We start from the raw sequence: 72,089 nt of genomic DNA, 5'->3' as shown, positions 1-72,089 counted from the left end.
GAGAGAGGGAACACAAGCAGGGGGAGTGAGAGAGGGAGAAGCAGGTTTCCCGCGGAGCAGGGAGCCCAATGCGGGGCTCGATCCCAGGACCCCGGGACCATGACCTGAGCCGAAGACAGACGCCCAATGACTGGGCCACCCAGGCACCCCTGAAAGTGATTTTTCTTAAATAAGATGGAGAGTCATATTATCATAGTATCAGAGCAGAGGCTCTGAATGGCACATCAAGACGGGGATGAGATGTAGACCCCACCGCCACTATTTACTGGGCCAGCCACTGAATCTCCCTGGGCCTGATTTTCTTCATCTGTAAAATAAAAAAGGCAGGGCTGTTTTATAGTCATTAGGAGATGGTATTCAAGGCATTTTCTAGCTTTAACATTTATAACTATTTTAATGGATCCTATTCATTAGATGCAGAGAGAAATCCGAATTGTGGTGCTAACCTGTTATTTTGTTTCTACCAATTGTGGTGCTAACCTGTTATTTTGTTTCTACCTGCTATTTTCTTCTATATGTGGCCTTTATACTGGAAAGAGACTAAGAGGGATTTGATGCCCAGTTTGGATATCAGAGTTTTGGAAAAAGGTTCAGCTCAGAACCCTGACTCTACCTCTCAGGATACAGCTCCTAACAGGGGAAAGAACCCACCCCGACTGGCTAGGACCCTTTCAAACGTATGAGTTCTCTCCCAGAGTAACACTCCCGTTGTCCATACCTATTGCAGGCTTTGTAATAGGAACAAGAGCAGCAGGTCACTCTCTTGGAGCTCAGGCCTAGCTTCAATCTCACGCGAGGCTTTCTATCATGTAGCAAGTATTTATTGAGCACCTACTGTGTATTGATCATGAGACCTTAGCAGTGACCAGATTGACAAGGCCTTCCCTCATAGAGCTTAGGGGAGGTGGGCGAAAAATAACAAATAAATATGGTAATTATTGATATGGCAAGAGCTAATAAGGAAGTAAGTAGGATGTCTAGATGAATGCAATGATAGAGAATTATGGGTATGGGGTGTGGAATGTCCTAGAGGGTCAGGTTAGGAAATGTCCCTCGGTAGAGGTGACACTGAACCTGAGACCCGAAGGCAAGACGATGCTGGCCTCGCAAGGACTAGGCAGAAGGAAAGCCAACACAAAGTTCCTATATGGATAGGGTTTGGGGTGTATCAGACTCCCGGAGCAGGCTAGTGGAACAGAGGAAGCAGAGGGAGAGGGGCAGACAGGAGGCTGAAGAGAGAGCCTGGACCAACATATCAGGGCCTAAAAGGCACCATCAGGGTCATAAGAGGACAGAGGCAGGATCTGATCCTGGGTTTTAAGATTACTCTGGCTGTTGGGTGGAAAATAAATTAGAGGAGGTAGGGGGCAGGAGTATAGGGCGAGGAGGGTCACTCAGGACTGATCATAAGGAGTGAGACAGAGGTTCAGTTCAATGTTTCCTCAAATAGCTAGCCAGTTATACCATAGTTTTAATTAATTTATCTTTCTTTGAATGATTTTAATTCATATTCTACGTCCCCTAGGGATGTACTGAGCTATCTCTGGGCTCTGTGTCATCCAGCTATTGTATATCCATGCCAGTGTCAAACCCTGTCAATTGCTATAACTTTATGATATATCTTGGTATGTGGTAGAGCTGGTCCCCCTTTTACCTTTCTTTTTAATGTCTGGAGTACTCTCATATCAGTGATCTTCAAACTTTGCAGAACGTTGGAGTCACATAGGGTGCTTTATAATTCAACTAGGGCATTGGGATTTCACCTTGTGTGTGTTTTTTTTAAGATTTTTATTTATTTATTTGACAAAGAGAGACAACAAGAGAGAGAACATAAGCAGGGGGAGTGGGAGAGGGAGACGCAGGCTTCCCGCAGAGCAGGGAGCCCGACGTGACGTGGGGCTCGGGGCTCGATCCCAGGACCATCATGACCTGAGCTGAAGGTAGACGCTTAACGACTGAGCCACCCAGGCGTCCCTCATCTTATGTTTTTTAAGTAAGCTCTGCATGCAATGTGGGGCTCAAACTCACGACCCTGAGATCAAGAGTTGCATACTCTACTGACTAAGCCGCAGGCAGGTGCCCCAGGGCATTGGGATTTTTAAAAACTCCCTAGGTATTTTTTTTTTTTTTAACCAGAGGATGAAGGATTTTAATTGTCATAGGAACCTTTCCACATTTTCTCATTATTGGTACTTCTAATATGAACATTTTTTTAAATAACTTTAATTTGATAACTAGTTTCTGATGGCCTTACAATCCATTCTTTCACTTCTTATACATAATTCTAAGCAGTGAATTTCTTTAGTGAAGCATGAAATATGTTATGGATTTGAATTTCTGATACAAAAACAAAATGAGACATTCTGAACTGATTTTTACAGTAAGGTTTGAAGTTTGATGCTTTATCTGTTAGCACAGAATCAGTAGGTGTCCGATAGGCTGCTTTCCCAGTTGAGATACATTCAAGAGGCTTTTGAGTCTGCAAGTTGGTAATTATTATCTGAAACGTTCTTGAGCCATGTTGTATTTTTCTGAAGAAATGGTTGTTTCTTCTTCAGGTAGCTCTCAGAGGTGAGATTATCTTGCCCCTTCATGTATCAAATGGCAGAAGAGTCAGTTCTGGGGGGTTTTTGATTTATGAAGTGTGGCTGTGAGTGAGTCACTGGATTATAAACTTGAAGACTTTGTTCTCTCGGTAACAGCTGGCGGTGGAGATCTCCACCTAAGCTTGTGGCCGGCGTCCGAATGAAGACTGGCCGACCTACGGGTCTCCAGGGCTTAGGGAATCCTCCGGGTTCCCGGGTTTCCAGTCTTTCCGCCGGCACCTCCCCCCGGCCCAGGGCTCTGGGGTTGCCCCGCCCACGTACCGCCCGCAGGCACCCGCGGGGCGCACCGGGGCGGGGCGGGGCGCACCGGGGCGGGGCGGGGCGGGGCGGGGCGGAGCGGAGGTGCCGGGCCAGGCCTAGGCCCCCCCCGCCGGCACCCATTCTCGGGTGCGGGTCCTCAGGTCCTCGCTTTCTCCGGGCGCCAGGGCCTCTGGACGGGGGCTAAGCATTTTTTTTAAGAATTTATTCATTTATTTGAGAGCGAGAGCACGAGCTAGAGAGCACGAGCAAGGGGAGCAGCAGAGGGAGAGGGAAAAGCAGGCTCCCCACCGAGCGGGGAGCCCAGTATGGGGCTCAATCTCAGGACCTCAAGATCATGACCAGAGACGAAGGCAGCCGTTCAACTGACTGAGCCACCCAGGTGCCCCAAAAGCTCCCTAGGTATTTTGATAGGGCTTGCATTAAATGTATAGATTGCTCTGGGTAGTATAGACATTTTCACATTTGTTCTTCCAATCCATGAGCATGGAATATTTTTCCATTTCTTTGGGTCATCTTCAGTTTCTTTCATAAGTGTTTTATAGTTTTCAGAGAACAGATCTTTCACCTCTTTGGTTAGGTTTATTCCTAGGTATCTTATGTTTTCTGGTGCAATTGTAAATGGGTTTGATTCCCTGATTTCTCTTTCTGCTGCTTCATTATTGGTGTATAAATATGCAAGTGTTTCCACAGAGCTAGAACAAAGAATCCTAACATTTGTATGGAACCACAAAAGACCTGAATAGTCGAAGAGTCTTGAAAAAGAAAAGCAAAGCTGGAGGCATCACAATTCTGGACTTCAAGTTATATTACAAAGCTGTAGTGATCAAGACAGTATGGTACTGATACAAAAACAGACACATAGGTCAATGAAGTAGAATAGAAAACCCAGAAATGGACCCATAACTATATGGTCAACTAATCTTTGACAAAGCAGGAAAGAATATCCAATTGAAAAAAGACAGTCCTGGGGCACCTGGGTGGCTCAGTCGTTGAGTGTCTGCCTCCGGCTCAGGTCATGATCCCAGGGTCCTGTGATGGAGCCCCACGTCGGGCTCCCTGCTCAGCGGGGGGGCCTGCTTCTCCCTCTCCCACTCCCCCTGCTTGTATTCCCTCTCTCGCTGTGTCTCTCTGTCAAATAAATAAAATCTTCAGAAAAAAAAAAAAAAAAGACAGTCCCTTCAACAAATGGTGTTGGGAAAACAAGCAAAAGAATGAAACTGGACCACTTTCTTATACCATACACAAAAATAAATTCAAAATGGATGAAAGATCTAGGGGCGCCCGCGTGGCTCAGTCAGTTAAGTATCTGCCTTCGGCTCAGGTCATGATCCCAGGGTCCTGGTCAGCAGGAAGCCTGCTTCTTCCTCTCCCTATCCCCCTCCCCCCACTCGTGCTCTGTCTCTTGTTTTCTTTCTCTCAAATAAATAAAATCTTTAATAATAATAATAATAATAATTAAAATAAAAAAATGGATAAAGATCTAAATGTGAGACAGGAAACCATAGAAGTCCAAGAGGAGAACACAGGCAGCAACGTCCTTGACATCAACCTAGCAACTTCTTATTAGATATGTCTCCTGGGGCAAGGAAAACAAAGGTAAAAATAAACTACTGGGACTTCAAGATAAAAAGCTTCTGCATAGGGAAGAAAACAACAAAACTAAGAGGCAACCTTCGGATAGGAGAAGATATTTGCAAATGACATATATGATAAAGGGTTAGTATCCAAAACATATAAAGTAGTTATAAAACTCAACATCAAAAAACAAATAATCCAGTTAAAAAATGGGCAGAAGACACAAATAGACATTTTTCCAAAGAAGACATCCAGATGGCTTAACAGACACATGAAAAGATGCTCAACATCACTTATCATCGGGGAAACACAAATCTATAAAACTACTATGAGATAGCACCTCACACCTGTCAGGATGGCTAAAATCAACAACACAGGAATCAACAGGTGCTGGCAAGGATGTTGAGAAAGAGCAACCCTCCTGCACTGTTGGTGGGGATGCAAACTGGTGCAGCCACTCTGGAAAACAGCAGGGAGGTTCCTCAAAAAGTTAAAGATAGGGGCACCTGGGTGGCTCAGTCGTTAAGTGTCTGCCTTCAGCTCAGGTCATGATCCCAGGGTCCTGGGATCAAGCCCCTCATCGGGCTCCCTGCTCAGCAGGAAGCCTGCTTCTCCCTCTCCCACTCCCCGTTTGTGTTCCTGCTCTCGCTATCTCTCTCTATGTCAAATAAATAAATAAAATCTTAAAAAAAAAGTTAAAAATAGAACTACCCTATGATCCAGCAATTGCAATTTGTATCCCAAAGGATACAAAAATACTGATTTGAAGAGATATATGCACCCCGATGTTTATAGCAACATTATCAGCAATAGCAAAATTATGGAAAGAGTCCAAATGTCCATCTACTGATGAATGGATAAAGAAGGTGCAGTACATATATACAACGGAATATTACTCAGCCATAAAAAAGAAGGAAATCTTGCCATTTGCAATGACATGGATGGAGCTAGAGTATTATGCTAAGCAAAATAAGTCAGAGAAAGACAAATACCATATGATTTCACTCATATGTGGAATTTAAGAAACAAAACAGATGAACATAGGTGGGAAAAAAGAGAGAGGCAAACCATAAAACAAACTCTTAATTATAGAGAACAAACTGAGGGTTGCTGGAGAGGAGGTTGGCAGGGGGATGGGTTAAATGGGGGATAGGTATTAAGGAGGGCACTTGTAATGAACATTGGATATTGTATGTAAGTGATGAATCACTAAATTCTATACCTGATACTAATACTACACAGTATATTAACTAACTGGAATTTAAATAAAAACTTGAAACTACAAAAAAAATAATAAAATGAAAGCTCCTTATGTGATTATTAAACACAGCAAAGTTTGGGAATTGCTGTATCACGTTTACTTTTCCAGATGAATTTTAATCCAATTTTATGAAGTCTCGCCCCTCTCCAAATTCCTATTGTTATTTTGATGGGATTGCATTGCACTTTGAAATTTAGAATTGACTTAGGGAGAATTGGCATCATCACAATGTTTAGTATTCTTGCCCAAGTACAAGACACTTGGCTTTACATGGTTTATGTTTTTCCATGTACTTGAATCTTTTTTTATGTTAAATTCTTCAGGACTTTGTCTTATTTGTTACTATTGTATATGGAAGCCTTTCTTCTATATTATTTAACTTGTTGTTGAATACATATTAGAATGCTAGTAGTTTTATTTTTTTCACCTGTTTTTAGCCCACTTCTCTCTGCTTTCTTTAGCCTCCCTCACTTTTACACATGGAAATGCAATTTCCTTTCCCCACTGTTTCAATCTATTTCTGCCTCAAAGACCAAAGATGGAGCATGCCTGGGTGGCTCAGTGGGTTAGGTGGCCAGCTCTTGATCTCAGCTCAGGTCTTAATCTCAGGGTCATGAGTTCAAGCCCTGCATTGGGCCCCACACTGGGCATGGAGCCTACTTAAAAAAAATTAGGATTTAGTAGCATGCTTTGGGAATTTTTCCTTGAGCCTGTGTTGAATCCTTCTCCTTCTGTCATTCATAGTCTCCTACAATGTGCCAGGAACTGTGCTCATTTGGGTGGGAGCAGATGACTAAAACTCAGAAGCCTTGGTCTTTGCTGTCTAGTAGACTCTATAGGAAAGCATACAAGTAAATGAAAACAGAATGATAGAGTATTATCATGCTTGGCTATAGCAGTCTGAGTGGGGTTAACTAGGAACACAAAGAAAAGAGCAGCAGATCTGAAGTGGGAGGAGGGGAGGCACTGGGAAAGGCTGGAAAGGGGAGGTAACCCTTGACCTGAGTCTGTGTTGGACCTTTTTATCAAGTACTCAGATTAGGAGAGAAGGTGTGCTTATCACATTTACACATAATACAAAACTTGGAGAGACATACTAGGTGACAAACTCAGGAATTAAAAAAAAAAAAAAAATTGTGATAGCAATACTTCTAGGAATGTATCCAAAGCAGGTAATCACACAGAAAGACTGTTTATCATAGTTCTGCTTATAAGAGTGTAATTTGGAAACAAATTATTTATTTATTTTTAAAGATTTTATTTATTTATTTGAGACAGAGAGTGAGAGAGAGAGCACAAGCCAGGGGAGGGAGAGGGAGAAGCAGACTCTCCACTGAGCAGGGAGCCCTACATAGGGCTCGATCCCAGGACCCTGGGATCATGACCTGAGCCAAAGGCAGACACTTAACTGACTGAACCACCCAGGTGCCCCAAATTATTTGTTTAAATTGTGCTTCACAAATGCAATAGAATACTACACAATCACTAAAAATGTTGCAGTTCTATATTTATTACCTGAAAAGTTGTGTATGCTGCGAGAAAAGAGCAATGTTACAGGACAGAATATAGTGTGATCCTGTTTTAAAAATTGTGCATTCATATCAATATGTGTAGTTTCTTTTTTAATTAATAAAAGTGGAATTATACAGTTTGGCAACTTGTATTTTATATGTATTATGCAATACGCCTCTTTCTATACTTGAAAATGACAAAATTATCAATGCAACAGTAAACTTACTATTATAAACGATGTTTTCTTTGATACCATTATAAACATAAACTTGTATGTTGATTTTTTTAAAAATGTAACCACTCCTAGGTAGTAGAATTTGGGATGATTTTACTTTCTTCTTTGTACTTTTACCCCCTGAAGTTTTTACAATGAAAAATAATTGTTTAAAGCACCAAACTACTCTTTTAATCATAAAAAGCTAGCTACATATCAAAATAAACAAGATGAAACAAAAGAGGGATATTTCATATCTTCCAAGTAAAGCAAACAAAATAGGGGAGGGGCAACTTGATATTTTACATGAATAAGATCTGCAGTTTTAATTATTCATCTAATTACATGTGCAACTGTGCATAGCCCCATGATATGATGTAGTTGCTAAATTTGAATGCAATTTTAAGCTACATTAAAAGAATTATAATATGCCAACCATTGGACTGTGAGCTTGTCCAACCACGTGTCGATTCAGTTCCAACTTTACACTATAGTAAAAGACATTATAATTTAGGATGTGTTCAGTCAGAAGAGAGAGATCAGAAATACGGTCACAGATCAATGTTGAGAAACCTCACAACAATTAGCCTGGAAAAAAGATGATGCAAGAGGGCACATGTCTGATATTCTCAAATATTTTGAAGATGGGAAACAGCATAGAGTTCTTCTGTGTTGCCCCAAAGAGCAAAACTGGGGCACAGGAATAGGATTTATAGAGGGGCAGGGTTCAGCCCAATCTCAAAATATAAATCAGAGCTGCCCTCAAACAGACCTGGCTGCCCAAAAGACATAAGTGTTCAAAGCAGGTAAGTGATCATTTGACAAGGAGGTGAGAGTGCTGGGAAATGGTTTCAAATGACATACAGATGAATTAGGTCCCTTCTATTTTTAAGATTCGATGGTTTATTTTTTTTTCTCCATAAATATGAATCCTCATTGGCCCCATATTTTGTTCATTTCTGACAACATCTTCATTTGATCAGTCATTTTAAATTACAATTCCACAGGGGTGCCTGACTGGCTCAGTTGGTAGAGCATGCGACTGTTGATCTCAGGGTTGTGGGTTTGAGCCCCATGTTGGGTGCAGAGATTACTTAAAAATAAAATCTTTAAAAAAAAAATGTAGGGGCAGTTGGGTGGCTCAGTCGGTTAAACATCTGCCTTCGCCTCAGGTCATGATCCTGGGATCTTGGGATCGAGCTCCGTGTCAGGCTCCCTGCTCAGCAGAGAGTCTGCTTCTCCCTCTGCCCCTGCTCTTTCTCTCTCTCTCTGTCTTTCAAATAAAATGTTCTTTAAAAATGTTTTAAAAAATTACAATCTTGGGGCACGTGGGTGGCTCAGATGGTTGAGCGTCTGCCTTCAGCTAACATCATGATCTCAGGGTCCTGGAATTGAGCCCCACATCAGGCTCCTTGCTCAGTGGGGAGCCTGCTTCTCCCTCTCCCTTTGCTTTTCCCCCTTCGCTCATGTGCTCTCTCTCTCTTTCTCTCAAATGAATAAAAAAATCTTAAAAAAAAAAATTACAATCCTTCCCTGGGAGAGCCCATGGCCTAAAGGCCAGATGATAATTAAGAAGGTATTTCTTGGTATGAGTTCATGTCAAAGAAATTGGGAAATGTATCTTGCTGAACAACCTTGCTGAACAACCTCTTTTCACTTACAGGACTTGTCTCAATAAAGGAAAGTTTTGTTTATAAAAGATATGCCGTGCTACCCGAAATGGGTAATGATGATTCAATTCCCTTCCCTTGATGACCCATCAAAATCACTCATAGCAGGTCTCCTATTGATTGGCAACAGTTACAATAAGGTTAACAACAGTTAATAAGTTATTAAGAAAGTTATTTTAACATTGCTATTTAAAGATGATCATTTTGACAAAGTATTCTGTGCAAGAGAAATTCTAAACACTTAATGCCATCCTTGAACGTATTTCCAGTCCTTACCCAATTTTCTGTCCCATCCCTGAATCTTACTCCATTGCACGACCTTATCAATTCCTTTATTCCTACTCCATGACAGAGCCTGAGCTCATCCTCACCCTCCCCCATCTAGGAAAAGGGTGTGGTTCCTTGGGAAATGGAACTGAGAAGGCCTTAGGTAGGAGATAGGTGGGAGAAATAATTTCTCATTTCTCTCTGAAACTGCTTTCTTAGATGCAAACATCTGGAAGTCAAGATGTCTAATGAAGGAGGGAGTAAGGGGTGGGGGGTGCTAAAATAGTGCCCACCATAGGGAAGCAAGCCATCAGCTAGACTGGGCTAAAATCTTCAAATTTCTGAGGGGAAGATTAATTTTTAAGCAAGATTATTTATTATTATGAACCTGTTTGTTTCTTATTATACTCTATTTAGTCTTGCTTGGAGGCTTTATTTAGTCTTGCTTAGAGGCTTTATTTCCATCTGATGATCATAACTGAACCATTTATTAATTTGTGGATTTGTTCAATCATTCATTCACTGATCCATCAAAGATTTATTGAACACTATAGTCAGTAGCAGGAACACAAGAAGGAACAAGAAATAGACCTACCTTCAAGATGCCCATGCTCCAAACTGGATGGGATCTCCATCCTTGATGCTCCCTAAATAGAAAGGTCACACTTGGGGGAGTGCAATAGCCCAGCAGTGATCTCTACTAGTGAATTCTCTTCCCAAAGGCCAATCTTAAACACATGGGGTTTTGTTAATATAGCTCCTTGGGGGGTGCCTGGGTGGCTCAGTTCATTGTGCATCTGACTCTTGATTTTGGCTCAGGTCATGATCTCAGGGTAATTAGATCGAGCCCCACATTGGGCTCTGCACTCAGCGGGGAGTCTTCTTGAGATTCTCTCTTTCCCTCTCCCTCCGCCCCTACCCCTGCTCATGCTCTCTCTAAAATGAATAAATAAATCTTAAAAAAAGAAAAGAATGTAGCTCCCTGGGAAACTCCTATTCATCCTTTGAAACTTATGTAAAATACTTAGGATAGTGCCTGACATTGTATTTAGGAAACCTTCCTTGACTTGCCCTGATACTGAAGTATTATGAATAATCCCCCAGACCACTTTCGTGCTTCACTGTTGGCCTTTCTGTCTCCATTTCCAGATAGTTAATTCCTCAAAAGGAGAGATTGCATCTTAGCATGACTGTATCCTAGTGCCCAGCAGAGTTTCTGGCACGTGGCTGGTGCGCAGTAAACCTCCCCAGAAATGAACTGCCCTGAAGAGTCCGTGGTCTGCTGTTGCCAAAGCAATCGACTTCCTGGTATTGGGGTCACCTCTCTTTTCAGACAATATCTCTCCCCACACAATCTGGATACCAAGGTTTGTAGACATGCTGAGTCACCACAGGAAAGAGACTTAGAGGAAACCTTTCTACTTTAAGGTACAGTTATTTTCATTCTCTTAAATGTCAGCATTGTCTCTGCTTCCATTTTAAGATTCCAAATAGGGAGTTCTTCTATGTGGGAAGAGCTGATTGCAACTCAGTTGTTTCTGGACACGTCTATCCTTCATCCAGAGTACCACAGGATGGAATCCTTGTGTTTTCACATAGGGATCCTCTCCTCTGAACCTAATTTAATGTCCTGAGCTATAAAAGGGAGTCATTATCATTAAGCCTGTTATTCGGGATAACCTCTACTGATGCTGACAAGGTTTTGTAAACCAGAAATCAGAGCTCATGTTCAGTTGCACAGGGAAATAATCACAGGTTGAGGCAGAAATTAGGACTGTCACAAATAACTGGGACATGGGATCACTGGGTGTAGCACTCCCCTCCCCAAATAGAATTCTCCTGAATGTCAAGCATGTGCTCTATTCTTCAAAAAGTATACCACGGTTGTCAATATATGTACAGTACTCCCCCCCCCCCCCCCGCCTTGTTCTTCCATCTAAATCCGCAAGAAGGCTGCGTGGTCTCACAGAGAGAAAATGCACTTGGACCTGGATTTGAATTCCTGGCTTTGTTACCTGCATCTTGTGACTTTGGGCAAGTTAGTTGACTTCTCTGAGCCTCCTTTCTTATCTACAAAAGAGTTATCTTGGGATGAAGGGCATAACATGTCTAGCAGACACGATAGACACTTGGTATATCCTAGATCCTCTTCTGTCTTCTTTAGCTCTTGTGAGATACTGAAATGATCACTTTATAAAAACAAACCAAACCAAAACAAAACAAAAAAAAGGGTGCCTGGGTGGCTTAGTCAGTTAAGCATCTGCCTTCAGCTCAGGCCAAGGTCCTGGGATTGAGCCCCGAGTTGGGCTCCCTGCTTCTCCCTCTCCTTCTGCTGGCCACTCTGCCTGCTTGTGCTTTCTCTCTCTGTCAAATAAATAAATTAAAAAGTCTTAAAAAAAAAAAAAAAAAGACAAGACAACAGGTTTAAAATTCTGGCTTCCAAATCCCTGAGTATTTTGCTCCAGGAACTGTCACACACAGAATAACCTGGGTTACATCTGGATTGGGGTCCCAGTGGCTCACTGTGAGCTCAAGAACTGGACATTTTTTTTTAAGATTTATTTTTTTATTTTAGGGGGAGGGGCAGAGGGAGAGAGAGTCTCAAGCAGACTCCATGCTGAGTGCACAGCCTGACTTGGGGCTCAATCTCACAACCCTGAGATCAAGACCTCAGCCAAAACCAAGAGTCAGATGCTTAACCAACTGCGCCACCCGGGCACCCCTGGACATTGTATTTTTCTTTGGGTTGACAGGGGCCAATTTCCCTAGAATCAAATTCATGAGACTTGCCATGTTGATTCAGCTTTTGTCATATATATTGATAGATGCCATTTAGAACACAGTTCAAAATCTTGTCAAAACCATATTCTGCATTCCTTCAAACTCAGGTAGTGAAATTTATGGATCATCATTTTTGGTAGAAACCCAAGTTCTCTGTAGATCTCCAATGCTACATTTCTCAGCAAGTAAAATTGTGAAAGATCGGGTTTTGTCTAATAAGGGTTCTTTGTTTCAAAATCAGTTTATTAGTTTCCTTAGAAATGTTTTCAAGTTCATTCTTGATGGTTTTTCCCTAAATTTTTCCAAGCTGTTAAAGTGAGGCTGACTAATACATTATGTACAATGTAAACAAAACTCTGAAAGGAAAACAACTGAACTTAAATTTAATGACAATGCAAATATGTTTATAATACTTTATGTAAAAACCACAGGCTATAAAACACAGAACGAACTTCAACTTCCTTTCAAACAGAATACATATATATAATTTAAGTATGAAAAAGTCCAGGAAGATATGTACCAAACTGATGACAGTGATTATCCTTAGATTGCAAAATTACAAATAACTTAAACATTTTTTTCTAGTTTCTAATTTATGAATCAATTGACAGGTAGTCTAAAATGAGCATATGCCACTTGTTTAATATAGGGTAAAAAAGCCCCAAAAGTTATTTTAGTTGTTAAAATCTTTCTTTTTTTCTTTTAAGATTTTATTATTTATTTGACAGAGAGAAAGAGCACAAGCAGGGGGAGTGGCAGAGGGAGAGGGAGAAGCAGGCTCCCCCTTGAAGAGGGAGCCCAATGCAGGACTTAATCCCAGTACCTTGGGATCATGACCTGAGCCGAAGGCAGATGCCCAACTGACTAAGCCTCCCAGGCGCCCCTAAAATCTGACTTTCAAAATGATAAGTTGGTTGGACAATTGTGTTACTGTTATTTATATCTCATGCTATACCATTTTAAGCCACTAAAACAGCCCAGATAACCATTTGGTGAAGCTCCCAACCCCAGGCACAGAGCTTCCAGGCAACTTTTTTTGTGTCCCACTCTTAAATTATAAGAAAAAAATTTTAGAAATACCCCCAAATTCTATTATTAATATCATTAGTATCCATGAAATGAGAATAAGATACTGTTAAAAGAAAAAATTCAGAGAACAAAACAGAGTTTTTAAAAATTAATATATATGACAAATAAAAAACACAATAAAAGGTAGGAAGATAAAGTCAAGGAAGTACCCCAGAAAACAGAATAAAACAATAAAGAGAGGGAATATAAGAAAAAAAATTTAGAGATTCTGTTCAGGAAATCCAACATTCAAATAATGGGGTATTTCAAAGGGTGGGGTAGGTGACAGAGAAATTAGGAGAAGGGAGAAGAAACTATTGAAGAAACACAACTTAAGAAAATTTCCCAGACATGAGAGGTAAGGGTTTTCCAACTGAAAGGACCTCCAAATGCCCAGCTCAAGGAATTAGACTTCACCCACACCAACAACAGTATCAAACACTGGGAATGATGAGAAACAAGCTTCCAGATGGAAAAAAGTGGCTTCACAAAAAGGATCAAATATAAGAATGGCGTCCAACTCCTCAACAGCAGCTCTGGAAACTAGAAGGTAACTGATAAGTGTCTTCAAAATTCTAAGGGAAAATGCTTTCCCAACTAGAATTCAGTACTACTAATTAATATGAGGAAAAAATATATTTTAAGATATGTGGGGTTGCAACTTTGCCCCCCATTTCCGAGAGCATTTCCTCTCAGAAAGCTACAGAAGGATGTTGTCCACCAAGAAGGAGGAGTAAACCCAGGGAAAGGAAAGCAAGGGGTCAATGAGACAGAGTAGGGTTAAAGAACCAAATTCACATTTTCCATTGTGGCGAGTCAGAGATGGAATGGAAACTGAGGGGTGCTTGGCTGGTTCAGTCAGGGCTGTGAGTTCAAGCCCCACGCTGGGTGTAGAGATTACCAAAAAAAATTTTTTTAACTAAAAAAAAAGAAAGAAAACTGAAAAGTAGGAGGTAGCAATAGAAGCATATTATTTAGACATTGAGTTAAGCATGAAAACAAATGTGAAAATTAGTGGCCTCTGCGAAGTGGGAAATTGGAGGTAGAGGTCAGTGTTTTCTTACTACATGTCTTGGAGAACTATTTGATTGTAGAAACCTTGTGCATGCATAACTTTGATAAGAATAAAATTAATTTAAAAAATTAATATAGATAATGCCATTACTCACTGAAGGCACTTGGTAGGGGAGCAGTGCTGATGTGATCTGAATGAACTGAATATATTGTTTTCTGATACTCTAACTTTATACAGAAATAGCGCTCAAATAATCAGAATCGTTGACATATATCCTAGATGCCATCTCTCACAAATATCAGACATCTCAAAAAAAAAAAAAAAAAAAAAGCCTTTGGCAAGTTCTAGGCTGCAGTCAGTGGATGCCTGAAACCCTGTCAGGTGCCTGAAGAGCTGATATTCCATGCTGTTGATGGAAGGGTGCCCAATGAGCTTAGAAGCCAGATATGTAAGTAAGGCAGAACCATCCTTTGCTTGTGCCATACCAAGAACTTCCGTGTACTCTTGCAGATTGTGGGTTAGCACACTTGTACATGGATGTGAGAGGAGAGGTACATGCACATATGCTTTTGAAGACCTTTAGAGCTCCAGAGAAGCCCAGAAATGTACTGCAGTAACACAAAAGGTGTTATTTTGCCCTGAAGAACTCTTACCTGAAAAATGCAACCTAACAGGGCTCTCAAGATGTCAGCCACAAAAGCATTCCCAAGTATCTGAGTATCATCCTACTGAAGAGTCATTTCATAGCTATTTTAGTGTCAAAGAGTTCTCTTACAACACTCTTACCATCAATATATTTGATGCTGAGTTGTTGCTTCCTACTGCAGTAAGATAACTGGATTAGCTGCTTCTGAAGTCAGCACCCAGGTGAGAGAGAACTCTCCAGACCATCAGCTAAGAGGTTGGTGCTTATTCAGTTCATAGAATAACTGCTATTTAACTATAAGTTAAAGTACTGAGGAGCCTACAGCAAAGCCTTATTTTATACTCTTTAGGACTGGAAGTTCTTTCTCTGATTTATTCAGTAATATTCTACAAGTTTTGAAAAAGAATGGCTAATAGTCTAGGATTTAAGGACAATTTACTGTTTATGGAGTCAAGAACTAAAAGTCTGGTTATGTTGCAGAGATCCACATTGTCCTCAACTACTCATAGTGACATAAAATAGGATGTAAGCTCTAGTGGACCCACTGCTTTTGCAAGCTGCTTAATCTTCTTAGAAGGTTTTAGTTTGAGGGGCACCTGGTGGCTCAGTCGGTTGAGCATCTGACTCTTGATTCTGGCTCAGGTCATGATCTCAGGGTCCTGGGACTGAGCCCAGAGTTGGGCTCTGTACTCAGCGGGGAGTCTGCTTCAGGATCCTCTCTCTCTGTCCGTCCCTCTGCTCTCTGTCTCTAAAATAAATAAATGAATCTTCAAAAAAAAAAGAAGGGTTACACCTGAAACTAACACTGTATACTAACTATACTGGAATTTAACATTTTAAATACATACATACATACATAAAATTAAAATAAAATAAAATAAAGATGGGTTAGATAAGATTTTAATTCCACCTTAAGAATTTTGATTTATATACTATCTTCTGTAAGAAATTCGCCAGTGAATTTTTGGCCTACCATATGAAGAGAGCAAAGATGATTACTCTAAGTATAAAACAAAGAGAAACAAACACGAATAAGACATTTTATTGGTTCAGTGGAATTGCGTGTTAGGAGAACAAATATCAAACTAAGAGCCACAAAATCTAGGTTCTATCTTTGCTCTGCTACTTTATTTTGTAGCGTGGGGCAAGTCACTTATTTTCGTCATTTTTAAAAATGGGATTTAGTGAGTCCAAAATGAGACCATGCTCCATAAAAGCAACTTACAAAGCACAAAGTACTATGCAAATGTTTAAAAATGAGCAAAGTAAATGTCGGGAACTAGAAAAGGGAACTTGTACAGGGCTAGCCTTAGGAGTGCTGGCTCTTACAAATATTGTGATGAGGGTTATAGACTTCAGGGGAAATTTCCAAACATTTTGGCCTTGTGCCATTTTTATTGTTGATTTTTTAAATTTCATACTTGTTCTTTATTTCAAAGTGTGTTTTTTTGGTATATGTCTAATACACCAAATTTTATACCAGTTGGCATATGTATAATAGAGAGGCCCTTGGATTTGATGAGAAGTCTGGAGACTAGAATTCTGAAAGTTGAATATCCAGGTAATTTAAACACTCAGCAATGTATGTTCATAGTAAACACTCAACAATATTTGTTCAATGAATGTAGGTCCTGATGAAGTTCAACCTGAAGGGTACATCAGGTCAACATAGCACCTTGACATGAGAATTCTATTGGACTACACTCTGAAGTCCAAATGGTATGCATTCCAAGAACAAAAGATACAAAGATCCTTTGCTTTGGCAAAAGATACAGCTTGGTTCAACATGCCAAGACTTTTAGGCTTTCTTTGTTTTTCAAATTTTTCAACAGACCATGACGATTACTAAGTTAATTTGTTTGCCTGGAACAATTTGCCCAAATTCCCCAAAGAGGCTACTGCCGCCTCTTTTTGGTTCATATCAACAACTTGTCTCCTCTATGTTCTGTTACCAGATGGCAAAGTAGCATAATACCTCTATGTAATTATGTCTATTCTATGTGATTATCTCCTAGACACAACAGGAAGTATGGAAGTTGTTGTTAGCTCTGATCTTCTGGGAAGTTCTAGGAAACTTAACAGGTTGTTAGTTTCTGCTAAAATGTTAAGATGCTTTTATAAAACTCTTTCCTGGAAATGTGTAGTGACCTTTCAAAATGAATGTAGAGGTTTGGATTTATAGCAGTTATAGTTAATACATAATTAGAGCAGCTACTCTGGATATTTCAGATTTATTAGGCTTTTATGTTTATGGAGCTCTTTTTATATTATTTGGAGAGGCAGTTCTGATTATAAAAGAAACATAAACCCACTGGAGAAACAAGAGAGAGAAAGGATAAAAATACAGGAAAAAGACATTTCCTTAAATTTTACCACATAGTAGCAACACTTAAACATTTTGGTGCATTTTTGTCCATTTTTTAAATTTGTTTTTTTATATAGTTATGATTATATTGTGACACAAATTTGTATGCAGATTTTTCTTATTTAACAGTTTATAGTATTTATTGCCCCATGCTATTAAAAATCTTTTAAAATCTGGGGTGCCTGGGTGGCTAAGGTTAAGCATCTGACTTTTGATTTTGGCTCAGGTCATGATCCCAGGGTTATGAGATCGAGCCCCAAGTCAGGCTCTGTGCTGGGCAGGAAGCCTGCTTAAGATTAGCTCTCTCTCCTTCCCCTGCCCTTTCTCCCTCCTTAAAAAAATAAAAATAAAATAAAAAAATAAGGGGCACCCGGGTGACTCAGTCAGTTAAGCATCTGCCTTCAGCCCAGGTCATGATCCCAGGGTCCTGGAATAGAGCCCCATGTCGGGCTCTCTGCTCCATGGGGAGCCTTCTTCTCCCCCTCCCTCGCCCTCTGCCTGCTCTTCTGTCTGCTTGTGCCCTCTCTCTCTCTGTTAAATAAAATCTTTTAAAAATTTCAATAAAAAAATAAAAAATAAAAACCTTTTAAAATCTATTTTTAGAAAATATTTTTCAGATAATAAGAGATAGAGAAAATTTTAGAAATATATAGTAGTATAAGGAAAATAAAAATTATCCACAATTCTACAACTCAAAGGTAATCATCAATACTTTGGCATTTTCCTTCCCTTCTCTTTAAATGCATTTCCTTTTACACAGATAATACTTTTATTTTTAATCCTGTTTTTCTTCACTCATGTATCTTAAGGAGTTTCCCATATGATTAAAAACTTTCCACAAAGCTTATTTTTAATGTCTGTATAATGTTATATCATATCCATATACCATAATTTGCTTCACCATTCCCCTCCTTAGTGCTTTTTCTAACAGTTTAATTCTTTCCTTGAATGACCCAGAGGTCTTGAATTTTATATTAATTTTTAATAAATAATAAAATAGCTTGAGAAATTTACATCAATAAGCTATGAAAGAAAAAAATGGGTCATTACAAATATGAAGTCAAGATGTAGTCATTCATCGGGGCGCCTGGGTGGATCAGCTGGTTGGGCAACCAACTCTTGATTTCTGCTCAGGTCATGATCTTGCGGTGGTGGGATTGGACCCCGAGAGGCATCTGGCTCTGCCTTCAGTGGGGAGTCTGCTTGGGATTCTCTCTTTCCTTCTCCCTCTGCCCCTCCCCACCCCATGTGTATGCGCTTTCTCTCTCTCTCTCAAATAAATAAATAAATCTTAAAAAAAAAAAAAAGATGTAGTCATTCATAGTCATAGGTACGGTGCTAGACTCTAAATATACACTACATGGACATTGATTTCTCACCTTTTCCAAGGAGGATCTGAGATGGTTTATAGAGATCCTCAGAAATTAGGACAAAGTAAAAAAGGTGCTAATGGCAGGCCACAAATTTAATTCTGAGCATCCAGCAGCCAAAGAAATTAATGTTAATGCTCACAATTTCCTTACAATGAAAACCAAGTTCAACTCAGAAGGGCAGCTACCTGGTATTGGAACATAAGAGCAATCTTTACAACAGGGCTCAAGATGAGGGCATAGTCTGTGGGTTATACCTGAGTCTAGGAGATCGGAGGTCTGAATTCCAGTACTAGCTTTGCCACTAACCAGCAGTGCAAACTGGGTAAGTCACTCAGTTACTGGGTAAGGCCCTCATTTCTGTCATTTAATGTTCATTTGTAAGTACCCATTATGTACCACTAGGATTACAAGGGCAAGTAAGAAGTTTGTGTCCTTAAGGAGCACTGATTCTCATGGGAAAGACAAACATATAAGCTGCTTATGTGGATACATAGCAGAAACTACAACAGAGGGGTGCCTGCGTGGCTCAGTTGGTCAAGCATCTGACTTTGGCTCAGGTTATGATCTTGGAGCCCTGAGATTGAGCCCCACTTCAGGCTCCACGCTCAGCGGGGAGTCTGCTTGTCCCTCTCTCTTTGCCCCTCCCCCATTCGTGCATGCACGCGCGTGTGCACACACGCTCTCTCTCTCTCAAATAAATAAAATCTTTAAAAAAAAAGAAACATTATAATAGAGGTATGAACAGAGATGTGAATGTCCCATCTGACATCCTGACTTTCAGGTTAATCTAGACACCAAATATCACATTCTGTAAAATTCCATTATGTTTGTTAAAATCAATATCCTGAATTAAGAAATATTAAAATCTTAATAGGACTGAGTTGACTAAAGTATTGGTGAAGCAACCATAACTGGAATGGTAATTGTGTTAACGTAGAAAGCTGGGTACGCACAGGACAGACAAATGTCTGTTGTTTTCCCGCTCGCTTTTGTAATTATAATGTGGGTTGTTTTGCAGAATCTGTTCCATCAGAGGATTGTCTTTTTTAATTGTATGCTTTGTCAGAAAACCAACTCTCTCTATTTCTTTCTTTTCCTACATCCTCTCATGTGCTTCTCCTGGGAAATGGTCTGGCTAAGCTCTCCTTTCAAAACCGCTACCTAATGCCCCTCCCTGTCTTCCACATTGTTACTGCAAATCTCCCTTTTCTGTTTTACATTCAAGTTTAACATATTCACATTTCCTTGGCACTTATTTTTCCTTGGCTTCTTGTACCCAGTCAATCAAATTCTACAACTTTTTTCTGAAGAACACGTTCAGATTTTTTCATCTGCCTCTGTTGTCACCGACAATTCCTTGCCTCCATGGTGGTAAACTCATTTGGGATCCTCCAATATCTTCCTCGTGTGGTTCTCGGTCTTTATTTCCCACACCCATTCTAATCATTTCCATGCCTCTTTACATCACTGGCTTCTATGGTAATTTAATTCTTAGAATTCCTTTAATAACACTGCCACTTTCCAGAGTAAATGACTAATTTGGTCTTAATGGAAAACTACAAAGACTCTGATCAGGATTTTCCATCCAAGCAGGTTTTATTGCACACACTCTCTTTTCACATAATCTTTGTCTCTCAGGTGTGAGACCTCTCACTGGTCACTATGATTATTTCTTCTCTCTCTCTTTTTTATTTTATTTTATTTATTTATTTGCGAGAGAGAGAGCACGCGAGCAAGCCTGAGCAGGGGAAGGGCAGAGGGAGAGGGAGAAGCAGGCTCCCTGCTGAGCAGGGAGCCCAATGCGGGACTCAATCCCAGGACCCTGGGATCACAACCTGAGCTGAAGGCCGATGCTTAACCGACTGAGCCACCCAGGCACCCTATTTCTTCTCTTTTAAAACTCAGAATCCGGGGGTGCTTTTCTGATCACAGGATTGGTTAAGGGGTAGACTTATAAACCAGTCTGAGCCAACCATAATAGCTCATTCCCTGCACCACAGTGAGTGATTCAGAGGGACAGGTGACCTAAATGGGGCCAGAATCCTATCTCAAGAGTTGAGAGAGAAAAGCCAGTTTTTCCCTTGTATTAAAAGCTGTAAGGACGAGAGCCTGGACCCTTTGGGTGCTACATCTTCTACCACAGAAAAATGATCTGGGAGAATGGCTGAGAAGCAGAGAATTCTTTGTTCATTCCTCTTCTTGCCAATCTGAGATTTAATTATTCAACTATTTATTCAATTCTGAGAACGCTCTCAATCAATTGCTTTTATTTGTTTCATCTGGTTTGAGTGGCGTTTCTGTCATTTGCAACCACGAATGTCCTGATTCATATAATATTTAAATTATATTTTGAAATCCTTGTAGCACTGATCTGTAAAATGGTGACCCCTATTTACAATATGCCTCATATCTCACCAATCATCTTAACTTTAAGAAAATGACCTACAGAAGAACATTCCTGTTGTCAAAACTGTCTAAATCCTATCCTGAAATTATTCCTAATTTATTTACTCCCTAAGCCTTTTGGTTACAATACCTGAAAGTTGATGCAAGACAGGATTTATTTCGTCTTCAAATAAAGCCAACTACTACCTCTCTAAAGTTATAGACTCTTTTATTTGCTGATTATCCCTTAAAACAGTGATTTGTTTATTTTACATAACAAATACATACAGAAGGCTTATTTTGAGCCAGGTGTTGTGCTAAAAATTTGCCTCCTCAATCCTCCCAACAAACTGTTATTATCTCCATATTCAGTGAGAAAACTGAATTGCAGAGAGATTGAGTAATTTGCCCTAGGTCACAGAGTTAGTACATAGTAGAGCTGGAATTAATTCTTAAATTTTATTATGCATCAGAACAACTTGGGTGTGTGTTAAAAATGCAGATTCCTGGGACCTGCTAATTCAGAATCAGACCAAGCTCCCTGCAAAGGAATAGCAGAAACAGGTATTTTGAGAAAGACTTGACCAAAGAACATGCTCACTACTTAATCTTGTAGCGTTTCTTACTCTATCACCCAAATAGAATAAATCCCCCACAAATCCACATACTTGGACTTTGTCAGTTTGGTTCTCTGTGGAAACACTTTCAACCTTTCTCAACCTCTCTCTTAACTAACTAGCTCCCATTCAATGTTCAGTTTACTACAGTTTGGTATTGTCCCCACCATGCTTCTAAAGCCACTCTTGCTGAGCTCACCAGCAGCCACCTGGAGACAATATGATTTAGAAGTTAAGGAGGTGTTCTCTGGAGCCAGTCCAGCTCAATTCAAATCCCGCTTCTGCCACCTCCTGGCTCCAGCACCTTGCTGAACCCCTCCATGCTGCTCACTGTTTTTACTTGTAAAATGAGGATGATTATGGTACCTACATCCTCGGTAATTGTGAGGAATGAGCAAGGTAGTAATGCTCGTCAGGTGATTAGAACAGTGCACACAGTACAAACTCAATAAATGCTTTTCACCGGAATGGAAGCTCCTCAAGAGCAAGATCAACGTTTTGTTCATGACTATCTCCTCAGTGCCTGACATATAGTAGTTACTCAAATATAAATGCAAAGAATCAGTAACTCCCAAATCCAATGTCATTTTCAGGTCCTTTCTTAGTTGATCTTACTGTGACATTCAGTCAAACACTCATACAGCAATTACCTGGGCTAGGCACTGTTCTAAGCACTTTACAATCATGTACTAATTTAGTTTCCCTAACAATCTTATGGAACAGGTACTTTACTGTGAGCATTTTATACATGATGAAAGTGAGGCACAGAGATGTTCAGTACTTTGCCCAAGCTCACACAGCTAGTAAGTGGCAGAGCTATACTGGAACCTAGGCAGTTTGGTTTCAGAGTTTATGCTTTTAACCTATATTTGCCACTAATCATTACTTCTTTGAAACTCTCTTCCATTGGCTCCCACGAAAACACCCTCTCTCAACCTCTCTGACTCCTCCTTCATTGGTTCTTTTCTCTCTGCTCAACTCTGAAGCAGGGATGACATTTCCAGAAGTCTGTCCAAAGCCATTGCCTTTACTTACTTTACACACTCCCTAGTTGAGGGCATCCACTTCCATCCATACTCAGATGATTCCCAAACTTGTATCTCTATCCCAGATATCCTTCCCAAGGCTCAGACTTTGGTGTCCAATTGCTCACTGGACCACTCTCACATTAACACATATAAAATAATAAATGAATTCTTTTCTGCAACAAGCAGGCATTTTGTCCATTTAATTCTCTATCTTAGGAGATGGTACCACCCCCCCGCCCCCCTCCATAACGAAGCCAAAAATCTATCATCTCTAACCCCACTCTCTGCTTTTCCCATCATGTGAGGTCAGCATCCTGTCCATTTGCTATTTGACTGTGCCGCTTAAATGTCTCTGCATTCTCGTAACCATTTCCTTAGTTTTGATTCTCTTACCCTGATGATAGCTTCCTAACTGGTTGCCCTGTGCCTCTATAATCCATCTCCCTCAATGCTACTAGAGTTACTTCAAAAAACAAACAAACAAAAGAAACACAACAAAACCCCAAAACTCATGACACCACTTTCCTGATTAAAACTTTTTAATGATCCCCTTTTCTAAGAGAAGAATAACTGCATTCCTTGACATGATACGCACGGCCTTTCCCAGACTGCTGTTGTCCCTGCTTCTGGTTTCGTCAGCTGCCCCTCTCTAGCTTGAAAGCCACTGGCTTTAGCAATTCTGAGCTCCTTGCAGGTCCCTGGGAGAGCTCTGTGCTCTCCGGAAGCTGTGCTTTTTCAAAGATCTCTCTTGTAAATGCCCTTTCCAGGCTGTCTCTCTGGGCACCCTTCCTTCTTCTTCAAGAATCAGATCTTCAGAAAAGTAGCAACCAAATGCATAATGCAAAACAGGTCATCACTTAATAGATTTTAGCTCCCTTGCCACCTTCCACCCTCTTTCCCTGGCAAAATTAATGATGTGTTCTATTGTATAAACTGCTTATGTTTCTTTCAGTCTACTAATCACGATGAATACACATTTATTGTTAAATTATAAACCCATTTAAAAAAATAATAAATTCACTTTAAATAAACCCACTTCCATCTTTTTTCATTCAAATGTATTGTACTCTTTATATTAAAATAATAGGGGGGCGTTTGGCTGGCTCAGTTGGTAAAGCATGTGACTCTTGATCTTGGGTTGTGAGTTTGAGCCCCATGTTGGGTGTAGAGATGATTTAAAAATAAAATCTTAAAAAATGATAGTAACGGGGTGCCTGGGTGGCTCAGTCAGTTAAGCAGCTGCCTTCAGCTCAGGTCATAATCCTGGAGTCCCGGGATCGAGCCCCACATTGGGCTCCCTGCTCAGCAGGGGTCTGCTTCTCCTTCTGACCCTCTCTCTCTCACTCTCTCAAATAAATGAATAAAATCTTAAAAAAAAAAATAGTAATAATAGGAATCAAGAAAAAACCCCACAATCTTATCCCCAAATCAAATCAGTATTTTATTTGTCCATCTTATCTTTAGATCCTTATCCATGTGCAGATTCTGTTTTCTACATTCATATTTAATATGCTCCAAAGACTTGGGCGCCTGGGTGGCTCAGATGGTTAAGCGTCTGCCTTCGGCTCAGGTCATGATCTCAGGGTCCTGGGATCGAGTCCCGCATCGGACTCCCTGCTCCTTGGGAGCCTGCTTCTCCCTCTGCCTCTCTCTCTCTGTCTCTAATGAATAAATAAATAAAATCTTTAAAAAAAAAAAAATATGCTCCAAAGACTTATATATTCCACCTCTTTTGATGAGGTCATGCATGTTTCTCTGGTGTGCTTCTGTCATGTTTGACTTGCCTCCTCTCCCTCTCATCCTTTCCACTGGGAAACTAGTGACAACAGTTTGGTGTGCACCTTTCCACACCTTTCTCCTGTTGAATCAGTTATATTTGGGGAGGGGGAAGGGAGGGTTTTGTCATTTGTTTTACAAAAATGAGTGTGTATAACACACGTCTTTTCCTCTTGCTTTTCTCATTTAACAATGCATGGAAATAACTCCAGGCCAATGAACATAGCTCTACCTCATTCTCTCAGCTACCTAATACCATAAGGGATGAAGACATCACAATCCATTCAGCCATTCCTGTGTTGAAGGGCATTTGGGTTGTTTCCAGTTCTTTACCACTACACACAGCAACAAGCAACCTCAAATGGACCTATCCTTGCACACGAATGCTTTTGTTTCTATGGGATTTAGTCCCCCAAACGGGAACTGTTTATAGAAACTAGGTTGGAGCATGATTTGTAAATAAACAAAAGCACACGGCATAGTGTCATACATTCAAAGAAGTTCAGTAAATGATGATAATGATAAAGGATATTTGACTATGTGGTTACCTAGCAGCAATTTTGATGGGAAAAGATATGTTTCCTGGCAACTAGCAAATATACATCATTGAAGGAGAATTTGTAAGGAAAGTACAAAAGACAGAACCTGGCACATAGCAACTGAGAATCATTGTTGCAAAGCATATTTCCTGTTGCACTTGCTAGGGTATCTTATTGGTAGGGCACCAGGGTGGTTTGAAGCCCTATTACTGCATACCGAGTCCCTGACCTTCTGAGCTAATCAAACGGTAATATGCTTTCAGAAAAACCTCAGCTTTGAAAGATCGCCCCAGTTGTTTTACCTTGAAGCTGGTGACTTCAGAGTTACAAAGGTGTCTATTTAAGGCAGTTGTATGTGAAAGCGCATTAGATGAGGAGTCAGAACGCTAATCCTTGCCTCTGCCAACTTGTCAGCACTGTGGCATTTTGAGCAAGCCTCAAAATCCTCATATATTAGAAACAAAAGCTAATAATACTCATGCTGCCTACTTTGCAGTATTGTAGTGAGGAACAAATGGAATTATGTAAATGAACGTGCTTTGAGAGAGCTATACATATATTAGCATTGTTAATATTATTCTGATTCTTGAGTAGGCAATGTACTGTGTGTGGTGGCACCTTCCTGTTCTTTGTATCGCCAGGAAAGAATACATTACCACTGAAAAGAATGATTGTGTAGCAGTCATGAAGTGCACTACCAAAGTACAGAACAATCGATATAAAAATAACAGACTAGATGTCAGCCATTGAGTCTATTGGCCGATATTATTCAATGAACATTTTTGACAATGAAGATATTTACAAAGCTGCCTCGCTTTTTAATGTTCCATATATAAATGAAAATAAAATCACATAGTATGATTTTCCCCCCTCTTTACTTTAAGTTTCTATTTTTAACTCCTATATAATATCAGATGTAATACCCTTGTGTTCTTTCCCTAGTCCTGGCTCCTACCCATAAAATATACACATGCTGCAGGAATCCAGGTACAACCTGGGATGCTTCCTATCCAATTACTGTTATTTTTATTGTGGTTAAAACACTGAGAAATTGGTTCCATGATAGATCAATACTCCATATATATTATGAGTGGATATGTCTAATGGATGGAGTAGCAGAAACCACCTAACAGACATGAGGGATGATTCATTTCAGACACGTGGCATACATACAAGATTCACTCTTTGGTGGGACAGAATGTTCATATAAGGAGCTCAGAAACCTCAGTGCCAGTTGAAATTTGGCAGTTGGTTCCGCCCAGCTGTTCTTAAAGGTATTCTCTCTGCAGGGATTTAAAAGTGGCTCCTAGCTATAGCTTAAGATTTTTATGTTTCGCTGTTTCTGTTTTGATTCTTCCTTTTGGAAAATAGAGAAAATGAGATGTGTATCCAGTAGTGAAGGGTTTATGAAGTTCTGTAGAGTTAGATCTAAATGATCACAACTGTCAATAGTTGGTAAAATCCATGGGGGAAAAAAGTCATCATGTATAAAGTATACAATTACATTAATTAATTATTATTATTAATGTTTTACCTTTTGACTGGTGGTGGCGGTGGCATCCGGTAGACAATCCACGAGAAAGAAAAGCAGAGATTCCTTGGAGTGATTTCAAGTTTCAGGCTTTGTCAGGGTCTTTGAAGTCATCATTTTGAGGATTGCTTGTCATGCTCTTCAGTGTGCATCTGTTGAAGAAAAAGGAGAAAGAGCCAAAAAACCTCTGAGATTGGAATTGCCTTTATTTAAAATTGTTTTTCAGTCTAAATCCTTTTTTCAAAGGGAGACTTTTGTTGTTGATCATCTCCTGTGCCTTTAAAGAGTTAAATGTATTAAAATTTAAAATGTGTAATGAGTAACATGAACGTACTGTAAATAAAAATATTAGGACATACTCCATATCTTCCTTACTTTACTGAGACATGAAGAATAAATGCGATTTTTTAAAATTCTCTTTTCTTTTAGAGAAAATTGAATTTACAAAATGGATAAATTATAGGAGTGATGGCACACATTGTAGAAGGGCTCTCTGATTTTCAAAGCACCATAAAGATGAAACAGCTGAATTTCTTAACATATACAAATCATAGTGCATACTGTTCAATATACAAATAAATAGTGAAGAACTCTATTGCATAGAGCAAAATACTTCTATCTCATAAATATAAGTAAAATTTGAGTGACCTACTCTTAATTTTATATCTATATAACACGACATGAAATAAAGAATTAGCAATTATGAAAGGAAGGAGGACTGTTAATTATCTTACAGTTTTGTCATAAATCAGAGAAGAATTTTTTTTCTTGAATTATCTAGAATATAGGTAGACAAGTAGTCTATAAAATGAGTACCATCTAAGCAGCTTGAATTCACTCTGCACTGTGTAGATCTTGAGAAAGGCTCTTGTAGGATGGACTTGAGTGTTGGTATTGAGCTATGGAACATCATGTATGCACAGTGAAAAAACTCTCACTGTGTTTGAATTTTTAATAGTTTATGACCCAATGGAAATTTTTGGTTGTTCAAAACTCTTTATCAATTTTTCTTCTTAATACAAACACATATAATGCAAGTTTGTTTCTGAAATCACATAGAGAACAGTATTGAAAACTAGTAAGATTAACTGTAATGAATATACCATACTAACGTAAAGTGATCAGGGACACCTGTCTGGCTCAGTCAGTAGAGCATGCAACTCTTGATTTCGGGTGTGGTGAATTCAAGCCCCACATTGGGTGTAAAGATTACTTTAAAAAAAAATTTAAAAAGTAAAATGATGAAGGGCACCTGGGTCACACGGTCAGTTAAGGGTCCAACTCTTGGTTTCAGCTCAGGTCATGATCTCAGGGGTCATGAGATCGAGCCACATGTTGGGCTCCACATTCAGCATGGAGTCTGCTGAAGACTCTCTCTCCCTCTCCCTCTGAAATAAATAAATAAATAAATAAATAAATAAATAAATAATATTTTTTAAAAAGTAAAATGTTGATAATTGAGGAAATTGGGTGTGGGATACATGCAATCTCTTGGTACTATCTTCTCAATTTTTTTGCAAATCTAAAACTGTTCTTAAAAAATAAAGTCTATTACAAAAGAAACTAACAAGAGCAAAACTTTCTGTTTTATTCAATCTCCTTGTTATAGGATTTTTTCCATTACCTGTAAAATGTTAAGTACTCAGATGTAAAACAAATATTAAGATATTCCTGTAATATTTTCCTTTTGAAAATGTCACATTTCTTAACTATTTGAACCATTTCCGGAAGTTAGTGCAGATCTCTATCTAACATTTGGTTTACTAATACCTAACAAGAAGAGGACAACATAGATTTTTATTTCCTCTGTAAGGCAAAAACACATGGAAAATTTCTTGCTATTATCTCTACTAAGTTTAAACTATATCAGTTTTACTTACTTAAAAAATTAATCTTTTAGAGTTAAGAGTGAGATTCATTTTATATTTTACAATGAAGTATTTTCTAAAACTAAGGACTAATAAATAGCAGATCTTTGGAACTTTTTTAAATAAAGGTTACAATAAAAATGTGTGCAATTTTACAAGTGATAATGTGAAATTTTACCTTAACTTGAACTGATATTTTAAATATTATTTAAAAGCTACTCATATTTATTACCCTAAGTTTATCCTTTTAGCTGTTTTGATTAAAAAAAAATTTTTTTACCCCATTGAAGATGGTAACAAATATATTCTAGTTGCTGTATTCTAAAGCAGTTCTTAGAAACACTGATGCTGAGTGCTATTTCTGTGATTCCTTTGATGACATTTTCTGAGTTTAATTTTTTCATTACCCAGCTATCTTCCAGAGACTGGCATACTGACTTTTCTAATTAATATTCTATGTACTGGGAATGGTAGTCTTACTTTCTATTTGTGGAGAATTGAATAGCACAACCACTATAAGTGATGTGCTGGTATGTTACCTTATAAATGCTCAAGGTACAGCTTCTAATGTTGAAAAATAGAAAAATAAATTGACCTTGATGAAGTGTGTCTTCTTTTGTCTGTTCCCAGGAAAGTTTATTTCAGGTATTTCTACTGCTGAAATGATTAGCGTTAACAGCTTTTTCCCTCCATTTTATTTTACAGGGTGTCTTCATCTTCCTGATATATGGGGTATACAACACAGAGGTAAGTCTGCTTGGAGTATCTCAAGGCTGACAGAGTGAATGAGAGAAATGACAGGTTTCTTATCTTGATAACTGAGGAACAAAGTTGGCTTTTCACATGAGTGTCCTACTGCCCTTCATGCTTGGACTAGCTTATATGCATCCCAGCTTACCATTAAACACTGACACCCTGAATAAAGGGACAGCCTCATTTCTCATAGGCATTGACTAATATTTTACTACTGCCTTAAGATTTTGAATTTTCAGTCTTTCTTTTAACACTTAACTATACTTGATGGTATTAAAGTTTCACAGTTTTAAGTGGCAGAATGCTTATACATAATTGCATAGAATTAGAAAAATATTCTTACCTCAAAATGATCATTAAATATTATCTTTTAAGTTTTTAAGCAGGCTAAGAGAAGCCCCTAATGAATAATGAATAGTATTTATGGTCTCAATGGTGATATTTCTCAGAGAAGTCATTTATTATTTAATTATGAGAAGTTATTTAGCTAGAAATATTGAGAAAATTGACTTGAAATTTCATTAAGAAAATATACTATGTAAGTAAATTATTGTCACAGTTCTAGTTCTTTTATGAAAAAAATTCTGTGATTTATAAATAGTCTCTGGTAGGCAAGTTGCTGGTTTAGATTTCTGCATGCTTAATATGAGAGTGAGTGCTTTGTGTACATTAGGCACTGAGTAAAGACTTGTTTGATTTTTGTTGGTCTTTGATTTCAAGATTTTACTTTGTAATTTTCCCTTAAGAAAAAATTGGTAATTTTGCCTGCGTTTCTCAGCATTCTATGCTCGGGGAGGGCAGAGTGAATCCTAGTAGAGATCTTAGAAGGGCCTAGTAGTCAGTTTTTCACAAGTAACATAAGGGGCTAGGCAACAATATAACACGGCAAACAGACTCATTAGCCGGACTGAAAAGGTATGTGGGAATTTAAATAACATCTGATGATGATGAAGTATGTGTGTGGGCGTGTTTTACAGGGCTGCTGCACCTGGATTACACGCGGTTTCCTTTTCCAGTAGCCTTCAGGTAGGTTGGCAACAAGACAACTTTTTTTTTTTTTTTTTTTTGCAACGGTACCTCTATTGCGGTTTCAAAGCAGGCTCCTCCTATAAATGCAAAGGATACACGCCCATTATTAAAATGTTTCCAAACTAAGAGGGATAACAGAAGCAATGTTTTAATAAATGTTGAGCACTTGAAGTTTACTGCTTTTAGGTAGAACCAAAAGTGCCCTAAGTGATCCACTTGTGGGTTTGGATTTTGATTCAATACTTAGACTGCAAACTGTAAAGCAGAGAAAGCCCCCACATTCAGTCCTCAGTTTCCCCCACCTTTTCCGCCAGCCTCTTTCTCTGCAGCCCCCAAGCCACGCTGCATTACGGTCCTGCGTAATTCCGCCCCTTGGGTTCCACCTCCTGAGCGGCCTCCCCCAGAAGCCCTCATCCACGTCCACCGCCGTCAGTGCAGCCCACCAATCACGCCTGCTCGCCTGGAAGCCTCTTTCTACAGGGCATCCAAATCCCCGCCCCTCGAGCCCTGGGCCTCCCCTCCGCCCAACCGCCCCAGTGATTGACAGGCAGGCCGGGCGGAAGCTGCGGCGCAGGCGCCGTGGCTCCACAGAGCTCCCCTCTGGCTGGGTTGGGGAGTTCCCAGCAGACACCGCGCCGCGGCTGCGCAGTACAAGGGAGGCTTTTAATTCCATTGTGGAGAGGACGGCGTTATTTTTATTAACTGGAGGCGACGGCGGCTGCGGCGGCGGCGGTACCCGTAAGTGTTGCCGGTGGGTCGGAGAGGGAGAGGGCGAGGCCTAGGGAAGAGTCGCAGGACCATGCGTACCGGTGCCGGAGGCGACCGGGCTGGGAATTAGTGCTGGGCGCGTTGCGGTCTGGGCGGCGGCGCGGCGGGGTCCTGGGCGCTGCGGTGGTCCCGGCCCGGGGCCCGGTTCCACCCCCTTTCCTCCCTCTTCCCTCTTCCTCCTCCTCTCCTCAGCCAGGCCTCCTCCGGGGTATGAAAATCGGCAGTGGGTTCCTGAGTGGCGGCGGTGGTACCGGCAGTAGCGGTGGTAGCGGCTCCGGCGGCGGTGGTAGTAGCGGCGGCGGCGGCGGCGGCGGCGGCAGCGGCAGCAGGAGGGCAGAGATGGAACCCACCTTTCCCCAGGGTATGGTTATGTTCAACCACCGGCTTCCCCCGGTCACCAGCTTCACCCGGCCGGCGGGGTCGGCCGCCCCTCCCCCGCAGTGCGTGTTATCCTCCTCTACCTCCGCAGCCCCGGCCGCTGAGCCCCCCCCTCCGCCAGCCCCGGACATGACTTTCAAGAAGGAGCCGGCGGCGTCAGCCGCGGCCTTCCCCTCGCAGAGGACCTCCTGGGGATTCTTGCAGTCTTTGGTTAGCATCAAACAGGAGAAACCCGCAGATCCTGAGGAGCAGCAGTCCCACCACCACCATCACCACCACCACTATGGGGGGCTGTTCGCTGGGGCTGAAGAGAGATCTCCAGGCCTAGGAGGTGGGGATGGGGGGAGCCACGGCGTCATCCAGGACCTCAGTATTCTCCACCAGCATGCCCAGCAGCAGCCAGCCCAGCACCACCGCGACGTATTGCTCAGCAGCAGTAGCAGGACTGATGACCACCATGGCAATGAGGAGCCAAAGCAGGACACTAATGTCAAAAAGGCAAAGAGGCCAAAGCCAGAATCTCAGGGAATCAAAGCCAAGAGGAAGCCAAGTGCATCTTCCAAACCTTCTTTGGTTGGAGATGGAGAAGGTGCCATCCTGTCCCCAAGTCAGAAACCTCATATCTGTGATCACTGTAGTGCTGCTTTCAGAAGCTCCTATCACCTGCGGAGACATGTCCTCATTCATACTGGAGAAAGACCTTTCCAGTGCAGCCAGTGTAGTATGGGTTTCATTCAGAAATACCTGCTGCAGAGACATGAGAAAATTCATAGTAGAGAGAAGCCATTTGGATGTGATCAGTGCAGCATGAAGTTTATTCAGAAGTACCATATGGAGAGACACAAGAGGACGCATAGTGGAGAAAAGCCATATAAATGTGACACTTGCCAACAGTATTTTTCAAGGACTGATAGACTGTTGAAGCACAGGCGCACATGTGGTGAAGCCATAGCTAAAGGAGCCGCTAGTGCAGAACCTGGGTCATCAGCCCATAACAATATGGGTAATCTGGCTGTGTTGTCTCAGGGAAATACAAGCTCTTCAAGGAGAAAAACGAAGTCAAAAAGCATAGCTGTTGAAAATAAGGAACATAAGACTGGTAAAACAAATGAATCACAAATTTCAAATAATCTAAACATGCAGAGTTACTCAGTAGAAATGCCTACTGTGTCTTCCGGTGGAGGCATAATTGGCACTGGTATTGATGAACTGCAGAAAAGGGTGCCAAAACTGATCTTTAAAAAAGGAAGCAGAAAGAATACAGATAAAAACTACCTGAATTTTGTGTCACCATTACCAGACATAGTTGGACAGAAGTCCTTGTCTGGGAAGCCAAGTGGCTCACTTGGCATAGTATCGAATAATAGCGTGGAGACCATTAGTCTTCTCCAAAGTACCAGTGGCAAACAAGGTCAAATAAGTAGTAATTATGATGATGCCATGCAGTTTTCAAAGAAAAGAAGATATTTACCAACTGCCAGCAGCAACAGTGCCTTTTCTATAAACGTGGGACACATGGTCTCCCAACAGTCCGTCATTCAGTCTGCAGGTGTCAGTGTTTTGGACAATGAGACCCCGTTGTCCCTTATTGACTCCTCAGCTCTAAATGCTGAAATTAAGTCTTGTCATGACAAGTCTGGAATTCCTGATGAGGTTTTACAAAGTATTTTGGATCAGTACTCCAACAAATCAGAAAGCCAGAAAGAGGATCCTTTCAACATAACGGAACCACGAGTGGATTTACACACCTCAGGAGAACACTCAGAATTGGTTCAAGAAGAAAATTTGAGCCCAGGCACCCAAACACCTTCAAATGATAAGGCAAGCATGTTGCAAGAATACTCCAAATACCTCCAACAGGCTTTTGAAAAATCCACTAATGCAGGTTTTACTCTTGGACACGGTTTCCAGTTTGTCAGTTTGTCTTCACCTCTCCACAACCACACTTTATTTCCAGAAAAACAAATATACACTACATCTCCTTTGGAGTGTGGTTTCGGCCAATCTGTTACCTCAGTGTTGCCATCTTCATTGCCAAAGCCTCCTTTTGGGATGTTGTTTGGATCTCAACCAGGTCTTTATTTATCTGCTTTGGATGCTACACATCAGCAGTTGACACCTTCCCAGGAGCTGGATGATCTGATAGATTCTCAGAAGAATTTAGAGACTTCGTCAGCCTTCCAGTCCTCATCTCAGAAATTGACTAGCCAGAAGGAACAACAGAAAAATTTAGAGTCCTCAACAAGCTTTCAGATTCCATCTCAGGAGTTAGCTAGCCAGATAGATCCTCAGAAAGACATAGAGCCTAGAACAACGTACCAGATTGAGAACTTTGCACAAGCGTTTGGTTCTCAGTTTAAGTCGGGCAGCAGGGTGCCAATGACCTTCATCACTAACTCTAATGGAGAAGTGGACCATAGAGTAAGGACTTCAGTGTCAGATTTCTCAGGGTATACAAATATGATGTCTGATGTAAGTGAGCCATGTAGTACAAGAGTAAAGACACCCACCAGCCAAAGTTACAGGTAAGGTCCCAAAAGTGACCAGGCTGGAGGTCTGATGTAATTTTGTTTTATTTTGAGAACACTGCCATTGGAATGTTTCTACACGATCCTATTAAGAATAATGTAATGCCCTTTCAATGCAACTTTTCATATTTAGTTTATTTTGTTAGCGTGATTTTAGCTCTGTTTGTATTATGATTTTTAATCAAAATCAATAGATTAAAAATAGTTTGACATTCAAAGTGACAATGTTTAGCAATCAAATTTACATGTATAGATCGTCAGGGAATAGCCCAAAAGTTTTAAATGCAAAAAAAAAAAAAAAAAAACCAAAAAAACCCCAAAAAACAAAAAAACCCTACAAAAAAAAACAAAACAAAACAAAAAAACACACAAAAAAAACTTTGTTGCTAGGATTAAGGTTATTCTAATTGCTTTACTCTCAGGAAAGTGTAATAACGCATGGGAATTCTGTACGTTATCACTGTAATGGAATATCCAATTTACAGATAGTATGATATACATTTCATCATTTAAGTAAGGGATCGAAAACATTTCAAATTGCTCTATCTGGGCTAATACACATTTCATCATTTTTAAGTAAGGGATCGAAAACATTTCAAATTGCTGTCTCCATCTAGGCTGATCCAAAATTCTGAGATGTTGGCTACCTATATTTTGTTGCAGCTTTTAAATGTACTCTGAACTTCCAAACCATTCATTCCAGCCTGGTAGAACAAATATTCTTGGATCTTTGATCAAAGCCTGGAATGATAGCTTTAATAAGAGAAGAAAAAAAAAAAATAGCACCCTCTCCTTATCCCAACTGTAACAAGGCTGTAGTTCCATTAGAAGTTACGATATCTGGCAGTGTTGATGACCGAGTGGTAGGTTGGTACCAGTATTAGAACCCAAGTTGGAATTACATAATTCTTTGAAATTTGGGGTATGCGTTTTTTATTATACATGGCTTAAAACATTGTTCTCTTGTCTATGTTATTACATGTCACCCACACTTCTGTTTTTTTGTTCTTGTCCTACCCTCTTTCTTAGAGTTCTGAGCCTGCTTTGTTCCCTCTTCTCTCTGGACAGTTTAAATTTTAGAATGATTTACATTCCATTAGGTAATTCATTAGGCATTTTATATGCCTTATGGCATTCAAATACTAAACAATAGGATAAACAACCCCCCACATACCTTTAAAAAAAAAAAAAACCCATACAGATTTCCATGTATAATGAAGCCCCATACTCTGAGCTATAGGTATTATTATTAAGGTTGTAATTCCAACTGGTGACATTGCTAATGTGAGGGATAAGAGTGTCTGCATTTAGTAATGACATCAGAACCTCTTTGTGAAATTGCAGCCTTTAATGTACATTTTAAAAGGGTGCATTAGTCAGTATTGTACAGGGGTCTTGTAAAGTCATCAAAATTTGCTATGAACGCTAATTGCCATTTGAAGCTACTGATAAGACAGTAGCTCTGCTCTAAACCACTTTTTAGCAATTGTATTTTTTTCCTGATTATATTTTTTAATGTACTTTGATGTTTATGCTGATGAGTTTTTTATGTACTTTTGGTGATGTTTCAGTCTTATGTACTCTTCTGACGTCAGAAAAGTACCACTGGTTGTTTGCAGTCTTATTGTGTAATCAGCCTACCACAGGCTTCCATGTATAATAAAGTAATTAATATTGTGCAAGTGTAAAACACTTCTGTTATGAAAGCAGTGTTTGGAAAATAAGAAATTATTAAAAATGGTTACAAAATATTAGTTAATTTCCTTTCCCCACTTTCCTCCCTTAAGTCTGCTTACCAGCTAAAGGGTCACCTATTTGTCATTGCAAGATTCTTAGAAAATGTGTTTAATCCTCTTAAATACACTCAATACTAAAAAGTCTGTATTTCTTATTTTGGTAAGTGCGGTAAGTTCTATTGGGTACAGAGTACAAGCTGTAATCAAAGGATGGAGAGGACCTTTACCACTGTATCTCTTAAGCTGTATGATTTTTCTCCAGTGTTTGTTTTATACAGGTTTTGAATTTCTTTAACTTTTATTGTGTGTACTGAATACTGCATATGTATTATTCTGATTGTTTGCTCTAGTTTACTACCAATAAAAGACCTGTTAATCACAAAATTGAAGAAAGGAGATATCACTTAATATCCAGTAACATTTTTCAGGGTTTTTTTTATTAACTACATTTTCTAAAATAATTCCTTATTCTGGTGGTATAACCTGCATTTTAGGGACTTGTATGTTTATTGTGGTTTTTGGGTTTTTTTTGAACTTAAATATTTCATATTTCTAGGTTTATTTGAAAATTGGTTGAGTATTTTCTTTGTGTTTGAGGTGCACTATATGGAAGGGTAGAAATTTAAAATTATGTAAATCAGAACATGTTTTGTTGAAACTGCGTTACCTATCCTAAATATTATATCAGAGAGACTATTTATTGCGACCTCATTTAAAATCAGATTCCAATATCTTTTGGTTCTAGATGGATCCTTTTTGTCTCAAAAAGTTTGTAATAAGATAACAGTATGACAAAAATGGCGTTGAGCATTTTTAATAGGAATAAAAAAAAAGTATTAGTCATAGTTTAACCATCTTTAAAAAGTTGAAAGTATAGATAGCAGAAGGAAAGAAGTAAGACATTTAAATATTAGAGATGCGGAAGAAATGTTTGGAAGTGTCTTTTAAAGATGGAGAAAAACTGTAAGTGGCTATGTAAAATCATGAGAAAATTGTGCTTTTGAAATTCAGTGGCTACAAATGTTGAATTAAGGAGTAAAAATATTAAAAGATAGAACAGGTCTTTGAAACTTTGCCTTTTTTGGGGCATATGATACTATTGCAGGGAAATGATAAATTATTTATATTAAGCGTAAACATGGATTTCTCTGTAGAGAAATATCTACTCCTGGGCCCACATGATTAGGAAAAGTAAATTAGTTCTTTCTTTGCCAAGGTCATTTCCTAGATTTGGTCATTTTCTTGAACAAGACTGCTAAGCAGAATCTCACTGAGTCTGCATCACATCCAACTCCTGATTTCTCTGCACAGATGACTTCTCCATTCTAGGTTAACGCTAACATTTTTTTTTTTTTACCCACCTACCTCCCCCCTTTGTTTCTGTCTGTGGAATGTCCTTATCTGAATACGATCTTTTTAAAATAAAGATTTTTACTTTTAAGATGTTTGGGTATGAAGTAGGAAACTGTTGTGTTGCTGTGCATTCAGGATGAGGACTACCATAATTTAGCAGTTGCTAGTCAGTAATTTGTGTGGTAATTCAATAATGAGAACAGAAGTATGTGGAAAAGAATCTGTACTTAAAATTTTTTTTAGTAGGCTCTACATGCCACTTGGGGCTCGAACTCACAACCCCTAGATCAAGAGTCAGCCAGGCACCCCGGTACTCAAAATTTTTAATATTTTAAAATTGTGAACAGTGATAGAAATATTTCTACCTCGCATTTAGTTTTATGTATTGCACTAATCATGTAAGAGAGGCAAAACTTTTTGTTCCTTCCTGGTATGTGGCATTTTGTAGTTTACTTGTAATTAGTAGCATTTGAGCCTGAACTGGGTGACACTTTGAGCAATATGGCCTCATGAGGGCATATACAGTCCTTAGTTTGCAAATTCATAGGTCTTGTTAAACTGAAGAACTTCCCTCAAAAAAAAAAAAAAATAAGCTTCTGAACTTCAGAGTTCTATTTTTAGAGTAAACTACATCTGAAGACTATAATTTTTTGAGTTTTATGGTCTTCGTGTTTTTCTAATCCATAGTGACAGGATTTTAATTTTTAAAAGTGTGATGCAAGATTCCTTTGTTAGTGCTATGATACAATCCATGCATCATGTTGTGTGAGGTTATGTCAGTAATGTTCTGTGAATGTATTTGTTACGGGATCCCTTACCACAGAGGAGGATCTGTGGTGGTTTGCCAATCTTGTAGTTCCTGATAGATTTTGAGGGAAAAAGTTGTGTTAGTTCCACTTGTTATATTTATTTACATCCTTAATTGATTACTTGAAATGAACATTAGCATGAAGACAGCACCAGGAATTCTCTTGTCTTACCCTTCATCAAAAAACTCGAAAATAAAGCCTCCGAGATTACAGTGAGTTTAAAAAGAGATTAAGCTATAAAGAGGGCATACACTTTCAAAATTATTTTTCTTTGTGTCTGTTTTGCTTTTTAAAAAAGTATTTATTGCATGTGAGTGACCAACTTGAGTAGATCCTGTTTAAATTTTTGATGAGCCTTTGGCTCTAGGGAAGAACTATATAACGTTTTTAGGGTTACAGACTCCTTGGGCAGCTAATGATTGAATTGATATCTTCCCACCCCCATTTATTAGAAATATATTTGCACATGAAAATTTACAAGCTAATCTGTATGCTCACAAGAACTCCCCCCCGCCCCAAAAAAAACTCCCAATAAAAAATTCTTAACCTGTGGACCTTAGTTTAAGAATCCCTGCCTTGGGGCACCTGGCCGGCTCAGTGGGAAGAGCATGCAACTCTTGATCTCAGGGTCGTGAGTTTGAGCCCCACATAGGGTGTAGAGATCACTAAAAAAATAAATAAACTTAAAAAAAATCCCTGCCTTGGAAGACTGAATATTGAAATTTTATTTTACAAATAGTCAATACCTAAATTAAAAAAGCATCAGATATTAAGAGTACTTAAAAGTTTCTTTATATGCAATTTAATTACTTAGCATTCATAGAACACATTTAGGTTACATAAGGCCATAAAATTTTATGATAAGCTGGTCAAATAATGAGTTGAATATAATGCTTTGCACAGTTTCTCATCTGATAATAAGTGCCATAGAGATGCTAGACTTGACAGTCGTTCAGTATTTTCCATCAACAAAGAAATGTGTGAACAGTGTATCATAACTACAGTCAACTACTGTGCTTCTTACTCGTACAGGAGTAGCTTCCCACATAAGCATGTATATCGACAAAAATGAAAGCCCACAACCAGCCCATACCTTTTTGCCTAGAAAGAATAATACTGAGTTCTTAATAACATGAAAACTCTGCTTCATATAGCCTGAGTGTGACTAGCGAGGTTGAAATACACTGTGCAAGATAAGCCTTGAAAAGTATGTTGTTACATGTTGAGATAGGTATCTCTTGGGAAATGTAGATAAACAGCTGGAGAAAAATGTAATGATTTGGATCTTATACTCCAAGGGGAAAATTTTGTTTCCTGTGTTTGTAGGGAGAAAAAGAATAATGGGCAGAGGTTGTGTGTTAAGGGAGGTAAGGAATATGTTAGGATAGGAGAAGGAAAGGAATAGGTTTGAAGGAAAATAGGGAATATAAATTTACTCCAATATTGACAGGGGTCCTGAAGAATTTAAGTAACTAGAGGAGTAAAGGAGATCTTTGAAAAACTGTTGTTATTTTGTCATTCTTTCACTTTAGACTTCTTTAGGTACTTTGGTTTGGTATGAACTTTAGTACTATTGTGGAACAATTAATAAATAACTTAACAGACAACTGTGGTGAACTTCTGTTTACATTCCCAATCTAGGAAAAAGATGGCTAATCTTTGTGTTTATATATTAAATCTTTTCCTTAGTAACTCATAAAATCACACAGCTTCCATGGTTGGTGAGAATTGTAAATAACTTTTCTTATCAAAACAATTGCAGTCAAAATTATTGACGTGATGAAGTGAATATGCACAGAATTTAGGAATTGAGACAAAATCTCTGAATCTGCATCCCAACCCACCAAAAGAGAAATGTACAAGTACAGCATATAAAGGCATATTGTGTTATGACAAAGGAAAAGTGTGAGTGATTGTAACAAGTTGGAAACTCCCTAATTATTATTTTTTAGGTTTTGCTTTGGAAAATGTTGTTTAATTTTAACTTGTGACTGACTCATTTGTTCATTCTACTTTCTATAAGATCTTGTTTTTATAAGCATTGTCTATTGGAAACTTAAAAGTTAGGAGCTAGAGTTTTAATCTTGATTTTTGAGATAAATACAGCTTTTTAAGTCTGGAAGTGACATGTTTAGATTAATTTTTTAAGAGTGGATTGCAAAATTGAATGACAAGATCAGCAATGTAACTATTTTATGTTTGGTTGCACATAAACTAGGCTCTTCCTACAAGGAAGCCAAGTATAAACATTTGAAAGAGAGTTCCTTCTTTTTGGAGGATAATGAGAACTGTAAATGGGTATCATTGTGGGTCTCCATGAATAGACAACCCATGACCTTGATCAGTTTAGTAGTGGAACTGGAAATATCCTCTCTGAGGCTGCAGTTTCTTACTTAGTGGCCCCAAATAACAAAAGCGCTAAGTAGAGATTAGAAAGCAGACTGAGGTGGGACCTGGAGTTTTCATCTCGCAAATGATCAAGTACAGGAATGAAAGTTATTATGAGAATATTTGTATTTAATAGACCCAACATGTAAATTTTATTGTCATAAGCACAACATTAGAAAACTGAGTAAGGTTCATGGCACTGCATAGTGCATTAAAACATTTTTAAAAATTGGTCTTGTAGGGTCCACTTTTGTTTAGTCTTTCAGTGAATATCTTAAAATTGTGTTAATAGTGTGAAGGATTATGTTGTTTCTAAGGTAAGTTACTGTGGAGTTTTATTTCTTTGAATTTGGGAGCAATGGTGCAGAAGTTCCAAACATTTAATTATTTTTTTAATGCAGTCCACTAAAATATCATATGTTTCTATAGTGTATCACATTTGGAATAGTCAGCTGTGTATTTTTTTTATGAGTGTTAAAATTAGTGATTTGGCTGATCTCTTAAAAGCTTGGTTAAAAAAATTGGTAAGAGTAATCTGAAACCATTACAATCTTAACTTCTTTAATTGCCTCATTTTTAGTAAAGAAGAAATTATGACTAGACTTAACATAGTTCAGGATTTATTTGAATATAAAATACCTAAGAATGTTGGACATAGTATTAAAAAAAAGTATTAAAACTGTTGTGACAGATTTGTCTTTGAAAGGGAAGGAAGGACTATTGTGTAAAGGAAAAGTAAAGGGATGTAAGGAGATTAATATTAATGGACGTGTTTACCACTGTCGTATAGTAAAAGATTTTAAAGATTTGAATGAGATACATTTGGGAGACTGGTAGTAATGGTAAACTGATAATGGGTTACTGCTGGTGAATCACAGTAATGTATTATGAAGGCAAAATTAAAATGCGATTTGGGGAGATATCTAGAGAAGGCTGGCAGAATGAATAGAAAATTAGTTTTCAGTTTGTTCACTCTTTGATTTTATTAAACCTCTAAAGCAAATTGATATTTGACAAGGAGAGAAAAGGTATATTAGTGAATGACACAATGTTATTTTTGCTGATAATGCTAGATGTATGACCTATGAAAAGGAGAAAAGGTAGTATTTAGGGAAAGATGGGAGAAAAGGGGGCATCTTGCATTATCATGTATTTCTAATAACATTTAAATTTCCTGTCTTGTATCTGTTAGATTTGAATTACTGTAATTTATTATGGGTGAAAATCTTAATTTATTAAAATGCTATCACAAACAACTAATTGGTTAATACAAGGTAAAAGAACACTTTAATTCTTAGCTAAAAATTAAGTAGAATTATAAGGGGTAACTTTTTTTTTTTGCTTTTAAATCCTGTCAATTCATCTATGTATGTAATTGAAATCTTATATAACATACAAGTAAAATTTTACAGGATTGGATGTATAATTATTAAATAATTTCAAGGCTTCCCGTGGCATTTAATGATTGAAATTATTTTTCTGATTTCCAAACCCAAAATAAATAATACACATTTTATAATTTAATAAGAAATCACTCTGGATTATATTCAGTCATTCACCCAACTGAATCAATACTCCATCTGGAGCTAAAATACAGAAACATTTTGAACAGTCTGAAAGTACTGCTTGTTAAAAATGTTCAGTACCGAAATATCAGTTGGAATTTTGGCAGCTGAATATGAGAGCAGAAATTCAAAATATTTGTAGAATTGCCTTTCATAATTCAGTTAGTGATTTTGTTTATAAGCCACATATAAATAATTATTTAGCTGATCAAGTTTATTCTCACTAACGCCCCCTCCCCATGTACTTGCTTTGAAATAAAATATTCAGAACACAAATTACTGGGGCTGAATATATTAAAAAAGAATTATATTTTCAGATGGAATACTAGCAGGAGCAGATGGTAGGGACCATTGCTCAGCAATAAATAAGATTAATGTGTTTAGAGCTATTAAGATTGTGAAGAGAAAGGAAAAAAGTTTAGCCTGTCAGTAGGAAGCAAACCACTGCCTAAACCTGACTTGACTTGGTTTGAAAAAGTTCATTTCTCATAAACATGGCTAGAGGATTGAGCTTCACAGAACAGATACTATTTTTGAAATTCTTTGTTCACATAAGGTTTAAGGTAGATCCAGTTTCTCCCTGTTTTAAGAACAGCCACTTCAAATCTTTTAGGAGGCTTTCAAATGTTGGAGAGCAGCAGTTCTAGTTTATTATAAAATGTGAGTCAAAGATCTTTTTTTTTTTTTGAAGAAAACTGAAATTTTTCACATGGTAAAATTACAATGCATTTCCAGAAAAGTCTATTGAAGGGTAAAATGAAATACTTTATAAAAATATTTAGTATTTACATTGTGAACATGTGAAGTGAATTATTCTTTTAAAATGGTCACTGGAGTGTATTTAGACTAGAACAAAGAAATCATAATTTTAGTTTATACTTTGGAAATGGATGTCTTCAAAGTTCTAGTATTCCTCTCTGCCATTTGTTCTATGAAACCCTTAGGTTGGTTGAAGCCTATTAACTTATTAATTTATAAATAAGTTTTAGTCATATTTTTTCTCAAATACAGCATCACTGGATTTTAAATTAGGAATAGATAAAAAATATTTTGATACTTTTATAGTTGTGCTTTGCTGATTTGATTTAAAATTGTCTTTGTAACAAAAATAAATTGAGCATTTTACTGTTACCAGAGGCTCTCATAAGTAAACATAATTTTTAAGTTGGAAACTATGGTGCTGAGTGCTCTTCTTGATTTTGATCCCAATTACATTGTTACCCAAATTGAAGCTGGAGGGACAACTGCTTGGTCCTGAATTTGGAATGTATTCTACTTCTCCATTTAGCTAATTTTTAATCTCATAATCTCTCAACTGCTCATAATCTACCAACTACAAAATTCAGAGATTGTACTATGTGTTGGATTAAGCATTAAATAATGTTGAAGCAGAATGTGGAAAAGAAGGCTTTTGCTAATCAGTTAGTGAAATCAGATACATTAGTCATTAGTATTTTGTATTATATGGTAATCAGAAATTAAGCTAAGTATGTTTTTTAATATCATACATTTCAGCATATTGCATATAGATAATCATTACATCATGAAAAAGATGCCATATAAATGTAAGAGATTATTTAGTACTGGGATTTGCAGATTTTTCATTCCATAAAGTATTCCATGCATCTATCTCCTCAGTCTTAGAAGCTGAAAGGAAGGCAATACAGAGAAGTATGGCATGTACTTTTTATTAGCAAATAACTCATCTGCTTAGTCTTCTGCAGTCCTGATTCTTGTCTCAGTGAAAAGTTGTTTTAGAATGTTTTTAACATTCATCAATGCTCCAATACCTTCTCTTTGGCTTTCCTTTCTCATCTCTAATCAAAGTCCATCATTTCCACAGGTCCTTAATTCTAGTTTTCCTGGTTTCATTTTTGCATTTTTTTGTTTACTTTTTATTATTGCAATTTAATTGACATGTAACATTATATTAGTTTTAGGGGTACAGCTTGATGATTTGATACATGTGTGTATTCTGAAATGATTGCCACACTAAGTTTACTTAACATCCATCACCACACATAGTTACCATCTTTGGTTTAGGTTTGTTTTTTGTTTCTTTTTTTTGTAAGATTTGGTTTTATTTTTTTTTAAGTTTTATTTAAGTAATCTCTACACCCAACATGGGGCTTGAACTCATGATCAAGAGTCACATGCTCTTCCAACTGAACCAGCCAGGCACCCCATTTTTTTTTTAAGATTTTTTTTTTTAATATCTATTTATTTGATAGAGAGAGAGAACACAAGCAGGGGGGACAGCAGGCAGAGGGAGAGGGAGAAGCAGGCTCCCCACCGAGCAGGGAGCCCGATGCGGGGCTGGATCCCAGGACCCTGGGATCATGACCTGAGCCAAAGGCAGTTGCTTAACCAACTGAGCCACCCAGACGCCCCTAGATTTATTTTTAAGTAATCTCTATACCCAACATGGGGCTCGAATTTAACAACTTCGAGATCAGGGGTCACCTCTGCCAGCTGAGCCAGCCAAGCACCCCACAATCTTTGGTTTTTAAAAATCCACTGAGCAAACATCTGGGTGCCCACCATGTGCCAGGCACTATTCTAGGTGAGTAGAGGTGAAAAGAGAACACAAGTGTCCTTAAAGTCTAGTGGAGGAGCTGTGTGAACAAATGCTTTCTGTGGGCTGGGGTGGGGTAAGTGCTAGGAAGAAAAATAAAGGGACCAGAAAGTGAAAGTGAGTTGGGTGCTATTCCAGATAGGGAAGTCCTGGAAGGGGTAACATTGGAACAAAGACTCAAAGGAGGTAGGAAAGTGAATCTGGGGAAGAGATTTTAAGGTGCTGATAACCAATCATGAGGATTAAAAAAAAAAATCACTGATAATTATGCTTTTATGTCATAGTCCACATGGTACTTGTGTGCTATAGGTGGGAGTATTTTCTTTTTAAAGAATTTTTTTAAAATCCAGTATAATTAGCATACAATTTTATATTAGTTACATGGGTACAATGCAGGGATTCAACAAGTCTGTACTCTGTGCTCATCACGATAAGTGTACTGTTAATCCCCTTCATCTATTTCACTCATCCCCCCACCCTGGGTGGGAGTACTTTTCCTAACTCTGGTGAAGAACAGAGATCCAGGGAGGGAAGTGACCTGCTGTCTTCTAAGGTTGATAAAACCCCTTCATGAATCTAAATCTTGTGGGTTTATTTTGTTTAGTTTTTAACTCTACTCATCCTGCTATGCCTTCTTTCTTCAGAAGTCTTTGGCCTTGTGGAAAGATCCATATGAAAAGCACTATAGTTAGGCCTAATTTAAAATCTTGGCTCTGGCACTGTATAGAAAAAGTTACTTCTTCCCGAACCTGGATTTCTTCATCTATAAAGTGGTACTTGTAGCAGCCACGACGTGAGGCCAGGGCTCATAGTTCAGAGGCATTAATAGTTACCATTAAATCAGTATTTAACTGCCCCAGGCAGTGCATGTGCACTTCAACAAGGGTCTTGTGGAGGTAGAGACACCATAAAAATGATTGCATTAGTGATTCATTCAGTCAGGAGCAGTTTTATCCCCCAGGGGACCGTGGGCAATATCTGGAGACATTTTTGGTTATCACATCTTGGAGCCAGGTCGTGTGCCACTGGCATTTAATGGGAAGAGACTAGAGATGTTGCTTTACATCCTACAGTGCCTAGCACAGCCCCCCACAACAATTATTTGGTACAGAATGTCAATAGTATTGAAGAAACTGTTAACGGTGTGCCACTATTGGGATAATTTGGGGACAGAAGGGGAGAGCTTCTGGAATACTTAGGTAATCCGACCAATCGCTGTCTAAGAAATGAGTATAGGGCTCAGGTGTGATTAAAGATGGAGGAATTTTTAGTGGTAAACTTTCCTAGAAAAATTTATTGGGCCTATTTGATTCGATTATTTAATTTTTAAGCTTGTTTTAAAGCCCATTACCTTTTTTTTTTTTTCCTGATCATTGTTTTTATCTGACAACTATTTTGGTAAAATGAAGGAACTTACTGCTTCTTAAAATCACTGATGGAGGGGCTCCTGGGTGGATTGGTCCCTTGAGCATCCAACTCTTGGTTTCAGCTCAGGTCATGATCTCAGGTTCGTGAGACTGAGCCCTGCATCCGGCTCCACGCTCAGATTCTCTCTCTCCCTCTGCCTCCCCCCCTCAAAAAAATAAATATGTGGGTTTTTTTAATCGCTGATGGAATATTAGAGGTTATCTATACACTTTACTCAAAGCTCTAATAATTCTTGCGTATTCTGGATAATTTCTGGGTCACTGTAATGATAGATTTAGGATTATTACATGGTATTTAGAGTTTAAGATTAGCCTAATTTCTTTAATGAGAATAAATCTATTTGAAGTTAACTAAAACTCCCTCTTTTTATATTAATTTCATATTTATGTAAGTTAACATTTAAAAAATAAGGAAGAGATATCTAATCCCTCTTTCATTCCAAGACTCCTTTTCTTTAAAAAAGAAATCTCCCTTAAAGACAGGTCTTATTGGGGCACCTGGGTAGCTCAGTCGTTAAGTGTCTGCCTTTGGCTCAGGTCATGATCCCGGGGTCCTGGGATTGAGCCCCGCATCGGGCTCCCTGCTCTGCCGGAGGCCTGTGTCTCCCTCTCCCACTCTCTCTGCTTGTGTTCCCTCTCTCGCTGTGTCTCTCTCTGTCAAATAAATAAAATCTTAAAGAAAAAAAAAAAGACAGGTCTTATTTTGTATGCATCTTCTGAATACCTTCATGTAGCATGCAACTGTCGCAAAGGGATTGAGTAGCAATTACTGCTTCAGATCAGTAGCAGCTACGGATACAGATGAAGGAAGGAGGAATCCTGTTACATTCTTAGGAAAAGTGGCTTACATGTGACTTGAGACTCTAGTCCATCAGTTGGAATGTCTGACTTGGGAGCTGAATACACCAAAGAACCCCCTGATTGTTGTGTGCCCTGGGATAGAGTGCACTAGTATACAAACTCTGTGTCCTGAAGAACCCAGTGTTGCTTATGGAAGTTGGCACGGCTGCTTGTGGCTCTTAGGTATTCACGTTTGTTGAACATCTACTTTATGGCCAGAGACTTTGCATACTTTGCCTCATTTAATTCTCCTGATGAGCCTGAAAGACAAGATAATATTCATCTCGTTTTACAGATGAACAAACTAGGTTAGGACACTTCCAACGGAGAAACGCTGGAAATAGTGGAGCAAGAATGCAAACGTAGGCTTAGCTTAGGACCCTTGACACTTTCATATGTGCTCACTATCCAGCCTGGCACCAACTTTCAGTAGAAGTGGATAGAGATCACGCCTCCAAGTCCAGAGGCTCGAGTTCTTGGAGCAAGTCCCAGCTCCAGAACTTTTAAGCTATATGATTCAGGGAAACTGCTAAACCTTTCTAGGTTACTTCTTCCTGTAAATATAGAAATACTTGCCTGCCTGTTTCTCAGGACTGTGACTATCACAGCAGAGAACAGGAAATTACTCTGCAATAAGTAAGGCCTTAATGGCCCAAGGAATCCTAACCTGCCTGAGTTACATAAAAGAAGTTGACTGGCAGAACTGGGCTAACAATGTGTAGGAATGAAGGGTTTCTATTTTTATTCATTTTTACAGAATCTTTCCATGTCCTATGTTGTGATTCCCCCATTAGGCACTATTTATTCTATTGTGCTCAGCTGTTTGTTTGCAGTTTTCAATGTGTGTAGTTAATAGGGCTAATATTTGGAATTTGCACAGTGGGAAAGTTTTTTTGAGGGAAGCAAACTTTGTAACATGAAAAAGATTATTTTCTCTCTCTGTGATTAGATTATTTTTATAGTTTCCACTGGAAAGATGAATATAAAGGAAATTTAGTATAAATATTAACCACCTTCCTCATTTTGTTTCCCCAAAACGTAACAATTTATAGAAACACTTGACTCTTCTTGTTATCCTGTCATAGCATTCTTGCTTAATAAATATTAATAAGTAGATCAAAGGAAATATAATATTTTCTGAAATAGAAATTATATAATGATGTCAGTGTTGTTTATATACTGTGTAGTTTGATTTGTTTTCAGAATAACTACTTCAGATGAAAAATAGAAAATAAAATGATAATCAAGAGTAAAAACTCTAGTGTTATTTGCATTTTGCAAATTATAGTCTGAGGAATTTTTGCTGAGGCAGTTTAATGTAAGACTTGTTTAGAGAATGAACTGAGAAATTGAAGATGATTTGAGAATATTTTAAAGTTTCTTAAAATAAAAGTGCCACTTGGTTTTCTATTGCTTGTGTTTATTATCTGATGACGGTTTTTCTGGGACTCCTCATTGTTTAGCCAACTGGCCACTTAATTTTTTCCAAAAAATAGGTAGAAAGGAAAACAAAATTTGTTGCTTGTATTTGGGATTTGACTTTAATATTCTAAGGACATGAATGTCAACCATAAAAGATATAATTTAAGAAAGTATAGGCACTTCTAAATGCAAACCAGTATTTTGTTATTGTTATCTCATTAAGATGCATCTCATACTTTTTCATTTTTAAGGATTTATCTTGACTAATACATCTGGTGATTTTTTAGCAAAAAAATTTTTAAAGACACCTATGTAAGATTAACAATATCATAGTTATATGTAACAGATTTTCTTCATTGTTGAGACCTCACATCTGAACATGCTGACATACACTAACCAGTCTTTTCCAATGGTTTTAATGACATAAACTTTTTAAAAGGTGATTCTCACAGGCACCTGGCTGGCTCAGTTGGAAGAGCATGTGACTCTTGATCTCTAGGTTGTGAGTTCAATCCCCACATTGGGTGTAGAGATTACTTAAAAATAAATTAAAAAATAAAAGGTAATTTTCAGTAATAGCTTTCTAAAACAAAAAATTGCCCAAAAGGAATAAATTACATGAGCATTTAAAATGGTACTTGTTTCAGGGGGTGCCTGGGTGGCTCAGTCCATTAAGCATCCAACTCTTGATTTCAGCTCAGGTCATGGGATGGAGCCCTTGATCTGGCTCTGTGCTCAGGGGAGAGTCTGTTTGAGATTCTCTCTCCCTCTGTCTCCCCCCAGATAATAAATAAATAAATCTTAAACTGGTCCATGTTTCAGATATTCTGTGCCGCTCAATAGATCCCAATGTCAGCCAGGTATGTTGCAGATTTATGTCATTGTTCACAAGGTAGATCAAAAGGGCTAATCAATGTAAAATCAATCTGTGCTGATGGTAAGCCAATTTTATATCACTTTCCTTGTGGGACAGTCTTTACATACAAAGGATAACAAATGAGGTAAGTTTGGTGAAAGATCTAATGTTATGGTTTCACTTTTCAACTCAAAAATTACTCTACTTTTAATGTTTCAGTTTTTAAAAGCTGGAAAGAACGGGACAGGAAGATGGGAAAAGGAAAGAGCCCTTAGAAGTTTAGAAAACAGCTGTGGTGCTATTAGATGAGGAAGCCCAAAGGAGAAGAGGTCCCAGTCAGAGTGGAATGCCAGAATTTATTTCAGAGAGAGAGCAGGTCTGGACCTGGCAAGGTCTTGGGTGCAGCCGTGAGAGACGCGATTGAATTGATGGAGGGCAGAATCATGTTGGAGATAAGGGTAGTCAAGAACAAGAGGGGAAAAGTAATGGGTGGCTGGTTCGCTTGGATCTTGAAGGTATTCCAAGAGATGGCAGGACTTGGGGAGGAGAGGTGACCCTCTAGGACATGGCTAGGTAATTAATAGATGGTGGAGGGGGATACAGCCTAATGCCATGAGGTTCAAAGAACTAGCTTTGCAGAAAAGTAAAACTTTTAGAAAGTTTTTAGGAAGGAGGCGTGTGGGAAAGGAGGACACTGACCCACCTAGCCCCAAACGCTAGTCTTCCTTAATTCTCCCCATTTCAGTCTACTGGTAGATTCTACTGACTGACCTCCAGAATGTATTTTCAATCAGTTCTGTTTATTTCCACTGCCACTCTTCAGGTTCAAGCCACGAGCATCTCTCGTCCAGATGGTTTCAACTGCCTACCTCTCCTCCCCATTTTCATTTTTGCCACCACACAATCCATTTCCTCTAGAACTACTCAGATCATGTCGTTCCCCCACTCTAAACGCTTCAGCGGCTTCCTACAGCTCTTCGACTACAATCCAAACTTCCTGTGAGGCCCTGCACAGCCACTCTGCTTCAGCTCCTCTCAGATTGTGCCCTACTCTCCTGACACACGGGCTTCCTCTCTGTCCCTGCAAGAAGGCAAGCCCAGTGCCAACTCAGAACACAGCATTTGTCACTCTTCATGACCACATTCATGGTGCTTTGCACACTGTGGCACTTGGAAGGTACTTGATATTTGTTAAAACAGTGAAAGAACAGCCTCCTCTTCAGAGGACTGTGGGAGAGAGAGGTTTAGGTGAATGCCAGGAGGTTAAGGTTGTAGGAGGGTTTGATTATGGAATGTGCTCCAGAGGATACAAAGGAAGGCTTGAGTGACTCTGGTTAAGTGGAAGCACAGAGAATTTTGAGGTTTGTGGTACTAGTAGGCTGTATAATTAGGGTATAGCAGGTAAACTAAGTATTAAGAAATAGACCAGGATTTAATGTGGCCAGCCTGCCAACACTTTTCATATGGTTTTGGGTAACACAAAACTTCTGAAGTTTTAATGTTTGGGTTAAGGCATAACTGTAGAACCCTTCTGTCTCAAGTAATTTTTTTCATACTTTCTAGGAATACTTGATTTGGGGATTTAATTTTTTTTTTTAATGATTTTTCTTTTAAGTTTATTCATTATTTTTAGTGATCTCCACACCCAAAGAGGGGCTCAGACTCACCACCCCAAGATCAAGAGTTGTACACTCTACTGACTGAGCCAGCAGGAGGCCCTGGGGATTTAATTTTTTATTAGAATGGGGAACAGTAGTTTATTGATGATTTCATTATTTCTCTCTGACATTAGAATAGAAGCTTTCAAGCTTTTTTTCAAGACCTCACAGTCAAAAATACATTTCACATCACCTGTTATACAGATCATATAATAGGTACAAAGTTTTCACACAAAATAATATCTTTCTTATTGCCCTCTCATAGATTTTCTTCCATTTTATTCTTTTCCAGTTTCCCTGAGAAAGTTGGCATACGTCATTGGATAAGTGTAAGGCGTACATCATGATGGTTTCATTTATATTCACTGTGAAATGATTACTACAATGGGCTCACCTAGTTCTTTTTTTAGGATTTATTTATTTATTAGAGAGCGTGCGAGCAGCGGGAGGGGCAGAGGCAGAGGGAGACAAGCAGACTCCCCACTAAGTGTGGAGCTCCATGCACCTCTCAATGCACCTGGCTCAATCCCAGGACCCTGGGACCATGACCTGATCCAAAATCAAGAATGGGGTGTTTTGTTTTGTTTTGTTTTAGATTTTATTTATTTGACAGAGAGAGACAGCGAGAGAGGGAACACAAGCAGGGGGAGTGGGAGAGGGAGAAGCAGGCTCCCCTCTGAGCAGGGAGCCCGATGCGGGGCTCAATCCCAGGACCCCGGGATCATGACTTGAGCCAAAGGTAGACACTCAACGACTGAGCCACACAGGTGCCCCTATTTCATTTTTTAAAAAGTACTGGATGGGACCCACTGAAAACTAATCTGTAACTTGAAAAACATTGTTCTAAAAGATGAGGAGTATCATTTCTCTGAATGATAGAGTGGCTTATACATCTGTTTTGATTTCGTCCCTTCTGGAGGGAATAAGGGAGGGAGATGGAAAGAGGGGAGAAAAAGGGCTGCTGGGGTGCCTGGCTGGCTCAGTGGGAAGAGCATGTGACTCTTGATCTCAGGGTTGTGAGTTCGAATCCCACCTAGGGTTTAGAGACTACTTAAAAATCTTCTATTTGTGACTCTAGTTTTTACATCAATATTGACGACAGGTTCTGAATATTTTTGAATGAATAAACAAATAATTCAAAAGGCCTCTGTCCTATTTACTTTTTCTTGCTCTGTTTGCAAATGCCCATTGCACAGGGCAGTGAATTGGAGAGTGAGTAACTAATTCTTTTCCCTTTGATCCACTTTCTGTCACTCTTAATTGTCTTTATTAATGGGAAACATCTTTTATTGCTACACATGTCATAGGTAGGCCTTGAATTGCAAAGTTACTGTGCTGTTAAAAGCTCGTATAAATTATGCCAAAGAAAGGCAAATTTTAAACTTTCATGAACTCTCCAGAAATTATAGAACAACATTTAGAAGCAAAAGTATTTTAAGTTCTAGTCCTTTAAATGAACAGTGTCCATTAACTGTAAGCTGAGATGCCAAAGATAAAACTCCAGGACTCTCAGACGACCTGGTAGCATTATTACGGAAAGAAATGAAACTCAACGATAGCATGCGTTTTTATGTTTCTTTTATTTTTTCCTGATTATCATGAGTCTGATGCTTATTGTTAACAAAGTTGGAGGATACAAAAAAAGAAAAAGCATCCAGCACTCAGACAACTATTTGAGTGAACTTTTGTTATATTTTCTTTCAGTTTTCCCTATGAAATGTAGTTTTTTGGGTTTGTTTTTTTTTTTAAGATTTTATTTTTAAGTAAACTTTATACCCAGCATGGGGCTTGAACTCACAACCCCGAGGTCAAGAGTAGTATGCTCCACCAACTGAGCCAGCCAGGTGCCCTATGAAATGGAGCTTTTAAATCCTACTTTAGTTCATTGGTATCTTATTACTGGTCATTGGTAATTTTTCACTGTTATGATGAAATATATAACACTCTGAATGCCTTTGTATATAATTCTTTATGCCTGTCTCTGGATTATTTTAGTGTGATAAAGTCCATAAGTAGACTATACTAGGTTAAAGGGTTTGAAAATTCTTAAGACTTTGAAACTGCTAAATTGGCCTCCAAAAAGTTTGTGCCTGTTTACTTACTTACCTGCAGTGTGTGAAAGTGCCCATCTCATGCTCTTTTCCTCTTGCCAACTCTAGATATTTCTAAGAAATGTTGCCATTTTGATAGAGGAGAAATGTAATCATTTTAATTTGCATTTTTATGATTATTTTGAAAGTTGTTTTCTTATGTTTATTGGCCATTTTTCTTTGTTAATTGATACTGCCTACATTTAAGACATCTTTTAAGTTAAACACACAGTTAATGTAACATCCCTTTAAAGTGGACTAAACTTAACATTTTGTAGTTTATATTAGGATTGCTTTCCTGGAGGTTAGTTTATATCAGAAGCCTTAAAATATGCATAGAGCATTGGAGCCACCAATTACAATTCTAGGGACATTTTCTATGGGAATATTGTGGGATGTGTACCAAAGATGAGCAAAGATGTACATCCCAGCACTGTTTATAGTAGTTAAAAATTTAAACATTCTAAACGTCCAGACAGGTTAACTAACTTATTCTATTTCTATAGAGTGCAGTCATTAAAAATGATTTTGTAAAAATGGAAGGATGCTCAATATTTATTCAGTTTAAAAAAAGAAGTTGTAAGGGGCACCTGGGTGGCTCAGTCGTTAGGCATCTGTCTTCGGCTCAGGTCATGGTCCTGGGTCCTGGGATCGAGGCCCACATCGGGCTCCCTGCTCCACGGGGAGCCTGCTTCTTCCTCTCCCACTCCCCCTGCTTGTGTTCCCTCTCTCGCTGTGTCTCTCTCTTTGTCAAATAAATAAATAAAAATCTTAAAAATTAAAAAAAAAAGAAGTTGTAAAATACAGGATAACTTTTTTTCTTTTTGTAAGAATGTGTACATAGGAAATAGCCAGAAGTATTAACAAAGTATTATGTCTGGGTGATGGGACTGTGGGTGTTTTTTTTCTAAGTCTTTGCTAATTTGTATATCCTTATTTTTCTACAGTGATACTTGTATGTATACAAAGTAAAGCTCTGCAAACACCAACATAAAAGAGGTGATCTAAATTTCATAAAGTATCAGTATCATCGGAAGCAAAAAGCATACTTGATGTAAAGTTACTGAGTATATTGATACATGGTTACTTTACTTGCAATATTATGTTTTAAAGTAAGCTAAGGTAAAGTACCTTTAAAGTCACTCTCATCATTTAATCAGAATATTATTTGCTCCATTTTAAGTTAATGTGGGATTTAAATTCACTTTTATGATTATTGATAGATCCTTTGTTAATACGCTAATATGAAAACTTCTTATCCCAGCTTGACTCACACCGTCAGGCATCTGAGATCTTCTCTTCCTATGCGGAGAAGACACATTAATGCAGATTATTAGAGTATGTTTAGAGTTTTTCTGAATTCTTAGGATGGTTCCATGTTTGGCAATAAATCCTATACCTTTTTTCTTTTTGAAGGACAATTAATTTTTAAAGGGAGACTGAATTGGGTTGTCTCTTTAACCACATGAATATTAAAAAATATGATAGAAATTCATTTTAGTTATATATCACCTGTGTCTTTAATAGATTTGAGCACTGTTACATTCTTTAAAACTCCCAGCTCTACCTGCTCAGAATGATTATTTCTTCCACATCTTTGTAGCTTTAAAGGACCAGCATACCTGGAATTTTACTCTAGTTTTTGTCATTGCGGAAGACACAGTGTCACATTTATTTATTTTTGATGCAGCTGTTTGCATTCATTAGTTACCAAAAGCCACATGTGAATATTACATACATAGAGAATGATGCGTGGCTCAAGGAAAGGTATCCAGGACTTGGTGGAATATAAGTGGGGTAGAGATCTCTATGGAATTGAGAAAAGTGTAAGTTTGCTGAAATCTTTAAGAACTCTTTTGTTAGTAATCTTTCTAGAAAATCTCAGTGCACTTTTTAAAGACAGGTTATGTTGAGCCCCAGAGTCCCTAGTGACCCAACTTCTAGTAACTAGAAGCTACAACAAATTGTAAGGCAATTGATAAAACTTTTGGGGTTTTGTGTAGTCTCTTCTTTGCTGAGTTTTCTTTTCCTCTCTTCTCTGTTCTGATTCCATGGTGACCCTGAAGTGCTGTGTGGCTACCTTGAAGAGTCACACTGGGCTCTTAAGTCATACGTGGTAAGGTCTGCCATAGGTCCTCAAGGATTTGTGGTTTGGCTTTTTCAGTCTTTGATTCCTTCTATTAATTTCCTTGAAAGAGAGCTACCTACTCTTCTCACCATGGTTGTTTCTCACTTTATTTCTTCCTAATTAAATTTATTTAGTATCCTCATATAGAGATTGGTCCTTTAGGGAATAGAAAAATATAAAACATTTAGCAGAGTGTGTCTGTGTATCAGGGTGTTGGACTGTGTGGGACAGATCTTATCAAGTTCATTGTGGCTAGAATGGCCAGTCCGCAGAGAAGAATGAGGATTTGAATGCAACCTTCCCTGCAGGGGCTCACTAATGTTCTTCTGTTACCTTCCTTCTGTGAAATGGGTTCTAACCAAGAGATTTATAGATTGTAAGTAAATTAAGATTCCATGAATGGGGGGTTGGGGGAGAGAATGAAGCCCCAATTTATATCTATGTAGTGAGTTCATTCAATCTTCTTAGCATTCATTATATGGATTCATTCAACAAATAGTACCTCATACAGTACCCCTCCACGATCTGAAAGTTTGTTTTATGTCACTTTGCTTTTACAAAACACCTACATTAGTACTTGTTTTCACTAACTGAAATAAATCTGAAGAGTATTTGCACTTTTACAAAATGGCAATTGCTTCTTTGCTTTAGGCTGTTTGAGCTTAAGAAAGGTTTCATAGGAATACACTATTTTCAGGTAGCAGGGGAAACTTCTACCTTTCCGGCACTGTTGGAGGCCCTGGTGCTATAGCAGTGAACAAAAAGTAATGTCTGTCCCATCAGTGTCATAGCTAGTATCTTTATTTTATTTTATTTTTTTAAGATTTTATTTATTTGAGAGAGAAAGAGAGAGCGAGCGAGTGCACAAACAGGGGGAGTGGCAGGTAGAGGGAGAAGCAGACTCTCCACTGAGCAGGGAGCCCGACATGGGACTCGATCCCACAGCCCCAGGATCATAACCTGAGCCAAAGGCAGATGCTTAACTGACTGAGCCACCCAGGTGCCCTAGCTAGTATCTTTAAAGCTGGTTTCTGAGTAGGATGTGCATTTAAATAATTTCATGAACAATTACTCCAAAGTGGTGCTAAAGAAAATTCAGATGTTGTGAGGGCACATCTCATAAGCTGTCACAGGGGATCACAACTTCCCATAAATTCCTGGGCTGGATGGACCAGTCATTGGATATGACTTCTTTCCCACTTCTCCGGTGCTTTACTTGATATAAACAAAGCCCATCACATTTTAATATTCATCATATACTTCCTGGAACACCCATGTTACTCATGTTTCTGAGAACAAACTTTTAAATCTGAGTTGAAATGTAATCAAGATGTGAAAATGTTCATATTCTTTGACTTGGTAATCCCAGCTCGAGAATTTGTTTTAGACTCTAGTAAGATGTATCTGTAGTGTTGTTTTTGATGGTGTCCCGCAAACAAAAGAGAAATGCCTAATATCCCACAGAAGGAGCATTAAAAAACAACCACAAAATTTTATCAGGTGCTATATTTAACCACTGAAAATTATAAATAGGAAGTATCTGGTAACAGGGAAATATATAAAGCAAAAAGGACAAAATTCTAAATAGCATGTATACTATGAATGCAATTTAAAATTATGTTCATGTAGGGGCACCTGGCTGGCTCAGTCAGAGGAATGTGTGACTCTTGATCTTAGGGTCATGAGTTTGAGCCCCACATTGGGTGTAGAGATAACTTAAATAAAACTTAAAAAAAAATAAAGTTATGTTCATGTATTGATAAGGAATGAAGTATTTGATGTGGTGCAATGGCAGTATTATGCCATTAATCCTTTTTCTCTTTATACTGATTTCCATTAATGCTGCTATAATATTTGTACAAACATAAAACAGCTGAGTTAATAACATCCATGCTATACCTGGTTTAGGAATGATTACTGACGCAGGCAAACATTGTGTTATATTGAACCCAGTGTATGGGAAGGTGGTGAAAACAAGTAAAACAGCTGAAAATCAATATTGAACTTTTATGCTTCCTAAATTTTTAGCGAGACTTTGAATTACCATGATGATGCCATGAAATATCAATCTGTACCATGTCTGAACATATCTCAAGAAGGTTGATCCTAGTGTGTATTCGTCTAAGTTGTTAGAGTCGCATTTTCAACAAATGTGTGGACTGGTATCAATACAATCTTTTAACCCTCAGATTACTCAAAGTAGAGCGTGTACCATACACATGATGTACCCAAGGAACTAGACTATATTGTAAAACCATGGAATAATTCAGGGAATGCAAAATAAATGCACTGCAGTTAGTTAAACTAGAATTGAACCCCAGTAAAGTTAGAGAGGTCTAGATTCAATTTCATACTTACTGCTGATAAGGAAATGTCCTGTTAAGTGAAATCTTTTCCTATAATGAAAACTAGAGTATCCTAAAATTATAGGTTAAGGCAAAATGAAGAAATTAAAATGTCTTTGTCTGATAGAGCATCTACAAATTTACTGTTGAATTCGTGAATTGAGTATTTTTACTATACCACTGATAATTAAGCATGGCAGGAAATGTATAGTTGCTTGTTAAATTGAATGGGCTTGAAGTGTTGTAGCTGGAATCTTGTTTTTAATACTTTCATTCTTAAAAAATTATTTTTGGGAATATAAGCCTCTCCTTAAATTTGAGAGTGGTTTAAACTTTGAACTGTCACGATCTTTCTTAGAATCTGTCTGGAATGGGAAGACTTGTATCCTTTATCCATAGATAATATGTCAATTACTCAGAAAGCCTTTTTACCAAATCTTATTTAAAAATAGAATTCCATATTGTCATATAGCAGCCTAGTGTAGTGGTCTGAAAATACTTTTACATATGCCTTCCTGTAGCCAGTGATAAGCTATTGACCTCACCCTTGGGTCTAGTATTCACTTAGTCACTCATTCATTCATTCTCAAGAATTTGAGTATCTGCTAGGTACCAGGCACCGTGTCAGGTGCTGGAACACACTGATAAACTAGGAGAGTCAAGGTTCTTGCTCTCCTGGAAGTAACATTCTAGGGAAGTAAGCAGAGAATAGCAAACAAGATAAGTGGATTGTGGTAAGTGCTACCAAGGAAGGACACAGGATGGTGAGCTAGAGTAGAACAGGGATGGGGTGCACTTTAGACTGCATCCCTGGGAAGAGTTAAGATGAATCTTGGACTGCATTTCTTTTCCTAACCCTCCTAGGAACAGCCTCTGAGCCCATTAAGTCAATTTGACCAAGAAACTTCTGAAACTCCAAAATGATCAAGTCTACAGAGACAGTCTCTAGAATTGCTCCAATTTGGTTCTATTAATTCTTCCAGCCATGTTTTACATGTAGGATCTATGCTTAAATTTTAACAGCCAGTTTTTAAATATGGTATGTAGCTAACATTCATTTTTAAGCAGGATCCCTTTAATGACTTAAGGCAGGTATGCATGCCTCTATAATTTCACATTACAAATTTTATTTTGATGAACTTTGTTCCTTTATTTGTGCATTCATACATTTATTCAACAAATACTGAGAACTTAGGTCCTGGAGATACTGCAGTAAACAAAATAAATAGTGATCGCTGCTCTCATTAAGTCATACCCTCTGGTTATGCAGCTTGATTCCTTTTCTTTTTCTTTCTAACTTTATACTAATATACTGTTAATATCACTGCTTAACATAACACCACATTTGGAAGACAATCTTTATGTGATGTAAATAGATCTATTTCATGTTCTGCTGTTCTTAACACTTAAACATTATTATTATCAGTGATTTTTATTCCTTGGGATGTGGGTAATTTAACTTTTATTAAGGTAATTTTGCTATGTTAGATACTCAACTCTTTTGGCCATTAGAGTGCTTTTCTTTGTTTAGGAGCATATAACTACTTGTCCCTGACTGATTGTGCAGTCAGGACACAGCTAGAGTCAAGATCCAACTTTAAACACTGTGAGATAAATCATTTCCACATTCTTGCTTAAGTGGCCATTTTAGTGTAGAGAAGCACATTTTCTGTTGAAAGCCGACGCGAGTGTCTCCTTGACCCAAGGTCTCAACAATTTTTGAACTACATAGGTGTGATGGTTTAGAAAGAGCTTGATAGATAAAAACAAATCCTGTAAAATTTAAATTTTTCCCTTCGAAGAATTAGTGACAGAAGCATTCATTTGAAACAGTATAATTATATATCTATATACATATCTATATATCTATATACATATATAGAGAGAGAGAGATATATGAAAATGGGGTCTATTTTCATTTCTTATTATTTACTGACATACTAAAATGACTGACTTTACTAAGCATTAGCTTAGCAATAGCTATACTTCTCTAGACAGATTTCTGAGTTCATATGAACAATTGTCTCAAGACAGTGAAAATCTGTAGAATTTAGTAGGTGGTTTTTTTTTCTTTTTCCTTTTTAATGCTTTATATAACAAGCAAAAACTCTGTCTCATTTCATGTGTGAACATTAATAACCAGTATCTGCATGAACTCAGAGCTCTAGTAATCAGTTAAGGCTCATTCCCCACATGACTTGTGGGGCGATGAACTCCTTCTGGTAGCAGACCAGAAACAAGAGAGCTCCCACCTCTCCATTTACCTGTGAAGAGCTGTAGGTATGTCCAGGTTCACTGGGTGTGAAAAATCTGATTTAGAGGAATGAACATGAAAACAAAGTCCTCACAGCTGTGTACTTTCCTACCTTTGGGTCTAGGATCCAAAGTCCAGTCTAAAAAGGGCTTACTTGCCTTCCAGAGCACAGGGGTAGTTAAAAGGGGGTGGACCCAGAGATTTTCACAAACCGGGTCCCCTGTAGAAGTGGTAGGAGTTTGGGATGCAGAACTCCACAACTGGTTTCTTTAGGACAGGGAGCTTCCCAGGGGTGGAGCCATGTACCTGTTCAGTCTGACTGTATCCTGGACTCCGGTGAATCCGGTTTGACTTTGGAAAAGTTAGAGGGTTGAGGCAATACTGATGTGAGTATTCTGTCAGCTGTTGAATGTTGGGCAAGTACCCTGCCCCCAATTTTTAAAGGACAAATATTTGGAATGAGCTGTATATATTTTTTAAAGTATTTATGTGCTGATTTATTTACATAAAGCAGAGTGTGAAGCATTTTACATACTGTTTTTTCTTTTGAAGTTTATCAAAACAGTAAATCAACATTACCAAAAAGTTGAGGGAAAAGGGGGGTAAAAAATAACCCATAATCCTGCCTTCTGTTTTTCCTACATGAAAATAGATTTGAACATGGTCTCAAACATAATGCACATATAATTTGTATTCTGCTTTTTAATCTAACAATGTCTTCAGCATTTTCCCAGATTGTGAAGTCTTCAGAATTCATTTTTAATGGCTGTGTAATATTTCATTAGGAAGATGTACCATAATTAACATTTTTCCTATTATTGGGTATTTAGGTTGATTCTGATTTTGTAGTGAACATCTTTAGGGGGTGGGGGACATTTCTTAAGATCAGTTCCAGCAATAAGATTACTGTGTCAAAGGGAATAGACATTTTTATGAGTCCCAATACACATTGTTAAACTGCTTTACAAAAGGCTTGACCTTCTTCTTTGCACAACTTCAAAGGTGAATCATCAGCCATGAGCCAGTGCTTACATTTTTGGACAGTTAATTATTATTTCCATATTAGGCAGAGAGAGTTCTGTGCACATCTGAACTTCTTCTAATTGCTTTCATTACATAGAGCTGACTTGTTGAGAAAAATGTCCTGGCTCTGAGACATTCCAGACAACAGAGCCATCACTTTTGAAAAGTTTGGAGCAATCCCAATTTTGTAATCAGTTCCCAGGGTTGTTCATATTTCTTTTGGCAGAGATGTCTGTCGCTGTGGTCAAGTGCAGCTGAAAGGGTGAAGTCACAGGGCGAGCTGATCAAGGTGCCCATTTTAGTGTTCAGTTGGCAGCCTGTGGCCAGGTGTCTGGGTATTTTGAGAGAAGTAATTTTGAAAAGTAATTTGCAATTCATAACCGTGAATAGCCGCAGAAGAGTCATATGCAGGTCTTCTCTGGAAATTCTCCCCCCTCTCTTTCCCTATACCGATTGGAAGATAATCCTTGGGTTTGGGTGGAGACACGTAAGTGCAGGGAAGTCAGGATGCTTTAGTCCTGGCCGCACATCTCATGGTGACTGTGCTCTGCACGGACTACTTGACCTGGGTTTCCCCCTCAGACAGGCAAGAATGTTGGAAGCAGGAGCCCCAAAGTCCCTGAAATGTTTTAGGTTCTCTGTCCAGTGGATGACTCCAATGGTATCTTCAATTTTGTAGCCGAAGATGTAATTTCCCTATTTACTGGTGCTTCTGTCAGACAACAATGGGAAAGAACAGGATGTGAAACATAAACCGACGTTAATATTTGGACATTTCCACTAAAAGATTGCATGGCATATATAATTGGAACTAATGGCTATAACTATTTTAACTACCTATGGCTTGAAATTACTTAGACCATCCCTGTTCCTCATTAATATGTTAAACATAAAACCAGGAAAAAAAAATAGCACTCACTCTCGTCCAGCAGGTTAAGAGGAAGTTGATCCAATCTGTGGAACTGGTCTTGAATTTACTGACCATTACTTTATTTGCTGACTGTAAAAATTCTAGCATAAAAAATTGCACTCTCAGCAGCAACATTTTCAAACATGAAGGCCAACAATATTTTATTTAGCATAGCATTTTTAAAATCTAAAGGCAATTTGATTAAGAAAAACTTTGGCCCTTTAGGGAGGAATAAAGGATGCAGTCACTTTCTGTTAGCTATACTGAATTATTTTTCATTTAGTCTCTTATAACAGTAGTCATTCTTATTATCTCACAGGAAGGCACAGACTCAGAAGAGAGATTTAATCATGAAGCTTGGTGGTCATTTTAATGTAGCTGCTCTTAGAAGGCTTTTCTGTGGACTATGGAAACTCCATCATGAGAAGCCAAGGTGAAGGTCACTCTCACTGAGCTGGAGCAGTTTACTTAACCTCTCTGTTTCTGTACTAGTAAAATGGGTTGTTGTGTAGATTTGAGCTAATATAGTAAAAGCACCGAGCTGCTCTCTTGCACGTGAGGATACTATATTTAGAGAGGAACCCAATTCTCAACCCCTCCCCAGGGAATAGCTGCAGGAGAGGGCTGGATCTCAGGCCTGAAGGGCTGGGACTGTTTGGAAGTAGCTTTTAGCATCATAAAGCCATCCACATTCTTTCATCAAATTCAGCATTTTTTTAAATGCCTTTTATGAACCAAGTACAGTTTCAGGTATTAGGGGTACTGCTGTGAACAAAACAGAAAGAGGCCTTGCCCTGCTGGGGCAGACAGACAATAAATAAGTAAACAAACAGGATTCATCAGATGGAGATAAGTGCTATAAAAAAAAAAGAAAGAAAGAAAGAAAGAAAAAAGCGGAGTACAGAGATAAGATAGAGAGTGATAGGGTGGGAGGGATGCTGTTTTGGATAGGGCTTTCAGGTCAAAGAAGATCACCAGAAGACACTGGAGGAGGGTCCTGAAAGAAATAAGGGAGCTCCGAGCTTGTGATATGAATCCTGTTCTGTCCCAGACAGAATAGTCTGAGCAAAGGCCCTGAGGCAGCAGCATGCTTTGTATGTTTTACCTAAAGAGGCCAGTGTTGTGGCCAGAGTGGAGTGAACAAGGAAGAGAATGGGATTAAGGACTAAGACCACAGAGCTGTGTAGGGTGGCCAGATCATGTAAGGCCTTGTAAATTAAAATAAGGGCATTCTTCGGCTTTTATTTTGAATAAAATGGGAAGCCATAGAGATTTTTGAGCAGAGAAGTGACAGCACCTGACTTTAAAGGAGTTTTTATAGTGTGAAGCAGAGTCAGGAAACGGGGGATAGGGTGGATGGGGAAGAGAGCACATAGAACTGTGCTTTCCAATGTGGTAGCCACTAGCCACAGGTGGCTATTTTAGTGTAAATTGGTTAAAAATTTTTTTAAAAATACAAATTCATATTCTTAATTGCACCACCCACATTTCAAGTGCTCAATAGCCACATGTAGCTAGTGGTTACTGTATTGGACAGTGAGATAAAAATAATTTCCATCTTCACAGGAAGTTCCATTGGATAGTGCTAGGTTGAAAATAGACTATAAAAGGGGCAGTGGTGAAAGCTGGGAGACCATTAATCGTCTAGTTGAGAGATGATTGTGTCTTGGTTGAAGTGGTAGCAGTGGTGATTGTGAGAAATGGTTGGATTTTGAATATAGCTTGAAGGCAGAATCAGTAGGCTTTTCCGATGGAATTGATGTGTGATTTGAGAAGAAAGTGATAAAAGTGATGGGGGTGATGATGATGGGACAGAATGTAAGGCACAAATGGAAGGACTGAACACATAAAGGAAAAGTCCCATTCATCATGAACCAGGGACAATGGAGGGCTGTGGCTGGAAGACTGAGGTCTAGAGAGCCCTCATCTGAGTAATAGAAGATGAAGAGGTAAAAGGGAGAGACAGGTGTGCTGGGAGTATAAGGATGGTGGAGAAGATTTCAAATAGTTGTTGGAAAGGGCCCATTTGAAGTTGGTGACCATGAAACGGTCTACCCCTTTGATTTCCTCTAACAGAGTTTGCTCCCATGCAAGGAAAGGGGGAAGAGGTGACTGGGTTAACATCATTCAGGGCTGATGTTTTCCTGGATAGATTTGTAGGAAATGCAGAGGGGAAGGGAGTTTAAGTGAACAGGGACAGGGGTATTATAACATGGAATCTAAATGGATAAAGAGGAAAGTGAAAAAAGCCGAGGGCTGATGAATTGGGAGGAAGCAGAGGGATCAATAGACTGGAGGCACTAATATTTCTAAGAACAGCTGCAGCCATAGACCAAGCAAGTTGGAAGGAGAGATGCTTATCCCAACACTGAATGCCGGAGTCAGTAATTTTGCAGGTGGAGCTGTTTCAGGTGACGACAAGGTCGGGCCTTTGGAGTCTATGCATCTCTGTATCTTCATTCTGGGCTGACTTGCTAAATCCTGGAATGCCATAAAAGATGATCTCACTGCAGATCCCATGTAAGCAGGTTTGGTAACCAAAAGCCCAAGAGCATGGGTTTGGTGCCTACCCCACGGTTCCAGGCCTGTCGCAAACTGGCTGTCTAACCACGCACCTTGAGGAAATGAACTTCATGGTCCCTTCCATCTCTAATCTGTGACTCAATGGCCTCATTATAATTACAGTCTCTTTCTAAACACTGACCTTCAAGAGGGACCCTGGGGCATTTGCCTATTAAAAATATGCAACTTTGCAAATATTTATCTGCTGTTTCTTGGAATATTAAACTCTTGGAAAGCTGCCTTCTGGATCACATGACGGAATCTTGACCATGTGGTCATCAGAGCTGGTGTGAGAGGAATTCTATACCAGCCACATCTGGGGCTCGGTGTCCTTCAGGCCCTGCTCTCTCCAATGCTCTTCACCTAACAAGCATTTCTAGTTCTCTTTCTCTCTTTTAAAATGTATTTAAATAAACTCTATGTCCAACGTGGGGCTTGAACTCACCATCCTGAGATTGAGAGTCCTATGTTCTACTGACTGAGCCAGCCAGGCACCCCACATTTTTGTCTTTTAATTTTCTTAGTGCCTTATAGGGGAGCTCCTTCAGCAGAAATGATAGAAGCTGGTTGCTCTCAGAATCGGACGCAATGGTGTGACCTGTAAATTCTTATGAACATTTGAACATCTTATTGATATTTATTCAGGAGAGATTCCAAAAGGCCAAACTGGGCCCCCCCTCCCCCGCCCATCACTCTTCCCTCTCTAGGGCCGAGAGAGTATTAAGAACAATCTAAGGTAAATTTTTAACAAGATGGTCTAGCTTGGGCTTTGTAGGCTTGACTAATGAAGTAAGTGGTAGTTTTTAGCTAAAATAACCTCATTGTTTGGACAAGTTTTCTCCTTTGAGTTTTCTAGGGTCATTAGAATGATCTAACTACCTTACCTGCTATTTGAACTGGCTGAGCCTCTGGAGGGACAGAAAACAAAAGAAGGGTGTAGAAATGCAAATAGATAGCTCTAAATTCCAGTCCCAGGCTGCCAAAATAAAGCTAAAGCTGACATGGAGGGTCTCCACAGAGGTCTGTGGAAAGGCTCTAGAAAAATCTCACAAGATGAATTTCTTTTCATGGATTGGAGTCCTTTGGTAGGTAAGAAAAACAAAAACAAAATAAAAACAAAGGGTTTCATACTTGGAATTTGCTCAGTGCCAGTTGAATGGCTAATTGTTTCTTTTTTTCTCCATCCCCCCCCCCTTTTTTTTCTGCCTGAATAGATAATCCTTACAAAACATCCATTCATTCTACAAGTGAAAATTTCAGGAATACTCAACACTGGCCTTGGCAAGACTAATGGACCGAGATTGAGTGATGGATTTGTGTGTTGTGGCTGGTGTGTGTTTTGGTGTTTTGTATGCTAGTTTAAGAATATTTTAGCATTAGAAGATTTATAACATTTTAATTAATGAATACGATGAAGGCTTAAAGTTGAAATTATAAGACACAATATTTCTGTAGCTTATTTTTGAGCACAAACTTGATTGTTTTTGTTGCTTTAAGAAAGGACCTGCTGATAATGTTAGCTTTCTTTTCTGTTTCAGTGTGACCACTTTAACTGATATGTAAACAATTACTTTTTAAGGGAAATAAAATGAGGCAATACAGCCTCGTGAAAAGGACGCACAATATCAGATTCTTAATTGCTAAATTAAATTTGGGCTCTTACTTGATTTCTGCTATGAACTGGCTGCACGACTTTGAATAAGTTATTAAGTTCCCCTTTAAAAAATATAAAATTGGAATGAGAAATGTGATAGTGAAAAAATATCTGTGAAAGTGTTTTAAAGTCCCATGAAGAAAGCACAATCAGAAACCACAGTTGCGTTGGCTATTTCACTGAAAATAATCTGATCTTGTCAGTAAACCTAAATTTTAGTAAGATTGGTTTATTTTTTTAAGCCATTTAATTTCAGATGCTTAGGAACTCTTCAATTTGTTAATGGAAAGAAACGCCGTATACACCGGATGGCTACACAGCAACTTTATTCTGGTAAAATAATCTCTTAAATCCTTGTATACACAGTCACTAACTGTTGGCTTTATAAGGTCAGCGCAAGCATACCAGCCCTGTGGCTGTTAGGAGCTCCGTGCGTCCAAGATAGCACTAACTCGAACAAACACACAAAACAGCAAATAGTTTAAACAGCGCCAGTTGATTTGTGTGTAACCCAGTCTGAACAGAGGATTCTAAAGAAACTCACCAGCAAAGTTACGTTAGTTCTGGAGATCGTTCGGTTGTATCAGTGGCGGTTAGCTATGCCTTATTAAAAAGCAAAGGTTAGAAAGTGGAATCTTGAATTCAGATACTCTTAAACTCTTAAGGACTACAAGCAGCAGGCCAACTTTTATTTCTGACTGCTGACTACTTTTGAAGGAGAAAGCTTTGGAAACTGATATTCCAGTTCCCAGGTCCTCAAAGAAGCATAGTCTAGTGAAAAAGGATATTCTGCCGGGGTTAGCAGAAGCCTCGTGGTTTTAGGAACTAGGGATGCCAGGCTCCCGGGTTCTGAGTTCCAATATTGATTCCATCCCTGAGTCACCCAGACCAGTCACCCACTGTCCTGTGTTTCCCTCTTTAGAGAAGAGCTAAGACTATTGACTTTTTTTTTTAAAGATTTTATTTTTAGGGACGCCTGGGTGGCTCAGTCATTGAGCGTCTGCCTTCGGCTTGGGTCATGATCCCAGGGTCCTGGGATCAAGCCCCACATCGGGCTCCCTGCTCGGCGGGAAGCCTGCTTCTCCCTCTCCCACTCCCCCTGGTTGTGTTCCCTCTCTCGCTGTGTCTCTCTCTGTCAAATAAATAAATAAAATCTTTAAAAAAAAAAAAAAGATTTTATTTTTAAGTAATCCCTACACGCAATGTGGCTCGAACTCATAACCCTGAGATCAACAGTCACACGCTCCACCGACTGAGCCAGCCCGGTGCCCCAGACTATATTGACTTTTTCAGAGGTTGCAAAACACATTTAAAAAGGATAGGAAGGCACTAAAAAACATGTAATTATGAAATATTAGAGGGGGTGCATTTTAATAAAGGTAAGTGCATTCTATTTTTAAAGATTTTATTTATGAGAGAGAGAGAGAGAGAGAGAGAGAGAGAGAGAATGAGTGGGGGAGGGGCAGAGGGAGAGGGAGAAGCAGACTCCCCGCTGAGCAGGGAGTCCAACTAGGGGCTCGATCCCAGGACCCGAGGATCCCAGAACCATGACCTGAGCAGAAGGCAGACTTAACCGACTGAGCCACCCAGGCACACACCCCCCTTTTAAAATATTTTATTTTATTTATTTTTAAGATTTTATTTAATCATTTGAGAGAGACAGAGAGAGAGCATGAGCAGAGGGGAGAGGCAGAGGGAGAAGCAAGCAGACTCCCTGCTGAGCTGGGAGCCTGATGACAAGGGGCTCCATCCCAGGACCTGGAGATCATGACCTGAGCCGAAGGCAGCCGCTTAACCATCTGAGCCACCCAGGAGCCCCTTTAAGATTTTATTATTTTTTAAAGATTTTATTTATTTGAGAGAGAGCGAGAGATTGAGAGAATGAGTAGAGGGAGAGGCAGAGGGAGACGCAGGCTCCCCGCTGAGCGGGAAGCCCGATGTGAGACTCGATCCCAGGACGCTGGAATCGTGACCTGAGCCGAAGGCAGACGCTTAACCATCTGAGCCACCCAGGTGCCCTAAGATTTTAAGTAATCTCTATACCAAGGTGGGGCTTGAACTGACAACCCTGAGATCAAGAGCCGCACGCTCCACTGACTGAGCCAGCAAGGCGCCCCTACAAAGGTAAGTGCATTCTTTTGATAATTGGAAGGTGATAATTTTTGTGTAAGAGTAGAGAGTTTGATTTCAGAATAGAGTTTTATGTTTGAAATCTCTTATTCGAACATTGAGAATTTGGGTCTTTGTTGGCTCTGTTAATCTATGTTGCGTATTGAGAGGGAACTGTTAACAAGTAGCCTTACCGGAGTGGTTAATTGCTTATCAGACATCAGACCCCCAGGCTTTTTAGAAAGGTATATTTAAATTTAGTAACCTGACTTTCAAAGAGGGAGACTAACAAGTACAGGGCACTGTGCGTGGGTTTTTTACATGTTGTAAACAAACGTACAGAGTGAATTCTCTAGAGACCTTAAAAAAGTTGTTTGTTTTGAAGGAAATTGATTGAAGCACCCATTTTATTCCTCGCTTTCCCACGACTGTTCAGCACCAGCTTGGGTTTTGAATTCTTCTTGTTGGACATCACTTAGATCCCTCATTAACACAGCAAACCTTTCAGAGATGGAACTCAATGTTTGTTAGTTTTTATAATGGTGTCTCTCATCATTAAAAAATGGGTATAGTTTTTAACTCTTCATCCTTTCAGCCTTCTTTAGACTCTCTACCAACCTAGCCAGTCCTGAATTCCGTTCAGTTTTTCCTTCTGTGTCTAGCATCCCTCTTCTGATTTCCCATTAAAAACCGGACTATATTCCCATCATCCCAAATGAACAGTTACTATTATTTTTGTCCTGTTTCATTTTTTTTTTAATGACATAAAACATTGGAGACAAGGTCAAGTTTCCTTTGAATACTAATTCCAGTTCCATTTTCTCCTTCTATCCTCACCTCACAGAGCCCCTGTTCAGTTTGATATGTGCTTTAAAAATATTTTATATATATTTAACATGTACACATAATTAATAGGTAGTATTGTTTTATGAGTTTAAATATCTATAAATGGTTCCATGTATACCTATTGTTCTATGATTTGCTTACTTTCCTGGACATTCTTTTGATAGCTATCCATGTATCCATACATATATATATATATAGACTAGATATAATATATATACATCCTCATTATTTTTAATTTACTGGTATTTTATGGTACAAATAATACCATATTTTATTAATCAGTCCATTAGTGGATATGGGTTTTAAAATTTTCACTAACATAAACAATGCTTACATTATTTTTACCTATGTCAGATGTAGGTATTAGTTTCTTAGACTAGACCCAGGATGCAGAATTGCTACATTTTAAATATGCCCAATTTCACTTTTAAGAAATATCACCAAATTGATTTGCAGCTGTTTGAAAACTGTTCCCCAAATACTCTCAACTCTTTTCAGACTTTTTTTTTTTTTTTAAACCCCACAATCCCAAGGTTAAGACCTGAGCTGAGCTGAGATCAAGAGTCAGACGCTCAACCGACTGAGCCACCCAGGCGCCCCCAGACTTATTTTTTTAAATTTATTTAAAACAATTTTTTGTTCAGGGAGACTGGGTGGCTCAGTCGTTAAGCATCTGCCTTCGGCTCAGGTCATGATCCCAGGGTCCTGGGATCGGACCCCGCATCGGGCTCCCTGCTCTGCGGGAAGCCTGCTTCTCCCTCTCCCACTCCCCTTGCTTGTGTTCCCTCTCTCGCTGTCTCTCTGTCAAAAAATAAATAAAAAAAAATTTTTAAAAAACACAATTTTTTTTCTTGTGATAAAAGCTCTTAAGATCTCTTAAGCAACTTTGAAATATGCAATACAGTATTGTTAACTATTGTCACTATGCTGTACATCCCTATCAGGCTTCTTAATTTTTGCCAATTTTAGTGGTAACAAATGGTTTTCTCTTGGGTTTTCAAGTTTCATTTCAGTTCATTATATTCACAGTCCTTCCCTAAGGACAGCTCTTTTCCGAGCACTCTCCAGGTCAAACACTTCAGAGGCTCTCCGTTATCCACTCAATCCAAACTGTGGCTGACCACGGCCAAGTCCTCTGCAAGCAGCCTGTCTAGCTTCGTCTCTATGTGTCTGGCTGCACCAAAATGAGCTACTCACCATTTCTCAAATTCGGCTTTTATTTTCTGCCTCAGCAACTTGATCACTCTCTTCTGCGTTACTTTATTGATTCAATAAATATTTAGTAAGTTCTTGACTTCCTGCCAGGTGCTGAGAATGTAAGAGTGAACAAGAAAGACAATATCTAGGCACGCATGGAGCTTACCATTTTTAGCAGAGGATGGGGAGGGGCAGAAGGAAACCAGTAAAAATATAAACAAGCTAATTTTTCACAGTTGTAGGTACTATAAAGAAATTAAAGGGGCGCCTGGGTGGCTCAGTCAGTTAAGCATCTGCCTTCAGGCTCAGGTCATGATCCCAGGGTCCTGGGATCGAGTCCCAAGTTGGGCTCCCTGCTCCCCTGGGGTGGGGGGGTCTGCTGCTCCCTCTTCCTTTGCCCCTCCCCCGTTTGTGCTCTCCCCCTCCCTCAAATAAATAAATAAAATCTTTAAAAAAAAACAACAAAAAGAAAGTAAAATGGAATGTTAATTTGACTTTTTGTCGTGTTGTGTATATGGGAGGGGGCGGTCCAGGGGATGTGGGCATATCCAGGTAGGAGCCTTAGAAGGGCAGGTGCTCAGGGAAGGCTTTGCAGAGGAGGTTATATTCCTCCTGAGACCAGCAAGGTGAAGCTCATTCACAGCCCAGGAGTGTTGCTAAGCTGGAGCAAATGGAGCCTCTGTGCAGGGATGACGAACAGAGCTGCCCTTGTGAATGGGCAGTCGGGGCTTGGAGAGTGGTAAATGCAGTAGGAGACACAGACAGGCAGAGCTGTGCCTCTCAGAGCCTTGCTGGTGCTCTCTTCAACTGTAGTTTGTCATTTATTTATTTATTTAGTAAACTCTACCCCCAACGTGGGGCTCAAACTCATGACTCAGAGATCGAGAGTCACATGCTCTACCAGCTGAGCCAGCCAGGTGCCCCTGTAGTTTGCACTTGAAAGCCATGATCAGATCCTCTTTTTATAACCATCCCTGAGCCTGCCAGCTGAACCACACGATCTTTCTGGTCCACCACGGCAAGTGGTGGTACCTCTTAGGACACTGTACGTGGCACTTTGGGATCTCGGGATCGTTTCTTCCCAAGAGCTAATTTGCTTTCATCCGTCATTTTGTTTCTACCTTGTAAGGGACAATCTTTTATTTTATTTTAAGATATATATTTTTAAGTATCTCTACACCCAATGTGGGGCTTGAATTTGCAACCCCGAGATCCAGAGTCACAGGCTCTACTAACTGAGCCAGCCAGGTGCCCGACAATACTCTATTTGAGAATGAGTAAAGTAGAGGGAGAAAAGGTACAATGCAGAAGAAGCCTGTCCCTTCTGACTGAGTCACTTTGGAATGAACTGAGTTTCAGTGAAATAAACTTTCTTTTAGTGTATCCAAGCTAATTTTCACAGTGGCAAATAAAATTAACTTAATTTTCTTTAATGATTGGTAAGACCAGTTGTAGTTCCCAAAGTGACTTTTTTTTTTTTTACCCCACCCAGATTTTTTCTCAGAATAACAATTAGTTATTGCTATTAACAATTAATAATCATTAACAGTCTTGGTTTTTTTACCTTTTTAAAAAGTCATCTTTATACCCACCATGGGGCTCAAACTCATGACCCCAAGATTAAGAGTTGCACGCTCTACCGACAGAGCCAGCCAGGTACCCACCCAGCAATCTTGTTTTTGATGCCGTGCCCACTCTGAGCTTTAGCTTTTTATGAAGAAGTGATGGTGTGTTATGTGCAATGGGGACCTTTCTCCAGCACCACCAGCTGCTGAGGGTAACGTTGTGTGCTAGAGACTGTGATACGTGTTTTCATGTGGTTATATCCCTTTATTTTCAGTATGATCTTTGAGTTGTGTATTAGATTTCTTTTCTAGATGAGAAAAACAGGTTCGTAGAGGTCATTTTTGGTCCCCAGCTTATAGAATTAGCAAATAGCGAGCCGACATTTAAATTCGGGGCTTCTGACCACTTCTGTGTGAAGCTGCCATGCTTTAAATAATAATATAGCAAACACCAACCACTTGCTATTTCCAGACACAACCTTAACCACTGTGCTCTTAACCACTGTGATGTGCTGTTCATCTTTTTCCTTCTTTAACTCTCATTTTCTGTGAGCATGTATCAGACAGTGAGAAGCAATTTTAGCCGTAGATAAGAGATGGGCTCTGTCTGGAGCCAGATCGCCTGGGTCAAGGGCTTCTCTACCAGCTTCCTGGCTATGTGGGCAAATTACTTCACCTCTCTGTGGTTTGCGTTCCTTATTTTTAAGAGGGGGATAATAACCGTATTATCTCATTGGGTTATTGTAAGGATTCACCGGATAATGCACATAAAGGGCTCTGAAGGAGCCTCCTGACCCCTGGAGCTAGCGTGGGCCTCCCCGAGGTGCCCCACACCTCTGCCCTGTGCCTGCACCCTGCCTACTTCCCTCCGCGTGGTCTTCCCACATCAGATGGACCGCCCTGTTTCCCTGAGGGTAATGGGAGCTCTTGGTGGGTGGGTCTGCTTGTTCAAATCTCAGGCTC

The 72,089-nt window shown here is 39.0% G+C and overlaps 1 protein-coding gene and 1 non-coding gene across 3 annotated transcripts; both read left to right on the top strand.

The window, feature by feature from the left end:
• The first annotated feature begins 8,440 nt into the window (after nucleotides 1–8,440).
• TRNAN-GUU (transfer RNA asparagine (anticodon GUU)) lies at nucleotides 8,441–8,513 on the top strand. The gene has a single exon. It is a non-coding gene; the product is annotated as a tRNA-Asn (tRNA).
• Nucleotides 8,514–30,725: 22,212 nt separating this feature from the next.
• On the top strand, nucleotides 30,726–35,934 carry ZNF281 (zinc finger protein 281). 2 transcript variants are annotated; one of them, XM_036086651.2, is made up of 2 exons: nucleotides 30,726–30,878; nucleotides 31,101–35,934. In XM_036086651.2, exon 2 carries the CDS (start codon nucleotides 31,119–31,121, stop codon nucleotides 33,813–33,815), a length of 2,697 nt encoding a protein of 898 aa, XP_035942544.2. In that variant the 5' UTR covers nucleotides 30,726–30,878; nucleotides 31,101–31,118; the 3' UTR covers nucleotides 33,816–35,934. The 2 variants fall into 2 exon arrangements, with proteins under 2 accessions (XP_035942544.2, XP_035942545.2); XM_036086652.2 differs by having other exon boundaries at nucleotides 30,759–30,878; nucleotides 31,105–35,934.
• The last annotated feature ends 36,155 nt before the right edge of the window (nucleotides 35,935–72,089 follow it).

This window comes from Halichoerus grypus, chromosome 7, assembly GCF_964656455.1.
Source record: "Halichoerus grypus chromosome 7, mHalGry1.hap1.1, whole genome shotgun sequence".
NCBI classification, from domain to species: domain Eukaryota; kingdom Metazoa; phylum Chordata; class Mammalia; order Carnivora; family Phocidae; genus Halichoerus; species Halichoerus grypus.
The sequence above is the reverse complement of the archived record's forward strand: the minus strand, read 5'-3'. Positions and strand labels throughout refer to the sequence as shown.

Excerpts from the sequence above, each read along its gene's own strand:
- ZNF281 (XM_036086651.2), top strand. The coding sequence starts at position 31,119 with ATGAAAATCGGCAGTGGGTTCCTGAGTGGCGGCGGTGGTACCGGCAGT.